The sequence below is a fragment of the Gorilla gorilla genome, chromosome X (genome assembly GCF_029281585.2).
Source record: "Gorilla gorilla gorilla isolate KB3781 chromosome X, NHGRI_mGorGor1-v2.1_pri, whole genome shotgun sequence".
Classification (NCBI taxonomy): domain Eukaryota; kingdom Metazoa; phylum Chordata; class Mammalia; order Primates; family Hominidae; genus Gorilla; species Gorilla gorilla.
The window spans coordinates 127826949-127899037 of record NC_073247.2 but is presented as its reverse complement, the minus strand read 5'-3'; the positions used below and the strand labels follow the sequence as shown (position 1 = coordinate 127899037).

The 72089-nt window shown below is 35.7% G+C and overlaps 1 pseudogene; it reads right to left on the bottom strand.

The window, feature by feature from the left end:
- Positions 1-44792: 44792 nt before the first annotated feature.
- Positions 44793-45734, bottom strand: LOC101128019 (aldo-keto reductase family 1 member B1-like; annotated as a pseudogene).
- Positions 45735-72089: the final 26355 nt, after the last annotated feature.

Sequence of the window (72089 nt, the reverse complement as noted above, 5' to 3'; positions counted from 1 at the left end):
AACTCCTTTATTAGAATTATTGCACATGTGTATGGGGAAAATATTTCTGAAAGGCTAGAATGATACAAGTGAGCAAAAGTTGGTCAGCTTGGCTATGGAGTGGTGGCAATAATCTCTAAACATTCCAAAAGACCATGAGCTGAGCCTAAACTCCCTTGGAATCTGAACAAAGGAATATAAAATTGCCATTTGAAAACTGACCAGGTAATCTGGACCTCAGAGATAGATCAGCCAGTGGCCCAAAGCCATTTCAAGTACAGAAATTGTATTGAGACTACAGCTAAATAAATTTGAAGATTAAGTATAATTTTACCACTTTTCCTCTTTATAAGCACATTTGTAAACTCAAAACTGAGCAGAAGTGACTTTACTTTCTCAAGTTTGATACTGAGTTGACTGTTCACTTATCCCTCACCCTTCCCCTTCCCTTTCCTAAGGCAATAGTGCACAACTTAGGTTATTTTTGCTTCCGAATTTGAATGAAAAACTTAATGCCATGGATTTTTTTTCTTTTGCAAGACACCTGTTTATCACCTTGTTTAAATGTAAATGTCCCCTTATGCTTTTGAAATAAATTTCCTTTTGTAATTTAAAAAAAAAAAGAAAATACTAGCTAACCAAATCCAACAGCATATCAAAAAGGTAATCCACCATTTTCAAAAGGGTTTCATACCAGGGATGCAGAAATGGTTTAACATACACAAGTCGATAAATGTGATACATAGCATAAACAGAATTAAAAATAAAAATCAGATGATCTTCTCAAGAGAAGCATAAAAAAGCATTTGACAAAATCCAGCATTCCTTTATGATTAAAACCCTCAGCAAAATTTGCATACAAGGGATATACCTCAATGTATACAACATAATACCGAATGGGGAAAAGTCAAAAGCATTCCCTCTGAGAACTGGAACAAGACAAAAATGCCCACTCTCACCACTTCTATTCAACATAATACTGGCAGTCATAGCCACAGCAACCAGAAAAGAGAAAAAATGAAGGGCATCCAAATTGGTAAAAGGAAGTCAAACTGTCACTGTTTGCTTATGACAAGATCATATACCTAGAAAACCCGAAAGACTTCTCATAAAAACTCCCAGAACTGATAAATGAATTCAGCAAAGTTTCAGGATACAACATTACTGTACACAAATCATTAGCTCTGTTATAAACCAATAGCGACAAAGCTGAAAATCGAATCAAGAACTCAACCACTTTTACAATAGCTACAAGAAAATAAAATCCTTAGGAATACACCTAACCAAGGAGGTTAGTTCACCATCATTCTTCAAAGAACTAAAAAAAATTCTAAAATTCATATGGAATCAAAAAAAGCACACATAGCCAAAGCAAGACTAAGCAAAAGAAAACAAATCTAAAGGAATTATATTACCTGACTTCAAACTGTATTATAAGGCCATAGTCACCAAAACAGCATTACACTGGTATAAAAATAGGCACATAGGCCAATAAAACAGAATAGAGAATCCAGAAATAAACACAAATACTTATAGCCAACTGATCTTTGACAAAGAAAACAAAAACATAAAGTGGGGAAAGGACACCCTATTCAACAAATGGTGCTGGGATAATTGGCAAGTTACACGTAGAAGAATGAAACTGGATCTTCATCTCTCACCTTATATAAAAATCAATTCAAGATGGATTAAAAAAAACTTAAATGTAAGACCTGAAACCATAAAAATTCTAGAAGATAACATTAAAAAAAAAAAACCCTTCTAAACACTGGCTTAGGTGAAGACTTCATGACTAAAAACCCAAAAGCAAATGCAACAAATAAATAGATGGGACTTGATTAAACTAAAAAGCTTCTACAAAGCAAAAGAAATAATCAGCAGAGCAAACAGACAACACACAGAGTGGGAGAAAAATCTTCATTATCTATACATCCGACAAAAGACTAATATTCAGAATCTACAAGGAATTCAAACAAATCAGCAAGAAAAAGCAAACAATCCCATCAAAAGACAGACAAAAGGCATGAATAGACAACTCTGAAAAGAAAATGTACAAATGGTCAGCAAACATATGAAAAAATTCTCAACATTACTAATGATCATGGAAATGTGAATCAAAACCACAATGCGATACCACCTTATGCCTGCAAGAATGGCCAAAATCAAAAAATCAAATAATAATAGATGTTGGCATAGATGTGGTGAAAAGGGAACACTTTTACACTGCTGGTGGGAATGTAAACTAGCACAACCACTATGGAAAACAGTGTGAAGATACCTTAAAGAACTAAAAGTGGAACTACCATTTGATCCATCAATCCCACTACTGTGTATCTACCCAGGGAAGAAGAAGTCATTATATGAAAAAGATATTTACACATGTTTATAGCAGCACAATTTGCAAAAATGTTCACCAATCAATGAGTGGATAAAGAAATTCATACATATATATATATGTATATATATATGGATATATATATGTGTATATATATATATGGATATATATATGTGTATATATATATATGGATATATATATGTGTATATATATATATGGATATATATATGTGTATATATATATATGGATATATATATGTGTATATATATATATGGATATATATATGTGTATATATATATATGGATATATATATGTGTATATATATATATGGATATATATATGTGTATATATATATATGGATATATATATGTGTATATATATATATGGATATATATATGTGTATATATATATATGGATATATATATGTGTATATATATATATGGATATATATATGTGTATATATATATATGGATATATATATGTGTATATATATATATGGATATATATATGTGTATATATATATATGGATATATATATGTGTATATATATATATGGATATATATATGTGTATATATATATATGGATATATATATGTGTATATATATATATGGATATATATATGTGTATATATATATATGGATATATATATGTGTATATATATATATATGGATATATATATGTGTGTATATATATATATATGGATATATATATGTGTGTGTATATATATATATGGATATATATATGTGTGTGTATATATATATATGGATATATGTGTGTGTATATATATATATGGATATATATGTGTGTATATATATATGGATATATATGTGTGTATATATATATGGATATATATGTGTGGATATATATATGTGTATATATATGTGTGGATATATATATGTGTATATATATATGTGGATATATATATGTGTATATATATATGTGGATATATATATGTGTATATATATATGTGGATATATATATGTGTATATATATATATGGATATATATATGTGTATATATATATGGATATATATATGTGTATATATATATGGATATATATATGTGTATATATATATATGGATATATATATGTGTATATATATATATGGATATATATATGTGTATATATATATATGGATATATATGTGTGTATATATATATATGGATATATATGTGTGTATATATATATATGGATATATATGTGTGTATATATATATGGATATATATGGATATATATGTGTATATATATGGATATATATATGTATATATATGGATATATATATATATCACACACACACACACACCGTGTAATAGTACTCAGCCATAAAAATGAACAAAATAATGGCATTTGCAGTGACCTGAATTGAATTGGAGATAATTATTCTAAGTGAAGTAACTCAGGAATGAAAAACCAAACATCATATGTTCTCCCTTATAAGTGGGAGCTAAACTATGAGGACACAAATGCATAAGAATAATACAATGGACTATGGGGACTCAGGGCAAAGTGTGGGGGGTGGCAAGGAATTAAAGATACATATTGGGTACAGTGTACACTGCTCCAGTGATGGATGCACCAAAATCTCAGAAATCACCAACAAAGATCTTATTTATGTAACCAAACACCACCTGTTCCCCAAAAAATTATTGAAATAAAAAAGGGCCATTTATATAAAATTTATTAATAATAAAAAAGAAATTATTCAATTTTCTTTTTAATTTATTCATTGATGCACTGGTAATTCAGGAGCGTATTGTTTAATTTCCATGTATTTGTATAGTTTACAAAATTCTTCTTGTTATTAATTTCTAGTTTTATTCCCTCATGATCAGAAAAGAAGCTTGATATAATTTCAGTTTTTCTGAATGTTTTAAGACTTGTTTTATCCTTAAGAATAATCCATATGCTGAGAAAAACAATGTGTGTTCTGCAGCCATTGGATATAGTGTTCTAAAAATATCCATTAAACCCATTTGACCTATAGGGTAGATTATATCTGATGATCTTTTTTTGATTTTCTGTCTGGAAAATCTGTCTAATGCCGTAAGTGGGTGTTGAAGTCTCTAGCTATGATTATGTTGGGGTCTATTTCTCTATTTAGCTCTAATAATATGAGTGTTATTTATCTGGGTGCTCCACTGTTGAGTGCATGTATGTTTAAAATAGTTATATTCTCTCACTTAATTGATCCCTTTATCATTATATAGTAACCTTTGTCTCTTCTTATACTTTTTGTCTTGAAATCTATTTTGTCTGATATAAGTTTGGCTACTCTCACTCTTTCTTGGTTTCCATTGGCATAAAATATCTCTTTCCATCCATTTATTTTCAGTCTATTTATTTTTATAAGTGAAGTGTGGGTTGGGGGCAGTGGCTCTCGCCTGTAATCCCAGCACTTTGGGAGGCCAAGGCGGGTAGATCTCCTGAGGTTGAGAATTAGAGACCAGCCTGGCCAACATGGTGAAACCCCGACTCTACTAAAAATACAAAAATTAGCCAGGCATGGTGGCAGGCGCTTGTAATCCCAGCTCCTTGGGAGGCTGAGGCAGGAGAATTGCTTGAACCTAGGAGGCAGAGGTTGCAGTGAGCCGAGATCACACCACTGCACTCCAGCCTGGGGGACAAGAGCGAGACTTCGTCTAGGGAAAAAAAAAAAAGAAAAAGAAAAAGAAAAAGTAAAGTGTGAGTGTGTTTCTTGTGGTTAGTAGATCATTTTTTTTAATCCATTTGTCCATTCTGCCTTTTGATTAGAGAGTTTAATCTATTTACACTCAATGTTATTAAAAGAAAGAACTTACTCCTGACATCTTATTTTGTTGTTGTTGTCGTTGTTGTTTTGTCTTCTCCTCTTCCTTCTTTCCTTCTTTCCTGTATTTCTTTTAGTGAAGGTGTTTTTCTCTGATGGTATACTTTAAGTCAATTTCTATATGTTGATGTTTCTTTGTTGGTTTTCTGTCTGGAAGATGTGTTCAATGCTGAAAGTTGGGTGTTGAAGTCTCCAGTTATTATTGTATTAAGGTCTACTTCTCTCTTTAACTCTAATAATATTTGTGTTATATATCTGGGTGTTCCAGTGTTTGGTGCATGTATTCTTAAAATTGTTATATTCTCTTGCTGGATTGAGCCTTTTATTATTATAGAGTAAACTTCTTTGTCTTTTCTTATAGTTTTTGTCTTGAAATATATTTCATCTTATATAGGTATAGCGGCTCCTGCTCTCTATGGTTTCCATTAGCAAGAAATATCATTTTCCAACCCTTTATTTTAAATATATGTGTGTGTTTTAGGTAAAGTGTGTCTATATTGCTCAATGCCAACTACGGTTTCAGTGCAATCCCTATCAAAATATCAATGATATTTTTCACAGAAATAAAAATAAACAATCCTAAAATTTATATGGAATCATGAAAGACCCAGAATAGGTAAAGTTATCCCGAGCAAAACAAACAAACTAGAGAAATCACATTACCTGACTTCAAATTATAGTACAGAATTATAGTAACCAAAAATCATAGTACTGGTATAAAAACAGATGACTCAGAAACAAATCTACACACCTACAGGTAACTAATTTTTAACAAATGTGTGAAGAACATACACTGGGGAAAAGACAACTTCTTCAATAAATGGTGCTTTAAAAACTGGATATCCAAGGGCAAAAGAATGAAACCAGACCCCTATCTCTCACTATATAAAATAAACCAAATCAAATGAATAATAGAAGAAAATGTAAGAATTCAAACTATGAAACAACTACAAGAAAACATTGGGGAAAATATCCAAAAAGTTGGTCTGGGCCAAAAAAAAAAAATATATGTATATATAATATATATATAGCAATACATCACAAGCAAAGGCAACCAAAGCAAACATAAACAAATGGGATCACATCAACTTAAAAAGCTTCTGCCCAACAAAGGATACAATCAACAAACAGACAACCCACAGAATGAGAGAAAATATTTGCCAACTTTTCACCTGGCAAAGAATTAATAACCAGAATATATAAGGAGCTCAAACAACTCTGCTTTAAAAAAGTCTAGTTATACATTCAAAATTGGTGAAAGATTTAAATAGGCATTTCTCAAAAAAAAGCAAAACATGCAAATGGTGAAGAGAAGGTGAAAAGGTGCCCAACATTGTTAATCATCAGAAAATGCAAATCAAAACTAAAATACGGTATCATCTCACTCCAGTTAAAATGGCTTATATTCACAGGCAGTAACAAAAGCTGGCAAGGATGTGGAGAAAAGAGAATGCTTACACACTGTTGGTGGGAATGTAAATTAGTATAACCACTACGGATAACAGTTTGGAGGTTTCTCAAATAGCTAAAAATAGAGCTACTATATTATCCAGCAATCTCACTGCTAGATATATGCCCAAAAGAAAGAAAATCAGAATATTGAAGAGATATCTGTGCTCCTATGTTTCTTGCAGCACTGTTTACAATATCTAAGAATTTGAAGCAAACTAAGTGTCTATTAACAGATGAATGGATAAAGAAAATGTGACACATATACACAATGGGGTACTATTCAACCATAAAAAAGAATGAGATTCAGTCATTTGCAGAAATATAGATAAAATTGGAGATCTTTATATTGAGCAAAATAAGCCAGGCACAGAGAGACAAATACCACATGTTCTCACTTATTTGTGAATCTAAAAATCAAAATAATTTAACTCATGGACATAGAGAGTAGAAGGATGGTTATCAGAGGTTGGGAAGGGTAGTTGGGGATGAGAGGGCCATCAGGATGGTTAACGAGTACAAAAAAAAGTTACAAAAATGTATAAGACCTACTATTTGACAGCACAATAGGCTGACTATGGTCAACAATACTTAGCTGTATATTTTAAATAACTTAAAGAGTGTAATTGGATTGTTTACAATACAAAGGATAAATGCTTGAGGAGATGAATACCCCACTCTCCATAATGTGCTTATTTAACATTACATGCCTAAATCAAAACATCACATGGACTCCATAAATATATCTACCTACTATATACCCACCAAAAAAGAAATTAGAATGGAAATTATAAAACATTTTGAATAGAAGGATAAAAACATGACAAAAAGCTTATGGTATGCAGCTGAAAGCAGTGTTTAGAAAGAAATGTATAGCTGTATAGCTTTAAATGTGTATATTAGATAAGAAGAATAATTAATCTTCAATTATCTACATTACCATCTCAGAAACATAGAAAAACAGCACATCAAACAGAAAAAAACAATAAAAGGGAGCAAATAATAAAGATAAGACTGGAGGTGAATAAAATAGGAAAAAGTATATGCAATAGGGAAAATCAAAAAAGCCTGCTCAATATTTAGAGACTGCTAAGATCTTTACAAGATTTAATCCTTAAAGGACTACTAAATTGAAGGCATGATAAGGGGACATGTCTACTTCCGGAATCCTAGCATGAGAAAAAAGTAAAACATAACTGGTGAAAAATATTCTTTAAAATTAAAAAAAAAAAAAAAACAATTATTGGCCAGGTGTGGTTGCTCATGCCTGTAATCCCAGCACTTTCAGAGGTGAAGGTAAGAGAATCCTTTGAGCCCAGGAGTTTGAGACAAGCCTGGGCAACATGGTGAGATCCCATTTCTACACCCACATGAAAATTAAAAACAATTAGCCAGGCATGGTGGCACACACCTGCAGTCCCAGTGACTCAGGGGACTGAGATGAGAGGATCACTTGAACCCAAGAGGTTGAGGCTACACTGAGTTGTGATCATGCCATTGCACTCCAGCCTGGACAGCAGAGCAAGATTCTGCCTAGAAAAAAAAATATTTCAGTCTCTGGAGATTGCCAAAAGGATATATATCAATGAAGACACATTTATTCATAAACATCTACTACATCTCCATAAGAACAGTAAGAGTCTGTGGCACTTGAGCCACAACTCAATTCCTTCGTCTCCATCCCTAGATCTGCTTAATAGAGATTTGTGGATGGAAGGTGAGGTCAAGAAGATAGAGCTCCGTCTCCCCACAGCACCCATTCAAGGGCTCACAGTACCTCCCTGGGAGGGGTAGGGCACCAAATTTTTTTATACCCTCCCACTCTAAGTTAAGGAGGTTAAATCTGCTAAGTGTAGCTGAGAGATTGAGGGCTTCAATACTCCAAGGAGCCTACATTCATTGGGCAGAATCCCTAACCCTGGCACAGCAGGTCAATGATACTGGGTCAAGGTAGAAAGAACTTGGTTAAGATGTTCATATTTCCAAAAGTGAACAAATTCAACAAAATCCCTACCAAACTTTCAACAGCCTTTTTTGTAGAAATAAAGCTAGTAATCAAATTTATATAGGATTCCTAGGGCCCTTGAAAAAGCAAACCAATCTTGAAAAAAAAAACAAATAAAGTCAGAGGGCTAACATTTCTCCAATTTAAAACTTACCATAAAGCTGCAGTAATCAAAACCATGTGATACTAGCATAAGAATAGATATATAGACAAATTGAATCAAAAAAAGAGTGCAGATATAAACATACAGATATGGCCAATTTTTGACAAGATTGCCAAGTACATTCAATGGGGAAAGGACAATCTTTTCAACAAATGGTTTCAGCACAACTGAATATCCAAATGCAAAAGAATGAAGTTGGATTCCTACCTCACATAATACAGTTGACTCTTGAACAACACGAGATTGAAGTGTGTGGATCCACTTATGCACAGCTTTTATTCAACCAAACATAGATTGAAACTACAGTGTTTGTGGTATGCAAAACCCACATATGGGAAAGGCTGACTTTTTATATATGAGGGCTTCACAGGGCCAACTGCAGTACTTGAGTATGTGTAGATTTGGTTCTATATAGGCAGTCCCGCAACAAATCTCCCTCATATTGTGAGGGACAACTGTATACAAAACTTAACTTTAAATAGATCAAAGTCCTAAATATAAAACTGAAACTTTAAAAATGTTAAAACATAGCATATAATGTTATAAATTGGATTTGGCAAATAATTATTGGATATAACACCAAAACATAAAGAACAAAAGAAAATAATTGATAAATCAAACTTCATCAAGATTAAAAACTTATGTGAATCAATGGCATTTTAGAGTGAAAAGACAGCATACAGAATGAAAAGATATATACAAATCACATCTGCTGATAATTTAGTATCCAGAAACTTAAAAAACTACTAGAAATCAAAAACAAAAAAAGACAAATTACTCCCAATATAAAATGGGAAAAAATAAATAGGCATTTCTTCAGAGAAGATACTCAAATAGCCAATAAGCACACAAAATGATAGTGATTGAAAACAAGATATCCACAAAATGATGACATTGGACCCTTACCTTATGCAAAAGTCAACTCAAAATAGATTAAAGGCTTAAGGTTAAAAGCAACTACTATGAAACTCCTAGGAAAAAAAACACAGTGAAAAAGCTTTTTGAAATTGGCCCTGACAAGGTTTTTTTTTTGGTGTGGCACCAAAAGCACAGGCAATGAAAGCAAAAATAAACAACTGGAGGTACATCAAGCTAAAAACTTTGTGCACAGCAAAGAAAACAAACAAAATCAAAAGGCAACCTATGGAATGGGAGAAAATATTTGCAGACAGCATATCAGAAAAGGAGTTAGTATTCAAAATATATAAGGAACTCTTACAACTCAATAGCAACTAAATAAGCTTATTTTGAAAATGGACAAAGGACTTAAATAGATATTTTTCTAAAGAAGACATACAAATTACCAATAGTTACATGAAAAGATGTTCAATATTACTAATCTTCAGGGAAATGAAAATCAAAATCACAATGAGGTATCACCTCACATCTGCCAAAATGGCTACTATCAAAAAAATAAAAGAAAAGACACTAAGTGTTGGAAAGGAGGAAAAGAAATTGGAACATAAACACACTGTTGGTAGAAATGCCAAATGGTGCAACTGCTATAAAAAAAATGATGGTGGTTACAGCAATCCCACTTCTAAACCATTATTCAGAAGAATTTAAATCAAAATTCTAAAGAGATAACAGAACTCCTACTTTCATTGCAGCAGAAAGAACTAAACTGAAGAAATCATATTACCTGACTTCAAATTATACTACAGACTTATAGTAACCAAAACAGCATTGTACTAGCATAGAAACAGACACATAGACCAGTGGAACAGAACAGACAATCCAAAAACAAAATCGTACATATAAAGTGAACTTATTTTTTACAAAGATGCCAACGAGAACATACACTGAGAAAAACACAGTCAATACATGATGTTGGGAAAACAGGATATCTATATGCACAAGAACGAATTTAGACCCCTCTCACCATATATAAAAATCAAATCCAAATAGATTTAAAGAACTAAATCTAAGAATTCAAGCTATAAAATTACCACAAGAAAACATCAAGGAACTCTTCAGGATATTGGAGTAGGCAAAGACTTCTTGAGCAATACCTCACAAACAGGCAACCAAAGCAAAAATGGACAAATGGGATGACATCGAGTAAAAAAACTTCTGCCCAGCAAAGGAAATAATCAACAAAGTGTAGAGACAACCCACAGAATGGGAGAAAATATTTGCAAACTATCCATCTGGCAAGGGATTAATAACCAGAATATATAAGAAGCTCAAACAACTCTACAGATAAGGAATCAAAACTACAAAATTCTTAGTAAAAAAAACATAGATTAAATATTTGTGACTATGGATTTGGCAAGAGTTTTCAAAATATGACACCAAAAGCTCAAGCAGACTGAGAAAAAATAGATAAGTTAGATTTCATCAAAACTGAAAACTTTAGGGCTTCAATGGTCACCAGTAAGAAAGTGAAAGTATTACCCACAGGATACAAGAAAATATTTTCAAATTATATTTCTAATAAGGTTCTCATAACTAGAAGATACAAAGAATTTTCACAATTCCATAAAAAGACAAATAACTCATTAAAAATTACCAAGGTATCTGAATAAACATTTATTCAAAGAAGGACCAATAAGGATATGAAAAGATGATCTGCATTATTAACCATCAAGAAATGCAAATCTTATTCACAATGAGATACAATTTTACCCGCAGTATGATAGCTATAAACAAAAAGATAGATAATATCATGTGTTGGCAAAAATTAGAGAGGTTGTAATTCTCATATACTGCTTGTGGGATTTTAAAATAGTACATTTACCTTGGAATACAGCTAGCCAGTGTCTAAAAATATTAAACAGCATTACCATATGACCCAGAAATATCAATCCTAAGTATATATCCAAAGAACATAAAAACATGTGTCCATGCAAAAAAAGATATTTATTAATTTTTATAGCAGAATTAGTCATAATAGCCAAAAAGTGGAAATTATGCAAATGTTCATGAATTAATGAATATGTAAATAAATGTGGTGAACGCATACAATGGGATATAATTTGGCAATAAAAGGAAATGAAGTACTGATATATGCTACAACATAGATGAACCTTGAGATCCTGAAGCTAAGTAAATAAAACTAGTCACAAAAACCATACATGGCATTAATTCATTTATATAAAATGCCCATAATAGGCAAATAGAGAAAGACAAACAGTAGATTTGTAGTTGTATAGGACTGAGGGTTACGGGGGAAAAATAAGAATTAATTTCTAATGCATATAGGGTTTCTTTTGGGAGTGTTGAAAATGTCCTACAATTGTTTGGGGTTATGTTTGTGCAACTACGTGAATATGCTATAATCTATTGAATTGTATAATTTAAATTGCTAAATTGTATTGTATGTGAATTGTATCTCAGTAAAGGTGTTATTTTAATAATGCATTATAACATAATGCATAATAAAATAATGCATAATAAAATAATTAATAATGCATAATAATAAAATATTATTAATAACATTATCCCAATAATTACACAATTTATATGAAATGGATATTCCTAGGAAAGTGCAACATGCCAAAATATGCAATCACTTATACAGGAATAAATAGAAAATATAAATGTTTCCATATTTATCAGAGAAATTGAATCCAATATTAGGGAGAGCAGATGGAAGTTAAAAAAAGAAACTATCCAAGAAGAAGAAAGCTGGAGAAATTACATTACCAGATACTGAGTTATTATATTGTTATATCAATTAGGAAAATCTGGTATTGGTGCAAGAATAGTCAAATGGGCCAATGGAGCAGAGTTTTCTTTGTCTAATGTAACAAATTACCACAAACATGGTGGCTTACAACCATATATATTTATTGTCTTATAGCTCTGGGGGACATAAATCCATGATGAGTCTTATGGGACAAAATCAAAGTGTCAGCAAGTCCAATTCCTTCTGAAAACTCAAGGGTAAATCAATTTCCTTACCTTTTCTAGCTCCTGGAGGCTGCCTGAATCCCTTGGCTCATGACCACTTCCTCACCCCTTGCTTCCATGGTCACATATTCTACTTCTTCCTTTGAACTTCTTGCCTCCCTCTTATAATGACCATTATGGTAACATTTAGGACCTATCTGGATAATCCAGAAAAATCTCTCCATCTCAAGATCCTTAGCTTAATCACATCGGTAAATTCTCTTTTGCCATGTAAGGTAACAGGTTCTAAGAATTAAAATGTAGATATCATTGAATGGCCATTATACAGCCCACCACACAGACTAATATAGATATATAGTATATTATTTATGAAAAATGGAATAAAATGGCACAATATGGAAAGAATGTCCTTTTCAAGAAATGGTGCTCTATCATTTGATAATTCATGTAGGGAAAAAAGAAAACTAATCTTTACCATACATCATTCTGAAAAAATAAATTCCATTTGATTATAAATTTAAAAGTGAAAATAAAATTATTTTGTACTTGGAATAAAGCCTTTAGAAGAAAACATTGGAGACTGTGCTTATGACCCTCATTTCTTAAACAGGATACAAGAATTACTAATCACTAAAAGATACATTGGACTACATTAAAATTTTAAATTTCTTACAACAAACAAAATCATCAACAGGGTGAAAAAGCAAACCAGAGTAGAAAAAGTTGTTTACTGTAGATAAATTTAAACAAAATATATATACATTCAGGTTATAAAAGGAGCTGTTACAAAATAATAAGAAAAACACGCATAACCAAATAAAAATATGGGCAAAAGACTTGAACAGGTACTTCACTAAAGACAATAACCAAGGTGGCCGAATAGGAACAGCTTAAGTCTGCAGCTCCCAGCAAGACCAATGCAGAAGGCGGTTAATTTCTGCATTTCCAACTGAGATACCAAGTTCATCACATTGGCAATGGTTAGGCTGTGGGTCCATCCCACAGAGGGTGAGCAGACGCAGGGTGGGGTGTCACTTCACTTGGGAAATGCAACAAGCTGGGTACCTCCCTCCTCAAGCCAAAGGAAGCCATGAGGGACTCTGCTATCAGGCTGGGTTACTATGCTTTTCCTATGGCTTTTGCAATCTGCAGATCAGATCCCCTTGTGTGCTCACACCACCAGGACCCTGGGTTTCAAGCACAAAACCAGGTGGCTGTTTGGACAGACACCAAGCTAGTGGCAGGAGTATTTTTTTTCATACCCCAGTGGCACCTGGAACCCCAGCAAGACAGAACCATTCACTTCCCTGGAAAGAGGGCTGAAGCCAGGGAGCCAAGTGGTCTTGCTCAGTGGGTCCCACTCCCTTGAAGCCCAGCAAGCTAAGAACCACTGGATTGAAATTCAGCAAGCACAGCAGTCTGAGGTCAACCTGGGATGATTGAGCTTGGTGTGAGGAGGGGAGTCTGCCATTACTGAGGCTTTAGTAGGCGGTTTTTCCCTGACAGTGCAAAGGAGGCTGGGAGATCTGGGCTGGGTGCAGCAAAGAGGCTCTGGCCAGACTGCTTCTCTAGATTCCTCCTCACTGGGCAGGGCATTTCTGAAGGAACCATAACAGCCCCAGTCAGGGGCTTAAAGACAAAACCCCCATCTCCCTGGAACAGAGCACCTGGGGAGAAGGGGGGTTTGTGGGCACAGCTTCAGCAGATTTAATCATTCCTGCCTGCCAGCTCTGAAGAGAGCAGCTGATCCTGACAAGAAGGATTCTCCCAGCGCAGCATACCAGCTCTGGTAAGGGACAGACTGCCTCCTCAAGTAGGTCTCTGACCCCTGTGCCTCCTGACTGGGAGAAACCTCCCAACAGGGGTAAACAGATACCTCACACAGGAGAGCTCTGTCTGGCATAAGGCCAATGCCCCCCAGGGATGAAGCTTCCAGAGGAAGGAGCAGGCAGCAATCTTTGCTGTTCTGCAGCATCCACTGGCAATACCCAGGAGAACAGGGTCTAGAGTGGACCTCCAGCAAACTGCAGCAGACCTGCAGAAGACGGGCTGGTCTGTTAGAAGAATAACAAACAGAAAACAACAACATCAACATAAGGGACCCCCACACAAAAACCCCATCCAAAGGTCATCAGCCTCAAAGATCAAAGATAGATAAATCCACGAAATGAGTAAAATCCAGGGCAAAAATGCTGAAAATTCCAAAAACCAAAATGCCTCTTCTCCTCTAAATGATCGCAACTCCTCTCCAGGAAGGGCACAAAACTGGACAGAGAATGAGATAGATGAAATGAAATAAGTAGGCTTAAGAAGGTGGGTAATAACAAACTCCTCTAAGCTAAAGGAGCATGTTCTAATCCAATGCAAGGAAGCTAAGAACCTTGACAAAAGGTTGCAGGAACTGCTAACTAGAATAACCAAAATACAGAGGAACATAACTGACGTGATGGAACTGAAAAACACAGCACGAGAACTTCCTGAAGCATACACAAGCATCAATAGCTGAATTGATCAAGCAGAAGAACAGATGTCAGAGACTGAAGATCAACTTACTAAAATAAGATGTGAAGACAAGATTAGAGAAAAAAGAATGAAAAGGAACAAGCAAAGCCTCCAAGAAATATGGGACTATGTGAAAAGACCAAACTTGCAATTAATTGGTGTACCTGAAAGTGATGGGGAGAAAGGAAGCAAGTTGGAAAACACACTTCAGGATATTATCCAGGACAATTTCCCCAACCTGGCAAGACAGGCAAACATTCAAATTCAGGAAATACAAAGAACACCACTAAGATACTCCTCAAGTAGAGCAATCCCAAGACACATAATCGTCAGATGCTCCAAGGTTGAAATGAAAGAAACAATGTTAAGGGCAGCCAGAGAGAAATGTCAGGTAACCTACAAAGGGAAGTGCATCAGAATAACAGTGGATCTGTCTGCAGAAACCCTACAAGCCAGAAGAGAGTGAGGGCCAATAGTCAGCACTCTTTTTTTTTTTTTTTTTTTTTTTTTGAGATAGAGTCTCGCTCTGTCGCCCAGGCTGGAGTGCAGCGGCGCGATCTCGGCTCACTGCAAGCTCCGCCTCCCGGGTTCACACCATTCTCCTGCCTCAGCCTCCTGAGTAACTGGGACTACAGGCACCCACCACCATGCCTGGCTAATTTTTTTGTATTTTTAGTAGAGATGGGGTTTTACCACATTAGCCAAGATGGTCTTGATCTCCTGACCTCATGATCCGTCTGCCTCAGCCTCCCAAAGTGCTGGGATTACAGGCATGAGCCACTGCACCTGGCCTCAAAACTCTTAAAGAAAAGAATTTTCAACCCAGAATGTCATATCCAGCCAAACTAAGCTTCAAAAGTGAAGGAGAAATAAAATCCTTTCCAGACAAGCAAATGCTGAGGAATTTTGTCAGCACTAGGCCTGCCTTACAAGAGCTCCTGAAGAAAGCACTAAAGATAAAAAGGAAAAATTGGTACCAGCCACTGTAAAAACACACCAAAATATAAAGACTGACACCATGAAGAAACTGCATCAACTAATGCGCAAAATTACCAGCTAGCATCATGATGACAGAATCAAATGCACACATAACAATATTAACCTTAAATGTAAATGTGCTAAATGCCACAATTAAAAGACACAGACTGGCAAATTGGATAGATTCAAGACCCGTAGGAGTGCTGTATTCAGTAGACCCATCTCATGTGCAAACACACACATAGGCTCAAAATACAAAACTACAAACCACTGCTCAAGGAAGTCAAAGAAGACACAAACAAATGAAAAAATATTCCATGCTCATGGATAGGAAAAATCAATATCGTGAAAATGGCCATACTGTCCAGAGAAATTTATAGATTCAATGCTATTCCCAAAAAACTACCAGTAATTTTCTTTATGAAATTAGAAAAAAAACTACTTTAAATTTCATAAGTAACCAAAGAAGAGCCCATATAGCCAAGACAATCCTAAGCAAAAAGAACAAAGTTGGAGGCATCACATTACCCGACTTCAAATTATACTACAAGGTTACAGTAACCAAAAAAGCATGGTACTGGTAGCAAAACAGATATATAGACCAATGGAACAGAACAGAGACCTCAGAAATAACACCACACATCTACACCCATCTGATCTTTGACAAACCTGATAAAAACAAGCAAAGGGGAAAGGAGTCCCTATTAAATAAATGGTGCTGGGAAAACTGGCTGGTCTTCTGTAGAAAACTGAAACTGGACCCCTTCCTTACACCTTATACAAAAATTAACTTGAAATGGATTAAAGACTTAAATGTAAATCCAAAACCATAAAAACTCTAGAAGAAAACCTAGGCGATACCATTCAGGATATAGGCATGGGCAAAGACTTCATGACTAAAACACCAAAAGCAATTGCAACAAAAGCCAAAATTGACAAATGGGATCTAATCAAACTAAAGAGCTTCTGCACAGTGAAAGAAACTATCATCAGAGTGAACAGGCAACCTATAGAATGGGAGAAAATTTTTGCAAGCTATTCATCTGACAAAAGTCTAATATCCAGAATCTACAAGGAACTTAAACAAATTTACAAGTAAAAACAAACAAACAATCTCATCAAAAAGTGGGTGAAGTATGTGAACAGACACATCTCAAAAGAAGACATTCATGCAGCCAACAAACATATGAAAAAAAGTTTATCATCACTGGTCATTAGAGAAATGCATATCAAAACTGCAATGAGATACCATCTCACACCAGTTAGAATGGTGATTATTAAAAGTCAGGAAACAACAGATGCTGGCAAGGCTCTGGAAAAATAGGAACGCTTTTACACCAGTGGTGGGAGTGTAAATTAGTTCAACCATTATGGAAGACAGTGTGGCAATTCCTCAAGGATCTAGAACCAGAAATACCATTTGACCCAGCGATCACATTGCTGGGTATATACCCAAAGGATTATAACTTATTCTACTATAAAGACACAAGCACACATATGTTTATTCCAGCACTGTTTACAATAGCAAATACTTGTAACCAACCCAAATGCCCATCAGTGATAGACTGGATAAAGAAAATGTGGCACATATACACCATGGACTACTATGCAGCCATAAAAAAGATGAGTTCATGTCCTTTGCAGGGACATGGATGAAGCTTGAAGCCATCATCCTCAGCAAACTAACACAGGAGCAGAAAAAAAAACACCACATTTTCTCACTTATAAGTGGGAGTTGAAGAATGAAAACACATGGACACAAGGAAGGGAACATCACACACTGGGGCCTGTTGGGGGTTGGGGGCCTGGGGAGGGAGAGCATTAGGACGAATACCTAACACATGTGGAGCTTAAAACCTGGATGATGGGTTGATAGGTGCAGCAAACCACCATGGAACATGTATACCTGTGTAACAAACCTTCACATTCTGCACATGTATCCCAGAATTTAAAGTAATTTTTTAAAAGGCAATAACTAAGTGGCAAATAAACATAGAAAATGGGAAATATCTTCAGGGAAATGCAAAGCAACAACTAAACCACAATTTACACTCATTACATATCCAAGAAAATGACTAAAATTGAAAAAATTGACAATATCAAGTGTTAGCCAAGATATGAAGTAACTAGAATTCTCAGGCAAATGAGAGCATAAATTGGTACAAGCACTTTAAATAACTGTTTGGCAGGACCCACTAAAACTGAATATATATGTACATACACATAAACAGAATTACCCACAGACAAGGAAAAAGTATACTTCTAGATATATGCTCAAAAAAAATGCATGTATGTGTCCACTGAAAGGCATGTACAAGAATGAAACAGCAGTAGCTAAATAGTAGCCAAAACCCAGAAACAGCTCAAATGTCTACTATCAGAAAAATGAATAAATAAATTGTGCCAAAAAATGAAATACTACTCAACAATGAGAATGAATAATATTACATGTAACCATGTGGAAGAATCTCAAAAACATTGCATTCAGTGAAAAAAGCCAGACACAAAAGAATACATACTGTATATTATTCTACTTGTTAGGAAGTTCAGGAACTTCATTAGGAGAGGATAGTTATTGGAAGGTGACACACAAACAGGCTCTTGTGATCATATGCTGTTTCTTTATTTGTGGGCTGATTGTATTTTGTTCATTAATGATGTCTGCACTTTCTTGAGTGTATTTTATAATATGAGAAAATTAAAAATAATAGTAAGTGAATGATTGTCCTGGGATTAAAGAGCTTTAAATAAATATTTTAAAACTGTAAGAGGCAGTTTTGTCTCAAAACTAAAAGACAATACATAACAGCTATGTCTGTGGAAGAAAAATAGAAGTCTTCAGCAGAAGATGACACATCATCTTTCAGGGCTATTTTAACAAATATTTCTGGACTGAGTGAAAGTTTGGACTGAAGGATTAGTCCTTAATGACACTTACAAACAGTAAGATAAATAAATGTCTCGATACCTCTGAGTAAAGAATTTAAGGTTGGTAACAGTTTATCTGGATAGTTGTGTATCTTCACTGCTATCATTCTATCTCCAATCCTCCTTTTCTGTTGGTACCCTTTAATAGGCTAGGCTAGGAATTTGAGTTCCAGTTCTGATACTAGTTATCTTATCTTAGACAACTCATAAATTCCTTCTGAATCTCAGTTTCTTCATTTAAAAAATGAGAATAAAATACTTCCCTTATCTGCCTCACAGTGTTATTTTGAAAGTCAAATGCAAATGTATATGACAATGTTTTTAAATTCTAAAGAGAGACACAGATTTGTCATTACCAAATGTAAAAAATTTACTAACAATAATGTAGAAATGAAACATATTTTTATCATTGGCTATACTAATTGCATAGTAAAGTGTATTCTCTGTTACTGTTAGGTTAATGCATAATTTTATCATTTTCTGCTTAAAAGAAAGCACATCAAGTTGTATTTTGATGTATGCAGTCATCAATTCATGTTTTTTCTACCTGTAAGTCAGTGAGCTATAATAGATAAATCATTTCTTCCTCCAAATTTTAAAAGATGTCTATTATCTTTCTGAAAAGTGATTTCTTTAGCTATTTCATAGTCCAAAAGGATTCTACAGAAATTTTCTGCTCATTCAGTGAGTTTATATATGTACTCTTCCAGTGTTACCAAAACGTGTAAATTAAAAGATTCAAAGACCAGTGAGCAAGAACTTTTCTGCTCATAGCATCAGAGCAAAGGAAGAACAATGACCTATCTTCAGGAGAGCCAAAGAGGGAAAAAGACCCCAAATGCATACAATTTTGGTAGCCTTTGGCATAGATGAAACAACATAAGAGAGTTGAAATGTGCATAAGAGTTGTGAAATGTGCACTTTTCAGTTTGGGATCAACGATCTGATTTAGCAGAGATTAAGGGAAAGAGACTGTGGCAATTCTGGGGCTCCGTCTGTAGAGAAATAAAGACTATCACAAAGGGATTTTTAAGTAGTGGGAAAGAACAATTATATCTATTTGGGCCTTGAAAATCCAATAAAAGACATAAGAAAAATATTGATGTGATTTAAGGTTAGGAAAAAATTTTTTAAACAAGACACAAAAGTACAAAAGATTGATAAAATTTGATATTTTTAAAAATGCATTTCAAAAAAGAACTATAATACAGTAAAACAAGCAAACAGAGTGGAAAATGATATTTGGTATAAACATGTTTGAAAAGCTGGAATACAGAATATATTAAGAGCACCTAGAAATGAATCAGAGAAAGTCACACAATCAAAGGGAAAAGCAGTCAAAAGTTGCAGACAGGCAATACACAGAGGAGGAATATTAAATAGAAACTAAGCATATGAAAAAATGCTTCATCAGGGAAATACTATGGTTCATGAAAAATGCCTGTTGTAAAATAATACATGTATGTCTTTTCCTTAGTGTGTGTTTCATTGTTACTATTATTATTTTTGTTGTGTGGCCTATATATTTTTGTTAACCCTCTAAGTATTATAATATTAATAATAGCTTTATTGAGACATAATTCACGTATGATAAAATTCACCATTTTAAAGTGTATAATACAGTGATTTTTTGTATATCCACAGACCTATGCCAGCATCATCACTATCTAAATTTATAATATTTTCATCACCTCAAAAAGAAATCCCACAGACGCTGCAGTAATTCTCTATCCTGTGGCCACACCCAGCCCATGGCAAACACTGTCTCTAGGACTTTTCCTGTTCAGGACATATCTGTCTCTATTTTCTGTCTCTATGGATGTGTGTATTCTGGACATTTCAAAAAAATGGAATCACACATTATTTGGCCTTTTGTACCTGACTATTTCACACAGAACAATGTATGCAGTGTTAACATTTGTGGTGGCCTGTATCATTATTTAATTCCTTTTGATTGACAACCAACAGTTAATTTATAGATGTATCACATTTTAATGATTTAGTCATTTGTCGGTGGACATTTGGCTACTTTCCAGTTTTTCTATTTAGGATAATGCTTCTATGAACATCAGTGCACAGTTTTTGGTGTAAACATATGTTTTTATTTCTCTTGATTACATAACTAGGAGTGGAATTGCTTTTTCATATGATAACTCAATGCTTAAACTTTTGACAAACTTCCAGACTGACTTCCAATGGATCTGCGCCAATTTACATTCCCATCAGAATAGTATAAAGGTTCCAATCTCTCCACATCCTGCCCACCACTTGTTATAGTTTGTCTTTTTGTAGCTGTCCTCAGCATCTTCAGTGTCACTGAATCTTTCTTGTGCCCATCCACAACTACTGTTGAGACCCTCTAGTAGATTTTTTTATTTTAGTTTATTATATCTTTGAACTCCAGAATTTCTATTTGGTTCTTTTTTTTTTTTAATAAATTCTACCTTTTCCTTGTTGTTTTCTCTTTGGTGAACTATTATTCTCTGATGTTCCTTTTGTTCTTTAAACCCAGCTTCCTTTATTGTCTTACAGATATTTGCAAGAACTGCTTTAAGATATCTTTTTTCTAGTAGGTCTAACATCTGAGTTTCCTCAAGGACAATTTCTGTTGACTTAATTTTTCCTGTGCATGGGTCATATTCTTCTGTTTCTTTGCATGTCAAATATTTTGGTTTAAAACTACACAATTCAAATAATATAATGTGACCACTGTGGAAATCAGCTCCCCTCCTCCCTGAATTAGTTGTTAACATTTGTTTTCTTTTGAAAAATGTATGTTCATGTCCTTTGCCCACTTTTTAATGACGTTATTTGTTTTCTTCTTGAGCTGTTTGAGCTCCTTGTAGATTCTAGATATGAGCCCTTTTATAGATGCATAGTTTGCAAAAGTGTCTTCCCATTCTGTAGATTGTTTATTCTGTTGATTGTTTATTTTACTGTGCAGAAGGTTTTCAGTTTAATTAAGTCCCACTTTTCTATTTTTGTTGTGTTTGCTTTTAAGAACTTGGTCATAAATTCATTGCCTAGACCAATGTCCAGAAGAATTTTCCTAGACTGTTTTCTAGGATTTTCATAGTTTCAGGTCCTACATTTAGGTCTTTAGTCCATCTTGAGTTAATTTTTGCCTATGGTGAGTTGTATGAGCCTAGGTTCATTCTTTTGCATATGGCAATCCAATTTTCCCAGGACCATTTATTGGCGATTTCCTGTCACCAGTGTATATTTTTGTTGACTTTGTTGAAGATCAGTTGGTTATAGGTTTGTGGCTTCATTTCTGCTTTTCTATTCTGTTTCATTGATCTATGTGTCTGTTTGTTATTTATTCCAGTACCATGCTGTTTTGGTTCCTATAGTCTCACAGTATAATTTGAAGTCAGGTAATGTCATGCCTTCAGCTTTGTTCTGTTTGTTTAGGATTGCTTTGGTTATTCAGACCCTTTTTGGTTTCATATTAATTTTACCATCATTTTTTCTAATTTTGTGAAAAACAAGGCTGGTAATTTGATAGGGATTGCATTGAACATGTAGATTGCTTTAAAGAGTATGGTTACTTTAATGATATTGATTCTTCCAGTCCATGAGCATGGGATGTTTTTCCATTTGTTTGTGTCATCTACAATTTTTTTCCTCTGTGTTTTTAGTTCTGTTTTTAGAGATCTTTTACCACATTGGTTAAATATATACCTAGATATTTTTATAGTTATTGTTAATGAGATTGCCTTCTTCATTTGGTCCTCAGCTAGATAATTATTGGTGTATAGATATGCTACTGATTCCTTTTATTTAACTTTTATTTTAGGTTTGGAGGTACATGTGCAGGTTTGTTATATAGGCAAACTCATGACATTGGGGTTTGCTGTGCAGATCATTTCATCACCCAGGTAGAAAGCCTAGTACCCAATAGTTGTTTTTTCTGCTCCTTCTCCTCACAATCTCCATTCTCAAGTTGGCCCCAGTGTCTGTTGTTTTCCTCTCTGTGTCCATGAGTTAACATCATTTACCTACAACTTATAAGTGAGTTCTCACTTATAAGTGAGAACATGCAGTATTTGGTTTTCTCTTTCTGCATTAGTTTGCTAAGAATCATGTTCCATCCATGTTCCTGAAAAGGACATAATCTTGTTCTTTTTTATGGCTACATAGTATTCCATGGTGTATATGTACCACATTTTCTTTATCCAGTCTATTATTGATCACCATTTAGGTTGATTCCATGTCTTTACTATTGTGAATAGTGCTGCAATGAATAGTGCATGTGTCTTTATGGTAGAGTGATTTATATTCCAGTCTATCATTGATCACTATTTAGATTGATTCCATGTCTTTACTATTGTGAATAGTGATGCAACAAATAGTGCACGTGCCTTTATGGTAGAACAATTTGTGTTCCTTTGGGTATATACCCAGTAATGGGATTGCTGGGTCAAATGGTAATTTGTTTTTAGCTCTTTGAGAAATTGCCACACTGCTTTCCACAATGGTTGAACTAATTTAGACTCCCACAAACAGTGTATAAGTGTTCCTTTTTCTCCACAATCTTGTTAGCATCTGTTAGTTTTTGATTTTTTAGTAATAATAGCCATTCTGACTGGTGTGAGATGGTATTTCATTGTGGTTTTGATTTGCATTTCTCTAATGATTAGTGATATTGAGCTTTTTATCATATGCTTGTTGGCTACATGTATGTCTTATTTTGAAAAATGATGGTTCATGTTCTTTGCCCACGTTGTAATAGGGTTACTTGTTTTATTTTTGTAAATTTGTTTAAGTTCTTTATGCTGGATATTAGACTTTTGTCAGATGTATAATTTGCAGAAAATTTCTCCCATTCTGTAGATTGTCTGTTTACTCTATTGATAGTTTCTTTTGCTATGCACAAGCTCTTAAATTTAATTAGATCCTATTTGTCCATTTTTGCTATTGTCATGATCACTTTTGGTGTCTTCCTCATGAAATCTTCATTCACTCCTATGTCCAGAATGGTATTACCTAGGTTCTCTTCTGTATATTAATTTTGTCACCTGAAAATTTGCTGAATTCATTTGTCAAAGTTAAGAGTTTTTGGTGGAGTCTTTAGGGTTTTCTTAAGATGATATCATCAGAAAACATAAATTATTTGACTTCCTCTTTTCTAATTTGTATGCCTTTTATTTCTTTCTCTTGCCTCATTGCTCTAGCAAAGACATCAAGTAACATGCTTAATAAAAGTGGTAAAAGTAAACATCTTTGTCTTGTTCCAGTTCTTATAGAAAATGCTTGCAAATTTTCTCTGCTATGCATTATGTTGGCTGGGTATTTGACATATACTGCCATTTTTTTGTTGAGGTATATTCCTTCTATGCCTAGTTTGTTGAGAGTTTTTATCCATGAATGGGTGCCGAATTTTACTGAATGTTTTTTTCTGTGTCTATTAAGATGATCATATGATTTTTCTCCTGCATTCTGTTGATGTGTTATATAACATTTGTTGGGTTCTGTATGTTGCACCGTTCTTGCATCTCTGGGATAAATTCCAACTGGCTGTGGTGTTTTATCTTTTGGTATGCTTTTGGATTCAATTTGCTAATATTTTGTTGAGGATTTTTGCATCTATACTCATCAGAGATATAGGTCGGTAGTTTGTTGTTGCTGTTATTGTGTCTTCGTCTGGTTTTGGTATCAGGGTCATATTGACCTTGTGGAATGAAATAGAACAAATTCCGTTCTCTTCCATTTTTTGAAATAGTTTGAGAATTGATGTTAGTTCTTCTTTAAAAGTTTGGTAGAATTTAGCAGTAAAACAATCCAGTCTTGGACTTTTCTTTGTTGGGAGACTTTTTAATCACTGATTAAATGTCATTTATTGCTATTCATCTGTTTGAGTTTTCTGTTTCTTCCTGGTCCAATCTTGATAGGTTATATGTTCAGGAATTTATCCATTTCCTCCAGCCTTTCTAGTTTGAATGTATAGTGGTGCATGTAAGTCTCTAATTATTCTTTGTATTTCTGTGGTATCGATTGCAATGTCTCCTTTTTTACTTCTGATTTTATTTGTTTGGATTTTTTTCTCTTTTTCTTAGTTTAGCTAGAGGTTCATCAATTTTAGTTTTCAAAGAAACAATTTTTTTGTTTGGTTTATCCTTTATATATTTTTGACTCCATATTTCATTTAGTTCTGCTCTGATCTTTGCTACAGTGAGCTATGATCATGCCACTGCACTCCAGTCTGGGTGACAAAATGAGACTCTCTCTCAAAAAAGAATCAATATTTTGAAATCTTTATTTGACATTTCAAGGATCTCTTTTTCATTGGAATTTTTTGCTGGACAATTATCATGGTCCTTTTGGGGTGACATATTTCCCTGCTTTTTCGAGTTTCCTGTGTCCTTCCATTAATATATGTTAATGGTATAGCAGTCACATGCTCCAATCTTTAAAAACTGCTTTGTAGGGAGGAATGTTTTTCTGAATATGTATGTTTGTTGTTAATTGAGTCAGATACTTAGACTTTGATTGGGGTAAGTGAGGTAGTGTGATCTCTGTATGACATCTTCAGCAGTGCACGGGGTCAATGATCTCTGTCATTTCTTCGATGACTTAAGATACAGTTATTCGTTGAGGTTGTGGTGATGTTTAGCAGAGAAATTTGACAGCAACCGAGCCATTCTTCAGGTCCTGGTGGTGGTAACAGTGGGATTAGCGTGCCTGTTTTTAGGACCCAGAGCAGATTACACTGGCTCCAGTGTTTTGGAGGTACTGAAGGGCTGATTTTTGGGCCTCCAGGTGACTTGCTTGGAAACTAGTTGTGGGAGTAGTGGGCCAGGTGTATGGGCAGGTTCTCAGGTCCCTGGGAAGCTTGTGTGGTGTAGGTGATGGCAGTAGCAGTGGAAGGCAAGCAGTCTGTGTTTCTGTTGTTGGAAGTCACGGTGACTGGTGAGTAGCAGTGGGTATTGCCCTATGTGTGCTTAAGAGAGCTTAGTCTTCCCGCTTCCTCCCCCAGCTAGGTGGTAGCGGCAGCCATGTTCCCTCAAACTCAGCATGAAAATGGGGCACAGTTCAGTTTTAAACTCTCAAAATGGTGCCTAATGTAAGCCTCTGATTAGAACAGATGGGGCCTCTTTCAGCTAAACAGCATAGACTACTATAGGGAGTGTGGTGTGCTTGATTCTTTGTCTCACAGAAGTTCTTTGCAAGGCAATGGGTCTTGTTTTAGATATGTTTAGGATAACATGGTTTCCTTTTCCTTCCTTGAGTGGGTGGTGTCTGCAGCAATGTCAACTTAAATTAAGACATGTCTATTTTCAACCATCTCCTAGCAGTATTAATATCTTTAGAAAATAGATATAGTTGACTGCAATGAGAAATAGCTGTTATTTCTGTAAAGTCCTCTTATAGTCAGAGGACATTTTGTCACCATCCTGAGCATCATACACATCTGCTACATATTGTGACCAGGAACGCTATTCAGTTCTCAAATGAAGGTTTCAGTTTATTTTTTGTCAGAATCAAGATGTATATACAGGCAGACTTCATTAAACTCCACATCACCAGCCAAAATACAGTCTTACCAGCAGGTTATCTCTGTTGATGGCTTAAGTCCATCCTAGCCTGGCATCTAAAGCCTAGGAAATTAAAAACTGAAGTTTCAGCTGATGTTGTAAATGTGATTCTCACTCCCACTGAGACAAGATTTCATCAGCTATGGAGTGTATAGTTCTCCCCATTGTAAACACTTGACAAGAAACAGTTTATTTTAGAGACACGCATTGCAAAATCTCCACAACTTATAAATTAGAGCACTATTCTTCACCATTAAAGAGGGGCTACTCCATAAAAAAAAGTAAGTTTAGAATGACCTAGCATTGATTTTTATGGCATCAGTCTATGTTAAATAATCAATTAATTAAAAGTCAAACATGTTTGGTATACTACTCATTGTTCATCATATAGAACATGTTATCAATAAAGACAGTCTGGCTTTGGCAAAACCTGGTATGCTATTTAGTAATATAAATACTAGAGTTGTGATGTGCTTTTGGGGTATGGCTATACTCTTCTGGCCTGCAAGGAAAAGAAAGCATTCCTTCAGGTAAGTGACTACTTTTTCCTCAAGGGAAAATGTATCCTGGTGCCAGTCATACAGGCAACATGTGAATGTGGGCCTTAGGTGGGTAAAAAAAACATAACCCAGCCGGGCACGGAAGCTTACACCTGTAATCCCACACTTTGGGAGGCTGAGGTGGGGGGATCATATGAGGTCAGGAGTTCGAGACCAGCCTGGCCAACATGGCGAAACTCCGTCCCTACTAAAAATACAAAAATTAGCCAGGTGTGGCGGTGGACTTCTGTAATCCCAGCTACTCAGGAGGCTGAGGCAGGAGAATCACTTGAACCCAGGAGGCAGAGTTTGCAGTGAGCCAAGATCACACCATTGCACTCCAGCCTGAGCAACAGAGCAAGACTCCATCTCAAAACAACAACAACAACACCACATAACCCATCTTCTCCTCATCTGAATTTTTATTGTATTCTGTCCAAGAAGCACTCAAGATGCTGTCTGATGTATGAAGAAAGTTCGGGAGCTAGGCAAGAAGGAACTAAGTACTACTGTTACTCTCATAGAACAAATGCAAAAGGAGACACAAAGAGATTAAACTGTCCCAAGTCACAAAGCTTATAAATGTTAAAGTTGAGAATAAAATCCAGACAGATAAGTCCTAGGTTGTGATTTTTCACCATGATGTCATACTTCCTTTCAGTAGAGCAAGCTATTTCTTAACACAGACTTTCTGGCTTTATGGTACTCCATTTTCATCTTTTGTTACTCTAGGGCCTTAAATAAAGTTGTGCTTTGTTAGGCCAAACCAAGTTGAATCACATAATTGAAGAAGTAGAATCCAATTGTATGCATGGTGGGGGCAGAAGTGATTTGTGAAAAATCCCAAAGAAAAAGAAAAATCCCAGAAAGATTTTCAGGAGACTGCACTTTTTCTGCAAACATAGAGGTCCTAAGGAAGCATAATTTTATCTTATAAATAAATGTTATATTTTATATTTCCATTTCTTGCAACATTTTCCATACAAATCCAATACATACATGTGGAAATAATGTATCTAATATATTTATTCCAGCTAAGCTTTTGGTGATGTACTCTCATACCATTTTAAAAGAAGGTAGAGAATGAGAGAGGGAGCAATCCTTAACTGAAAGCAATAAATAATTTTGAAGCACAGATAAATGTACAGTCTTCACTCGGTGGCTGTGGAGGTTGGTTTCTGGACCCCCTCCCCCAACCTATACAGTCCCCTTAGATACCAAAATCAGTAGATGCTGAAGTCCTTTATAAAAAATGGTGTGGTGTGTTTGCATATAACCTATGGACATACTCTCACATGTATTTTTAACTATATAACACATTTTATTTTTAAATTTTTTTAACTTTTATTTTCATTTCAGAGAAACATGTCCAAGTTTGTTACATTGGTAAATTGCAAGTCATGAGGGTTTGGTGTAAAGATAATTTCATCATCCAGGTAATAAGTATAGTACCCAATAGGTATTTTTTTATTTTTCACCCTCCTGTCACCCTCCACCCTGAAATAGGCCCTGGTATCTATTGTTTCCTTCTCTGTGCCCATGTGTATGCAATATTTCACACCCACTTATAAGTGAGAACACGCAGTATTTGGTGTTCTATTCCTGCATTAGTTCACTTGGAATAATGGCCTCCAACTCCATCCATGTTACTGCAAAGGACGTGATCTGATTCTTTTTATAGCTGCATAGTATTCCATGGTGTATATGTACCACATTTTCTTTATCCATTCTACAAGATAGACTTAGATTGGTTCCATGTTTTTGCTATAGTGAACAGTGCTGCAATGAACATACACATGCATGTGCCTTTATGATCAAATTATTTTTATTCCTTTGGGTGTATACCCAATAATGGGATTTCTGAGCCAAATGGTGGTTTTGTTTTAAGTTATTTGAGAAATTTCCAAACTGCTTTCCACAGTGGCTGAACAAATTTACATCCTCACTAGCAGTATACAAGCATTCTTTTTTCTCTGCAACTTTTTATCTGTTTTTTTTTAATTTTTAATAATAGCCATTCTGACAAGTGTGAGATGGTATCTCGTGGGTTAATTTCATTTCTCTGATAATTTGTGATGTTGAGCATTTTTTCTTATTTGTTGGCTGCTTAACTATCTTCTTTTGAGAAGTGTCTGTTCATGCTATTTGTCAACTTTTTAATGGGGTTATTTGTTTTTTGCTTGTTGAATCATTACAAATTCTGGACGCTAGACCTTTGTTGGATGCATAGGTTGCAAATATTTTCTCCCATTCTGTAGGCTGTCTGCTTAATCTGTTGATAATTTAATAGCTGGGCAGAAGCCCTTTAGTTTAATTAGGTCTCATTTATCATTTTTTGTTGTTGTTGCAATTGCTTTTAGCATCTTTATCACCATATTTTCGGTAGGGCCTATGTATAGAATTGTTTTGCCTAGGTAATTTTCAAGGGTTTTTATGGTTTTAGGTTTTATGTTTAAGTCTTTAATCCATCTCGACTTGATTTTGTATATAGTGGAAGGGAGGGGTTTAGTTTCCATCTTCTGCAAATGCCTAGCTAGTTATTAAAGCACCATTTATTGAATGGACGGTGCCTTCCCCACTGGTTTTGTCAATTTTCTTAGTGAACAGATAGTTGTAGATGTGCAGCTTTATTTCTGGGAACTCTATTCTGTTCCATTGGTCTATGCATCCATTTTTGTACCAGTGTCTTATCGCTTCTGGTTACTATAGTCTTGTAGCATAGTTTGAAGTGGAATAATGTGATGCCACTATCTTTGTTCTTTTTGCCTAGGATTACTTTGGCCATTTGGGCTTTTTTTTTTTTTTTTTTTTGGTTCTCCATGTATTTTAGAATTTTTTTTCTAATTCTATGCAGAATGTCATTGGTATTTTGATAGAAATAGCATTGAATCCATAAATTGCTTTGGACAGCATGCCATTTTAACAAAACTGATTCCTCCTATCCATGAGCAAGAAATGTTTTGCCATTGTTTCTGTTGTCTCCGATTTCTTTCAGCAGTGTTTTGTAATTCTTATGGTAGAAACCTTCACATCTCTGGATAGCTATAATCCTATGTATTTTTGTAGCTATTGTGAATGTGATTATGTTCTTGATTTGGCACTCAGCTTGAACACAGTTGGTTCATAAGGATGCTACTGATTTTTTTACATCCATTTTGTATTTTGAAACTGTGCTGAAGTTGTTTATCAGATCAAGGAGTTTTTGGGCAGAGACTATAGGGTTTTCCAGGTCTAAAATTGTATTGACTACAGAGATAGTTTTACTTCCTCTCTTGTTATTTAAATGCCTTTTATTTCTTTATCTTACCAAATTGTTCTAGGCAGGACATTCAGTACTATGCTGAATAGAAGTGGTGAGAGTGGGCATCTTTGTCTTATTCTGGTTCTCAAAGGGAATGATTTCAGCTTTTGTATGTTCAGTATAATATTAAGTGTGGATTTGTCATAGATGATTCTTATTATTTTGAAATATGTTCCTTCAGTGACTAATTTGTTAAGGTTTGTTAACATGAAGGAATGTTGGATTTTATTGAAAGCCTTTTATACATCTATTGAGATAATCATATGGTTTTTGTTTTTACTTCTGTTTGTGTGCTGAATTACATTTATTGATATGCTTATGTTGAACCAATATTGCATTCCAGAAATAAAGCCTACTTGATTGTGGTGGTTGAGATTTTTGATCTGCTGCGAGATTCGGTTTGCTAGTATTTTGTTGAGGAATTTTTTAATATGCTTATGTTGAACCAATATTGCTTGCCAGAAATAAAGCCTACTTGATTGTGGTGGATGAGTTTTTGATCTGCTGCAAGATTCAGTTTGCTAGTATTTTGTTGAGGAATTTTTCATCTAAGTTCCTCAAGGAAATTTGCATAAAGTTTTCCTTTCTTCTTGAGTTTCTGCCTGGTTTAAATATCAGAAGTATGCTGACCTCATAGAACGAATTATGGAGGAGTATCTCCTCCATTTTTTGCAGTAGTTTCAGATGGAATGGTATTGGCTCCTCCTTATACATGTAATAGTATTTGGCTGTGAATCTTTCTTGTCCTGGGCTTTTTATCATTGGTAGAGTTTTTGTTACTGACTCAATTTCATGATTCATTAGTAATCTGTGTTCAGGGTTTCAATTTCTTCCTGGTTCATTCTATGTTTCCAGAAATTTCTCCATTTCTTGTAGGTCCTCTAGTTTGTGTGTACAGAAGTGTTTTTAATAGTCTCTGAGGGATTTCTGTATCCCTATGGGGTTAATGGCAATATCTCCTTTGTCATTTCTGATTGTGTTTATTTGGATCTTCTCTCTTTTTTCCTTATTGGTCTAGATAATGGTCTATTAATCTTATTTGTTCTTAAAAAAACCTTTTCATTGTGTTGATCTTCTGTATGGCTTTTTGCATCTCAGTTTTATTCAGTTCAACTCTGATTTTGGCTATTTCTTTTCTTCTGCTAGCTTTGATGTTGGGTTTGCTTGTTTCTGTAGTTTCTCAAGGTGTGATGTTAGGTTGTTAATTTGAGATTTCTCTAGCTTTTTGACGTGGGCATTTTGCACTATAAATATTCTCTTAACACTGCTTTAGCTGTGGCCACAGACTATAATATGTTGTACCTTTGTTCTCATTCATTTCAAATAATTTATTGATTTTTGCCTTAATTTTATTGTTTACCCAGAAGTCATTAAGGAGCAGGTTGTTTAATTTCTCTGTAATTGTGTGGTTTTGAGATCTCTAGTTAGTATTGATTTCAATTTTTATTACACTGTGGTCCAAGAGTGTGGTTGGTATAATTTTGTGTTTTTTTTTAATTTGCTGAGAATTGTTTTGCGGCAGGTTGTGTGGTCAATTTTAGAATATGTACCATGTGCAGATGAGAAAAATGTATATTCTATTCTTGAGGGAAAGAGTTTTGTAGCTGTCTGTAAAATCCATTTGGTCAAGTGTGGAGTTTAGCTCCCAAATACGTTTGTTAGATTTCTGTCTTGATGATCTGTCTAATACTGTCAGTGGGATGTTGAAGTCTCCCTCACTGTTATTGTGTGGCTATCTAGGTCTCTTCATATGTCTCTAAGAACCTGTTTAATTAATCTGAATGCTTCTACGTTGTGTACAAATATGTTTAGGATAGTTAAGTCTTGTTTAATTGAACTCTTTGCCATTATGTAATGCCCTCTTTTTTTTTTTTTTTTTTTTTTGATCCTTGTTGGTTTGAAGTCTGTCTAAAATTACAACAGCAATCCCTCTTTTTTTTGTTTTCCATTTGCTTGGTAGATATCTCTTCATCTCTTTACCTTGAGGGTGTCTTTGCCTGTGCAATGGGTTTCTTGATGACAGCATATAGTTGGGTCTTTCTTCTTTATCCAACTTGCCACTCAGTGCCTTTTAATTTGAGCATTCAGACCACTTACATTCAAGATTAATATTGATATGTATGAATTTGATCTTGTCATCATGTGGTTAACTAGTATACATGAACATGTAGTTACTTCATAGTATCAATGGTCTATGTACCTGAGTGTGTTTTTGTGGTGGCCAATAATGGTCTTTCATTTCCACATTTAGCACTCCCTTAAGGAACTATTGTATGGGAGGTGTGGTGGCAAGAAGACCTTGGCATTTCCTTGTCTGAAAAGGATCTTATTTATTTCTTGCTTATGAAGCTTAATTTGGCTAGGTATGAAATTCTTCATTTCAGGGTTTTTTTATTTATTTAAGAATGCTGAAGATTTTTTGAAGGTTTTTTGTGTCCCTATCTCCTTCAGTTTTGCTCTGATCTTAGTTATTTCTTGTCTTCCGCTAGCAAGGTTTGCCCTTGCTTCTCTGGTTCTTTTCATTGTAATGTTAGGGTGTCAATTTGAGATCTTTCATGCTTTCTGATGTGGGCACTTAGTGGTATAAATTTCCCTCTTAACACTGCTGTGTCCCAGAGATTCTGGTACATTGTCTCTTTGTTCTCATTGGTTTCAAAGTACTTCTTGATTTCTGCCTTAATTTCATTATTTACCCAGGAGACATTCAGGAGCAGATTGTTCAATTTCCATGGAGTTGTGTGGTTTTAAGTTAGTTTCTTAATCCTGAGTTCTAATTTGATTGCACTGTGGTCTGAGAGACTTGTTTGTTATATTTCTGTACTTTTGCAATTGCTGAAGAGTGTTTTACTTCCAATTATGTGGTCAATTTTAGAATAAGTGCTATGTGGTGCTGAGAAGAATGTATATTCTGTTGATTTGGGATGGAAAGTTCTGGAGATGTATATTAGTTCCACTTTGTCCAGAGTTGAGTTCAAGTCCTGAATATTCTTGTTAATTTTCTGTCTCATCTCATTTATCTGTCTAATATTGACAGGGGGTGTTAGAGTCTCCTGCTATTATTATGTCGGAGTCTAAGTCTCTTTGTGGGTCTCTAAATACAAATGCCATTCTATATATGTTTGTAACTCCCTTTTTATCCTATATGATTTAAAAGAAAAAAATAAAATAATCATTAAAATGTATGTTATTGGGCAAAAATGTATAAAAATGTAATGTATGACTTGAACATAAATGGAGAGGGAAGGGCTATATGAAACCACAGTTTTGTATACTGTTAAACATAAGGTTGTATTAATTCAAAGCATAAGTTTAAGATACTATTTACAACCTTTAGAGTAATCACTAAGATGATCATTTTTAAATGCACAGAAAAGTAAGTGAGGAAAGAATTTCTAAAAGTACACTATAAATAATCACTTAAATGCAAAAGAGGGCAGTAATGAAGAAATTGAGTAACAATAAAAAAGTAAGACTTATGGAAGACAAATAAGAAAACAAGAAAATTCAGTTATTTCTTGTCTATAATTACATTCAACATAAATGCATTTAACATTTCAATTAAAATCAGAGGTTTTAAAAATAAATGTATAAAAATGACCTGACTCTAAACTTTACACAATAGAATAACTTTAGATTCAAAGACACAAATATATATTGAATGTAAAGAGATAGAAAATATATTCTATGCAAGTAGTACCCAAAAGAGAGCTAAGGTGGCTGTGTTAATATAAGATACAATAAACTTTAACTCAAAACTAATAGAAGAAACAAGGAAAGACATTAGATATTGATGAAATTTAATCCACTAAGAAGATAAAACAATTAAAAATATATGCACACCTAACAATAGAGCATCAACATACATGAAACACACATTAACAGAACTTAAGGGATAAATAGTTCTACAAATATAGTTAAAGACTTCAGAATCCCATTTTCACCATTAAATAGGAGTATTTTTTAAATTCAATAAAGAAATAGAGGACTCAAAAACTACACACCAACTACATCTACTATATATCAAACACTCCACCCAGAAACAGCAGAAAACATGATTTCTGCAAGTATACATAGAACATTTTCCAGGATAGAACATATGAGGCCACAAAAAATTCTCAATGGATTTAAAAATTAAGATCACACAAAGAATCTTCTCTAATGACAATGTAATGAAACTAGAGATCAACAACAGAAGAAACTAGAAAATTTAAAAATATGTGAAAGTTAAACAATACACACTTAAAGTAAAAAAACAAAAAGTAACTTTAAAAAAACTTTAAGATAAATAGAAATGAAAACAAGACATACCAAAACTCATGGGATGCATCAAGAACAGTATTCAGAGGAAAATTTATAGCTGTAAACACAAACATTTTTTAAAAGCATTATCTCAGATCAGTAGCCTGATTTTACACCGTAAGGAACTAAAAAAAAAAAAGGAATAGATATAATAAAGGTTAGAGTAAAAATAAATGAAACAGGAAATAGAAAAAAAACAACTAAAAATCAACAAAACCAATAGTTGATTCTTTGAGAAGTACAACAAAAATGACAAACTCTAAGCTAGACTACATTGCATTAATTTCCTAGGGCTGCCATAAGAAAGTATTCCAAACTGTGTAGCTTAAAACAACAGAAATTTATTTGTGCAGTGCTGGAGGCTAGAGGTCCAAAATCAAGGTATTAGCAGAATTGGTTCCTTTTATGGATTCCGTGGGAATCTATTCCATGCCTCCCTTCTGGCTTCTGTGAGTGTAAGCAATTCTTAGCATCCTTGCCTTACATATGCATTACTCTACTATCTGCTTCTGTTTTCACGTGGAGTCCTCCTTGTTTCTAAGTGTCTTCACATGGCTGGCTAAGATATAAAAAAAAATCAGTCATATGGGATTGGCCCACCCTACTTCAGTATGACTGCATTTAAAGTTAATAAATTACATCTGCAATGACCGTTTTTCCCTGTGAGATTACAATCTGAGGTACTGGCAGTTAGCACTTCAACATATATTTTGAGAAGACATAATTCGCCCATTAGCACTGGCCAAAAAAAGGGAGAAGCCTCATATTATTAAAATCAGGAATGCAACTGAGGATTTTACTAGTGACCAAACAGAAATCAAAATTATTATAAAAGAATACTATTAAAAGTCTTATGCCAAAAAATTAAATGACTTATATACATGAAATTGACAAAGTACTAGGAAAATACACACTACCAAACTGACAAAAGAAGAAAATTTAAAACTGGACAGACTTATAACAAGTAATGAGATAGAATCAGTAATCAACACTTTCCCAAAAAAGGAAAGGCCCAAGACAAATGGCTGTACTGGAGAATAATATCAATTATTTTAAAAAGAATTAACATCACTCTTTCTCAAATTCCTTCAAAACCAAAAGAAAAAGGATCACCTCCTAGCTCATTTATGAGTCTGGCATACCACTGATTTGAAAGCCAGAAAAAGCCAAAGATGTCACAAGAATAGAAAGCTACCAACTATTATACCTTAAGAATACAGATACAAAAATGCTCAAGAAAATACTAGGAAACCAAAAACTGGGAGCATATTAAAAATATCATACAGAGTGACAAATTGGAATTTATTCTAGATATGCAGGAGGGGCTCAGCATACCAAAATAAATCAGTGTAATGCACAACATTAATAAGACAAAAGGGGAAAACACATGGATGTCTCAATTGATTTGAGAAAAAAAAATCCAGAAAAAACCAAACTTTTCTGTAATAACGTTGAAGTATTCAACATATTATTGATATCAATATATTTTGAAGTCCTAACAGCCAGTACCCCAGAATGTAACTTCTTAGGGAAAAAGGGTCATTGCAGATGTAATTTATTAAGTTAAAATGAAGTCATACTGGAGTAGGGTGGGCCCCAACCCCATAAGACTGATATTTTTATATCTTAGTCAGCAAATGTGATACAGAAGGAAATTTCTTCAACACCATAAAAAGTTTGATTTAAAAATTTACAGATTCATACTCAATGATGAAAAACTGAAATGGTTCCCCCTAAGATCAGGAATAGACAAGTATGATTCTTTTGACTATTTCTACTCAATATTATACGACAAGTTTTAACCAGAGAAATTAGTCAACAAAAAGAAATAAAACACATTCAAATGGGAAGGAAAGAACTAAAGCCATTTCTGTTTTCACATGACATACTCTTATATATAAAAAGTGTTAAGAATCCACACACAAAAATTAAAGCAAATAGGTGGAGCCAAGATGGCCAAATAGGAACAGCTCCAGTCTACAGCTCCCAGCGTGAGCACCACAGAAGACAGGTGATTTCTGCATTTCCAAATGAGGTACCAGGTTCATCTCACTGGGGAGGCTCAGACAGCGGGTGCAGGACAGTGGGTGCAGTGCACCGAGTGTGAGCCAAAGCAGGGTGAGGCATCGCCTCACCTGGGAAGTGCAAGGGGTCAGGGAATTCACTTTCCTAGTCAAAGGGGTGACAGACAGCACCTGGAAAATTGGGTCACTCACACCCTAATACTGCACTTTCCCAACGGTCTTAGCAAACAGCACACCAGGAGATTATATCCTGCACCTGGCTTGGAGGGTCCTACATCCATGGAGCCTTGCTCATTGATAACACAGCAATCTGAGATCAAACTGCAAGGTGGCAGTGAGGCTGGGGGAGGGGCTCCCACCATTGCCGAGGCTTGAGTAGGTAAACAAAGCAGCCGGGAAGCTCGAACTGGGTGGAGCCCACTGCAGCTCAAGGAGGCCTGCCTGCCTCTGTAGACTCTACCTCTGGGGACAGGGCATAGCCAAACAAAAGGCAGCAGAAACCTCTGCAGACTTAAATGTCCCTGTCTGACAGCTTTGAAGAAAGTAGTGGTTCTCCCAGGATGCAGGTGGAGATCTGAGAACGGACAGACTGTCTCATCAAGTGTGTCCCTGACCCCCGAGTAGCCTAACTGGGAGGCACCCCCCAGGAGGGGCAGACTGACACCTCACACGCCTGGGTACTCCTCTGAGACAAAACTTCCAGAGGAACGATCAGGTAGCAACATTTTCTGTGCACCAATATCCGCTGTTCTGCAGCCTCCACTCCTGAAACCCAGGCAAACAGGGTCTGGAGTCGACCTCCAGCAAACTCCAACAGACCTGCAGCTGAGGGTCCTGACTGTTAGAAGGAAAACTAACAAACAGAAAGGACATCCACACCAAAACCCCATCCGTACATCACCATCATCAAAGACCAAAGGTAAATAAAACCACAAAGATGGGGAAAAAACAGAACAGAAAAACTGGAAACTCTAAAAATCAGAGTGCCTCTCCTCCTCCAAAGGAATGCAGCTCCTCACTAGCAGGATATTATCCAGGAGAACTTCCCCAATCTAGCAAGGCAGGCCAATATTCAAACTCAGGAAATACAGAGAATGCCACAAAGATACTCTTCGAGAAAAGCAACTCAAAGACACATAATTGTCAGATTCACCAAAGTTGAAATGAAGGAAAAAATGTTAAGGGCAGCCAGAGAGAAAGATCAGGTTACCCACAAAGGGAAGCCCATCAAACTAACAGCTGATCTCTCGGCAGAAACTCCACAAGCCAGAAAAGAGTGGGGGTCAATATTCAACATTCTTAAAGAAAAGAATTGTCAACCCAGAAGTCATATCCAGCCAAACTAAGCTTCATAAGTGAAGGAGAAATAAAATACTTTACAGACAAGCAAATGCGGAGAGATTTTGTCACCACCAGGCCTGCCCTAAAAGAGCTCCTGAAGGAAGCACTAAACATGGAAAGGAACAACCACTACCTGCCACTGCAAAAACATGCCAAATTGTAAAGACCATCAAGGCTAGGAAGAAACTGCATCAACTAACTAATAAAATAACCAGCTAACATCATAACAACAGGATCAAATTCACACATAACAATATTAACCTTATATGTAAATGGGCTAAATGCTCCAATTGAAAGACACAGACTGGCAAATTGGATAAAGAATCAAGACTCATAAGTGTGCTGTATACAGGAAACCCAACTCACGTGCAGAGACACACATAGGCTCAAAATAAAGGGATGGAGGAAGATCTACCAAGCAAATGGAAAACAAAAAAAGGCAGGGGTTGCAATCCTAGTCTCTGATAAAACAGACTTTAAACCAACAAAGATCAAAAGAGACAAAGAAGGCCATTACATAATGGTAAAGAGATCAATTCAACAAGAAGAGCTAACTATACTAAATATATATGCACCCAATACAGGAGCACCCAGACTCATAAAGCAAGTCCTTAGAGAACTACAAAGGGACTTAGACTTCCACAAAATAATAATGGGAGACTTTAACACCCCACTGTCAACATTAGACAGATCAACGAGACAGGAAGTTAACAAGGATATCCAGGACCTGAACTCAGCTCTGCACCAAATGGACCTAATAGACATCTACAGAACTCTCCACCCCAAATCAACAGAATATACATTTTTTTCAGCACCACACCACACCTATTCCAAAATTGACCACATAGTTGGAAGAAAAGCTCTCCTCAGCAAATGTAAAAGAACAGAAATTATAACAAACTGTCTCTCAGACCACAGTGCAATCAAACTAGAACTCAGGATTAAGAAACTCACTCAAAACTGCTCAACTACATGGAAACTGAACAACCTGCTCCTGAGTGACTACTGGGTACATAACAAAATGAAGGCAGAAATAAAGATGTTTTTTGAAACCAACAAGAACAAAGACACAACATACCAGAATCTCTGCAACACATTCAAAGCAGCGTGTAGAGGGAAAATTATAGCACTAAAGGCCCATGAGAGAAAGCAGAAAAGATCTAAAATTGACACCCTAACATCACAGTTAAAAGAGCTAGAGAAGCAAGAGCAAACACATTCAAAAGCTAGCAGAAGGCAAGAAATAACTAAGATCAGAGCAAAACTGAAGGAAATAGAGACACAAAAAACCCTTCAAAAAATCAATGGATCCAGGAGCTGGTTTTTGAAAAGATCAACAAAATTGATAGACTGCTAACAAGACTAATAAGGAAGAAAAGAGAAAAGAATCAAATAGATGCAATAAAAAATGACAAAGGGGATATCACCACCAATCCCACAGAAATACAAACTACCATCAGAGAATACTATAAACACCTCTATGCAAATAAACTAGAAAATCTAGAAGCAATGGCTACATTCCTGGACATATACACCCTCCCAAGACTAAACCAGGAAGAAGTTGAATCTCTGAATAGACCAATAACAGGCTCTGAAATTGGGGCAATAATTAATAGCTTACCAACCAAAAAAAGTCCAGGACCAGATGGATTCACAGCCGAATTCTACCAGAGGTACAAGGAGGAACTGGTACCATTCCTTCTGAAACTATTCCAATCAATAGAAAAAGAGGGAATGCTCGCTAACTCATTTTATGAGGCCAGCATCATCCTGATACCAAAGACTGGCAGAGACACAACCAAAAAAGAGAATTTTAGACCAATATCCCTGATGAACCTCAATGCAAAAATCTTCAATAAAATACTGGCAAACCAAATCCAGCAGCACATCAAAAAGCTTATCCACCATGATCAAGTGGGCTTCATCCCTGGGATGCAAGGCAGTTCAACATACGCAAATCAATAAACATAATCCAGCATGTAAACAGAACCAAAGACAAAAACCACATGATTATCTCAATAGATGCAGAAAAGGCCTTTGACAAAATTCAACAGCGCTTCATGCTAAAAACTCTCAATAAATTAGGTATTGATGGGACGTATCTCAAAATAATAAGAGCTATCTATGACAAACCCACAGCCAATATCATACTGAATGGGCAAAAACTGAAAGCATTCCCTTTGAAAGCTGGCACAAGACAGGGATGCCCTCTCTCACCACTCCGATTCAACGTAGTGTTGGCAGTTCTGGCCAGGGCAGTCAGGCAGGAGAAGGAAATAAAGGGTATTCAATTAGGAAAAGAGGAAGTCAAATTGTCCCTGCTTGCAGATGACATGATTGTATATCTAGAAAACCCCATCGTCTCAGCTCAAAATCTCCTTAAGCTGATAGGCAACTTCAGCAAAGTCTCAGGATACAAAATCAATGTGCAAAAATCACAAGCGTTCCTACACACCAATAACAGACAGAGAGCCAAATCATGAGTGAACTCCCATTCACAATTGCTTCAAAGAGAATAAAATACCTAGAAATCCAACTTTCAAGGGACGTTAAGTACCTCTTTGAGGACAACTACAAACCACTGCTCAATGAAATAAAAGGGGGTACGAAGAAATGGAAGAACATTCCATGCTCATGGGTAGCAAGAATCAACATCATGAAAATGGCCATACTGCCCAAGGTAATTCATCGATTCAATGCCATCCCCATCAAGCTACCAATGACTTTCTTCACAGAATTGGAAAAAACTACTTTAAAGTTCATATGGAACCAAAAAAGAGCCTGCATTGCCAAGTCAATCCTAAGCCAAAAGAACAAAGCTGGAGGCATCATGCTACCTGACTTCAAACTATACTACAAGGCTACAGTAACCAAAAGAGCATGGTGCTGGTACCAAAACTGAGATATAGACCAATGGAACAGAACAGAGCCCTCAGAAATAATGCCACATATATACAACTATCTGATCTTTGACAAACCTGACAAAAACAAGAAATAGGGAAAGGATTCCCTATCTAATAAATGGTGCTGGGAAAACTGACTAGCCATATGTAGAAAGCTGAAACTGGATCCCTTCCTTACACCTTATACAAAAATTAATTCAAGATGGATTAAGGACTTAAATATTAGACCTAAAACCATAAAACCCCTAGAAGAAAACCTAGGCAATACCATTCAGGACATAGGCATGGGCAAGGACTTCATGTCTAAAACACCAAAAGCAATGGCAACAAAAGCCAAAATTGACAAATGGGATCTCATTAAACTAAAGAGCTTCTGCACAACAACAGAAACTACCATCAGAGTGACCAGGCAATCTACAGAATGGGAGAAAATTTTTGCAATCTACTCATCTGACAAAGGGCTAATGTCCAGAAACTACAATGAACTCAAACAAATTTACAAGAAAAAAAGAAACAACCCCATCAACAAGTGGGTGAAGGATATGAACAAACACTTCTCAAAAGAAGATACTTATGCAGCCAAAAGACACATGAAAAAATGCTCATCATCACTGGCCATCAGAGAAATGCAAATCAAAACCACAGTGAGATACCATCTCACACCAGTTAGAATGGCGATCATTAAAAAGTCAGGAAACAACAGGTGCTGGAGAGGATATGGAGAAATATGAACATTTTTACACTGTTGGTGGGACTGTAAACTAGTACAACCATTGTGGAAGTCAGTGTGGCGATTCCTCACGGATCTAGAACTAGAAATACCATTTGACCCAGCCATCCTATTACTGGGTATATACCCAAAAGACTATAAATCATGCTGCTATAAAGACACATGCACATGTATGTTTATTGCGGCACTATTCACAATAGCAAAGACTTGGAACCAACCCAAATGTCCAACAATGATACACTGGATTAAGAAAATGTGGCACATATACACCATGGAATATTATGCAGCCATAAGAAATGATGAGTTCATGTCCTTTGTAGGGACATGGATGAAATTGGAAATCATCATTCTCAGTAAACTATTGCAAGAACAAAAAACCAAACACCGCATGTTCTCACTCATAGGTGGGAATTGAACAATGAGGACACATAGACACAGGAAGGGGAACATCACACTCTGGGGACTGTAGTGGGGTTGGGGGAGGGGGTAGAGATAGCATTAGGAGATATACCTAATGCTAAATGACGAGTTAATGGGTGCAGCACACCAGCATGGCACATGTATACATATGTAACTAACCTGCACTTTGTGCACATGTACCCTAAAACTTAAAGTAGAATAATGAAATAAAAAAATTTAAAAAATAAATAAATAAAAATAAAATGAACTGTAAATGAATTATACTCTCCATTCAAACGACATAGAGTGGCTGAATGGACTTTAAAAAACAAGACCCGCTGATCTGTTGAGAAACACAGATGACATCAAAACCATAAACTCAATGAAGGAATTTGTAAAAGAGACATGAATGAAATAAAGTTAATTTGAAAGGATAACACTGTAACTGTATCTACATCTTTATCTACAACTATCCATAAATAAAACAAACAGGAATGTGCAAATAAGCCAAATAAATTTTAATCATATATTAAATATTAAATGTGTAAAGTAAATGAAGGGGTTTTCTTTTCTGTACCATTTATATAGATGTTTATTCTAGCACTAGCAACATATGGATACCATTGTAGCTCTGGAATTTTATTGGAATTGTATTACATGTATGTATACATATTCTCTGGGAGAGAATAGGCATCAGTACAATATAGTCTTCCAATCCAGAAATAGGAATCTCCACTTAATCACTTTTTTTTTTTTTGAGACAGAGTCCTACTCTGTCACCTAGCCTGGAGTGCCGTGGCATGATGTCAGCTCACTACAACCTCCGTCTCCCAGGTTCAAGTGATTCTCATGCCTCAGCCTCCCAAGTAGCTAGGATTACAGATGTGTACCACCATGACCAGCTAATGTTTGTATTTTTTGTAGAGAGTGGGTTTCTCCATGTTGGTCAGGCTGGTCTTGAACTCCTGGCCTCGTGTGATCTGCCCACCTCGGACTCCCAAATTGCTGGAATTACAGGCGTCAACCACCGCACCCGGCCAATCATTTTTTCATGTACATCCATAAGGCCTAATAGTTTTCCCATAAAGGTCTCTACACATTTCTTGATACATACGTTGCTCTTATAAATAGGATTTTCCCCATTATATGTGCTAATTTCTTATTGTAGGTATACAATAAAACTGAAATCTTGCCTTGTATTTTACAACTGGAAATGTTATTGAATTTTTATTTTCCCCAATGATTTTTTTTAGATGATTCTCTGAATTTTACTAAGAAACTATCTTACGATTGTAAATAGTGATAATTTTGTGTCCTCCTTTCTAATATACATACTTTTTCCTCCTTTTATCACATTAGGTAGAATATCTAGAAAAAATATTGAAATCATGGTAGTAGTAACAGATTTTATTAAAATATCTCTAATTTTTTATGATCAGACATAAACTTATGTATTGACTGGAGAATATTTTGTCATATTATGGAAATTATTTTTGGTATTTTTTGTTTTGTTTATTTTTTATATATTTAAGGGCTATAAGTACAGATTTTTTACATGTATATATTGTGTAATGGTGAAGTATGGCCTTTTAGTCTATGCATCACCTGAATAATGAAAATTTCACCAAATAGGTAATTCTTCAACCTTCATCCCCAACCCACATTTTTACCTTTTGTAGTCTCCAATGTCTATTTTTCCACTCTGTATGTTCCTGTGTAGATATTATGTAAATTTATTTATATTCCTAGTTAAGACTTTGGTTTCTTGCTTTTTAAAATTTAGGAACACATGTAGAATTTTAATTAACTATCTCTTTAATTCTCTTTTTTAAATTGCTTTTCTTGTATCTATTTATGGTATATTTATGGTAGAAAACATATACATTGCAGAATAATTAAATCAAGCTAATGAACATACACATTACCTCATTTTTTTGTTGTTAGAACATTTAAAATATATTCTCTTAGCAATTTGCAAGTATATAATATGTTGTCATTGACTATAGTCAACATGATGTGCAGCCGACGTCTTGCACATTAACTTCTTCCTCCCATCTAACTGAAATTTTGTATTTTTCAACTGACATCTCTTCAATCCCCCTACCTCAGTCTCTGGTAATCACCATTTTACTCCCTCATTCTATGAGTTTGACATTTTTAGATTCCACATATCAGCAAGATCATAAAGTCTCTCTGTGCCTGGCTTATTGCACTTAACATAATGTCCTTGAGATTCATTGATGTCATCCCAAATGGCATGATTTCTGTTTTTATGGCTGAATACTATTCCATTACATATATTTATCACATTTTCTTTCATCCATTTATCTGTTTGGGTTTTTTTCCAAGCTCACAAAAACACTTTTTATTTGAGGCAAAAAGAAGTCTTGCTGAAAGGATTAAAATTCCAAGCAGTCAAATCTCAACTGTTAGTTGCACTATTTTGACCTTGTAGATTGTTCATCCTTAGTCATAAAAGGATATTCAGATTGTACTTTCCCCAGCTGGGCAAAAATGGGGGCAAAGAAAACTGGAAGAAACTTCTACTCTATGGGTATTGCTCTTCAGACCCAACATCAAGCCAGGAAAGCCCTCGCTGGTCAATCTATAGATGGCTGTCTCACCACTGAGTGTCACAGGCCACATTACATTGGCAAGAATAAAATGAGGCAGGAAAAACAGATGTAGTTCACTTGGAGATGAGCAGGCATCCACAGCTTCAAAATTCTTCCTAGAAGGGGTAATCCTTGTGCGAGGTACAGCTTACCAAGCCACAGTTTCTGTTGTAGCTAGGTAAGGTGGTCATATCCTTGCTGCTCAGTTCAAAGTAAAAGGCCTTAAAGTTCTCTGCAATGCATTTTTGTGTCACAGACTTGGGATTCACCACCAAGTTTCTCTGAATGGGAAATCAAATCAGAACCTGAGCTGTAGTTTTATTATGCTTGACTGTGATCACCTTGCTTCTGGCATCCTCCAGGACAGAAGAGTCCTTGAGCTTTGCCCAGGGCCTGTCCAGAGAGTCAAGGGGGCTATAGGCAGTCACCATGATGCCTTTGGACTGGCAGTACTGGATTAACTTCTTTTGAGTTAGGTATGTGTAGAACTCAATCTGTTTAACCATTGGCTGATACTTTAAGCCGCGTTTGTTTAAGATCCTCCTGACATGAGAATAGTTGAAGTTGGAGATGCCAATAGCTTTCACCAACGCTTCATCCACCAGCTCTTTCATGGCTGCTCATGTGTCCACAATGCTGGTGTCATTGGGATATACAGTGGCTGAATCATCCAGTGGGAAAAATTTCTTCCCTGGCTTAAAGCCAGCTGTCCAGTGAATAAGGTAGATGTCTAGGTAGTCCAGATTCAAGTAACTGAGCATCTTCTGGCAGGTTTTTTTCAGCAGACCCTTCTTAAGATATGTGCACCACAGATTGCTGATGATGAAGAGCTACTTGCACTTTACTGCCTGCTCCCTGAGCTTCTCCTAAATGGCCACCCCTGACTCATTCTCATTCTAGTACACGTGGGCACAATCTATGTGGCAGTACCCAATGTTAATCACTACATTTACAGACTCGGTCACCAGGTCTGGAGGAGACTTCCAGGTACCTGGCCCCAGGATGGACATCTTGGCACTCTTGTTGAGCAAAAGATGGTTGTTCATGGCTGCTGTACTCCTAGATCCCCACCCAGAACCATGTACATTTATCTGTTGATAAATACTTAGGTTGATTCCATATCTTGGCTACTGTGAATAATGCTGCATTTATCATGGGAGTGCAGTTATCTTTTTGCAATTCTGATTTCTTTTTGATGTATACACAGTAATAGGGTTGCTGGATCATATAGTAGTTCTATTACTAATTTTTTGAGGAACTTTCATTCTCTTTTCTATAATGGCTGTACTAATTTACATTTCTACCAACAATGCACCATGATTCCTTTTTCCCCATGTTCTCACCAATATGTGTTATCTTTCATCTTTTTTAAAATAGTCATTTTAATAGGCATGAAATTTTCATTATGGTTTTGATTTGTTTTTTCCTGATGATTAGCCATGTTAAGAATTTGCTGATATACCTGTTGAGCATTTGTCTTATTTTGAGAAATGTCTATTCAGGTTCTTTTCCCATTTTTAATCAGATTACTTTATTACTTTTGAGCTCCTTATGTATTTCAAATGTTATTAGCCCTATATCAAATGTGTAGTTTGCAAATATATTCTCTCATTCAGTACATTGTCTCTTTATCCTGTTCATTGTTTTCTTCTGTGCAGAAGCTTTTTAGTTTGATGTAATCCTATTTGTCTCTTTTTACTTTTGTTGCCTGTGCTTTCAGAGTCACATCCAAAAAATCATTGCCCAGACCAATTTCATAGAGGTTTTTTCCCCCTTTCTAAAAAACAACTTTTATTTTTGGTTCAGGGGTATATGTAAATATTTGTTATATAGGTAACCTTGTGTCATGGGGGTCTGTTGTACAGATTATTTCATCACTAAGGAATTAAGCCCAGTAACCAATAGTTATCTTTTCTGCTCCACTTCCTCCTCACACCCTCCACCCTCAAGTAGATCCCAGTGTGTTGTTCTCTTCATTGTATTCATGAGTTCTCTTCATTTAGCTCCCACTTATAAGAGATAATGTGTGGTATTTGGTTTTCTGTTCCTGTGTTAGTTTGCTGAGGATAATAGCCTGTGGCTCCATCCATGCTCCTGCAAAAGACATGATGTCATTCTTTTTATGACTGCATAGTATTCCATGGTGTATCTGTATCACGAACTCTGTCATTGATGGCCATTTAGATTGATTCCACTTTTTGCTATTGTGAATAGTGTTGCAATGAACATTCACAAGATTGTGTGTGTGTGGTAAAGTTATTTATATTCCTCTGGGTATATACCCAATAATGGGATTGCGGGTTGAATGGTGGTTCTGTTTTTAGCTCTTTGAGGAATCACTGTACTGCTTTCCACAATGGTTAAACTAATTTACACTCCCATCAACAGTGCATAAGTGTTTTCTTTGCAACCTTGAACTAGCTCTTTGATTCCATAAAGACACTAATTTTCAAGGATGCTCTCCCCCTTCTTTTTATAATTTTCGAAGATAATTGCATATGTTATTGCATATTCTAAGGTATTGATGTCAAAAATCAAAGAGCTTGAGGAGAAGAAGAAGTACTTCAGCTGAAAATAATTTATTATTTTATTAAAAGTGGCCACTGGAGTTCAGCATTATGACAGCCTGTAGGATGAGATTATAGCAGATGTCAGACTCTTATAGTATGAAATATCTAGTCAATTTTGACCAAATATTATCAAAAATTAGATTATTTCAGAGAAAAAACATTCTAACAACATGTTTATTTTACACCATGCAGACAAAATAAATGGGATTTTGATTTTATATGAAAATAGGAAGTCACTAGTTGATTTTCTCTGCAAATTAATTAATCTCTCTTTTTCTTGACCTGAAATCTTTATTTTCCTTTAAGAAATGCTCTCTTCCTCCTCCTCCCACCTCTGTTCATATGATTTTTTTAACTTTTGATTTACATATGTTATTGGGGGAATGGGTGGTGGTTGGTTACATGAGTAAGTTTTTTAGTGGTAATTTGTGGAATTTCAGTGCAATCATCACTTGAGCAGTATACACCGCACACAATTTGTACTCTTTTATCCCTCATTCCTGCCAAGATCAGCTCGGTCATGGAGAGCTTAACCCAGTGGTGCTAGAGGAATTAAAGACACACACACGGAAGTATGGAATATGGAGTGGGAAATCAGGTGACTGACAGCCTTCGGGGCTGACAGCCTTCAGAGCTGAGAGCCACGAACAGAGTTTTACCCACATATTTATTGATAGCAAGTCAGTGATAAGCATTGTTTCTATAGATTATAGATTAACTGAAATGGGAAACAAAGGAATGGGCTGAAACAAAGGGATGGGCTCTGGCTAGTTATCAGCAGCAGGAACATGTCCTTAAGGCACAGATTGCTCATGCTATTGTTTGTGGCTTAGGAACACCTTAAGCAATTTTCCGCCCTGAGTGGGCCAGGTGTTCCTTGCCCTCATTCCAGTAAACCCACAACCTTCAGCAAGGGCGTCATGGCCATCACGAACATGTCACAGTGCTGCAGAGATTTTGTTTGTGGCCAGTTTTGGGGCCTCTTACCAACATATTCCCCCTTTTTGTTTTTGCAAGACATTAAAAGCAAAGATGGTTTTATCACAGTGAGCTACTTCTCGCAGGAGTTGGGATCCACATCTGCAGACTATACAAAGACAAACAACACAGATTAAAAGCACAATCATCATTGAAGTCACACAGCTTCCACGTGTTTTTATCTATTTTAACGGGTTACTAGCTGCTAATCTGTCTGCAGCTCCTTCAAGCACTCCAGTTCCTGGTATTAAGGTCAGTGTGCCTGGGATGCTTTAAATATTTGTTCTTTTAATTTTGCAATATCCAAAGACAAGTTTGTAGAGTGTCCTTCTAGATCCTTTTTTATTCTTTCCCAAATTTTGATCTTATTAAGAGCCATTAAGAGTTTCCACAAATCCTTATGTTTAGCTCCTACAGCAGGCCATACCATTTGAGGTTGAGGTGCCACTATACCACAATGTTTCCAGATAATAGAAACTCTTGCCATACTTCTTACCATTTCTACCATCTGACCATTTTGTTCAGACCAGCTGAACATACTGTGGCCATGGCACACAGACTGAGAGGTGCAATTCAAGCTAAGCATCCCCTTAGGGGACCAACTAATAATGATTCCACAGGAATCATTATGCAGCACCTCTGCCTGTTCTGCAATGCAATCTTCCCAAACAAGTACGTTCATTATTTCTGGTCAGGTCCAATTCTGTTTACAAATAGGTTTTTGAGGGTGGTATGCCTCAATTATAGGAGCAGATTTATTATGGTAAATACTGAGATCAGAAAGCATGTGTAATTGTGTCATAGAGTGATTACATCTAGGCATTATTGCCAGTCAAGATTGATAGCGAGGAGTATGCAACTAGTGGCCTTTCCCAAACAGATAGGTGGATGTTCAAATCCTAAAGAAATATTCATAATGGTTCTTTCCTCATGTAGGTGAGATGGGCCTCTATCATCTGTAGGACCAAGCATCCAAGAGCTATCATTAGTGTATACCTCCACTGGGGGGTCCAGCCAAGTTACAGGCCATAGAAGTGGTGGAAAAGGTAAATATGCCCAATAGGTATAATTGTTCTCTGTGTCAGCCATTGCTAAAGGAATACTCACAGCAATGGTGATCACCGCTATCATAGCTATCATTAAATTACTCATTGCGACTGGTTGCCCCACTTTCCTTGGGTTTTCTTCTGCTATCTGTGACAGCTTCTTGATCTGTCACCAGGTAGGTGGCTCTGTTCGACGGGTGTTGCTCGTGACACTTGGGGTCCTCCTCAGCATCAGTCTCAACATGGCTGCAACCAGGGGGTCCTGGAATCTCTTCCTCGGTATCTGGCTCATCATAAGGTTTCAGGTGTCTTGATGGTATCCAAATCGGCTGCTGGTTCTGGCCTGGAGGAACACAAGCATAACCTCTACCCCAAGTTATTATTTTACCTATTTCCCAACTTTTTATTGGATCTCTCCACCAAACTAGTTGTTCTTCTTCTGTCTTTGCAGCTGGTTTCTGTAGATGCTGTTCAGCTGCTGATAGCATCTGGCCTTTAGGCAGGCTCAAAAAATTTAAATTCAATAATGCTAGATTCAATTGCATATGGGGTGTCGTGTAGTCCCTATTTCCCCCTTTTTGCTTTTGCAACTGCTGTTTCAGTGAGAGATTCATTCTTTCCACAATGGTTTGTCCTTGAAAATTATATGGGATACCAGTAATGTGTTTAATATTCCATATAGAGAACAATGTAGCTAGAGCTTGGCTAGTATAGCCTGGGGCATTGTCCATTTTGATAGAAGCTGGAATGTCCAACACCGCAAAACACTGCCAAAGGTGATGTTTAACACAGGCAGAAGACTCTCCTGATTGGCATGTAGCCCAGACAAAGTGAGAAAAGGTGTCCACACATACATGTACATAAGATAGTCTCCCAAATGAGGGAACATGTGTGACATCCATTTGCCAAAGAGAATTAGGTTCCAATACCCAAGGATTAACTCCTCCTGTAAAAGATGAAGAATGCACCATTTGACAAGTTGGGCATTGCTGGATAATAGCTTTAGCTTCTTTCCAGGTGATTCTGTATCTGTGTTTGAGACCAGAGGCATTAACATGGGTTAAATTGTGAAAGTGTCTGGCATTAGATATTGCAGTAGCAACTAGGCAATCAGCTATTTGATTCCCTGCAGTCAAAGGTCCTGGAAGAGGTGTATGAGCTCTAATATGAGTAATGTAAAAATGGTGCATTCTACTCTTAACTGCTGTTTGCATTTGGGTAAATAAAGTCATCAGTTGTTCATATGAAATCAAAACTGAGTATTTTCAATTAATTGTGTGGAATGAATCATGTATGAAGAATCAGAAATCACATTAATAGGCATATCAAATGCACTCCATACCTCAATTACAGCTACAAGCTCTGCTTTTTGACTGAGGTTTAGGACATCTGAAAAACTTTACCTTTCAATCCAGAATAAGAAGGTTTATGATTACTAGACCCATCTGTGAAGACATTCTCAGCACCTTAAATTGGTTTAAATTTAGTTATTTTAGGTAGACTCCAATTAGTTAATTTCAAAAAGTGAAATAATTTTGTTTTAGGAAAATGATTATCAAGAATACCCACAAAGTCAACTAAATGGGTTTGCCAAGTAAGACTATTTATAAAAGCTTGCTGTGTTTGTGCCTTCATGAGAAAGACAATAATTTTTCCATGATCATATCCACATAATTTAACAATCTGAGTTCTCCCATTTCCTATCATGGTAGTGATTTGATCCAAATAAGGAGTTAGAGTCCTTGAATTAGTATGTGGAAGAAAAAGCCATTCTACTAAGTACTGCTCTTGGACAATAACACCAGTAAGTGAAGGTTGAATTGGAAAAATTAGCAAATCTAGAGTCTTCTCTGGATCTATTCTATTTATTTGAGCTTTATTGACTTGCTTTTCAATCAGTTGTAACTCTGCCTCAGCCTCCTTTGTTAATTGCCAAGGGCTAGTGAGACTAGGATCTCCTCTAAGGATAGAAAATAGATTACTCATGGCATAGGTAGGAATGCCTACAGCAGGTTGTATCCAATTAATGTCCCCTATTAATTTTTGAAAGTCATTTAATGTTTTCAATTGATTCTTACATATGGTTACTTTCTTGGCACTATTGTAGTGTATTCACTAAGGTCCCCAAGTAGGAGTAAGGAGTGGTAGTCTGAATTTTGTCAGGAGCTATAATTAAACCAACGCAAGAAATCGAGTTTTGCAAGTGATCATAACATTGTAGTAATAGTTCTTGAGTGGGGGCAGAACAAAGTATATCATCCATATAATAATGTAACACTGTGAAAATGTTTTAAGAGTAGGTTCAATTGCTTGCCTTACATACATCTGGCAAATTGTTGAACTGTTTAACATGCTTTGTGGCAACACTTTCCAATGAAAATGCTTAATAGGCTGCAGGTTGTTAACCTCAGAGATTATAAATGCAAACCTTTCACAGTCTTGCTCAGCTAAGAGGATAGTAAAGAAACAGTCTTTTAAATCTATGACTATTAAAGGCCAGTTTTTTGGAATCATAGCAGGAGAAGGCAATCCTGGCTGTAATGTCCCCATGGGTTGTATAACTGAATTAATGACTCTAAGATTTGTCAACATTCTCCATTTACCTGATTTTTTCTTAATTACAAAAACTGGAGAATTCCAGGGGGAAAATGTTGGAGCTATGTGTCCTTTTTCTAATTGTTCAGTAATGAAGTCTGCTAAAGCCTCCAGTTTCTCTTTACCTAGTGGCCATTGTTCTAACCAAATTGGCTTATCTGTTAACCATTTTAAACGTATAGGTTCTGGAGGCTTAACAATGGCTGCCATCAAAAATGATATCCTAAACCTGGGCAGGAACTTTGTCTTTCCATTGAAGCAATTCCTTCAAACCTTGCAAATTTTTTCCTAGTACCATACCAGGGACATACCCCATTTCATGCCTCATATGTTGACTTTGAGGGCTATATAATTGTTCAGGAATTAGAACTTGCACTCCCCATTGTTGTAATAAATCTCCCCTCTAAAAATTTATAGGTACAGAAGTTATAATTGGTTGAATAGTCCCAGGTTGTCCATAGGGCCCTTCTCAATGCAAAATATAACTACTTTGATATACTTCAGGGGCTTTACCAACTCTAACTATGTTAAATTGAATGGGTTGAATTTGCCACATGGACAGCTAGTGCTGTAGAGAAATGATTGAAATGTCCACTCCTGTATCTACCAAAGCTTTAAATTTATTTCCCTGAATAGTTATTTCACAGGTAGGACATTTATCAGTAATTTGATTCACCCAATAAGTTGCTTTGTCTTGTTTATTTCTGCTTCCAAATCCTCCTGTTCGTTTAGGTTCACTTTTCCCCATTTTCACATACGGCACAATCAGGAGTTGTGCTATACACTCTCCTGGCTCTGCTTTCCAGGGAAGAGAAGTAGATATAACAATTTGAATTTCCCCATTGTAATCTGAATCAATGACTCCTGTATGTACTTGCACTCCTTTTAAAGTTAAACTAGATCTACCTAGAAGTAATCCTACCGTCACCACTGGCATCATCTGACTGGAGAGAGCAACATTCTTTAACAGTCCCATTATAAAAGGAGAACCTGGTCTATATTGATTAATAGCTTGCTTAAATTCTTTGAGTAATTTAAAAGGAAAAGGCTCAAATGTAACTATAATATTTCCTTGTTAATCTGGGTGGTGTATCCTAACAGGGAACTGCCAAGCCTTTATATCACCCTCTTGTCTAACTTGCTGGATTCCTGCCTGAATATAACTGAGAGTGGTCACTCAAGGCACTGCCCAAACAGTCACTGAGGCAACTACTTTTTGCCCAGTGTCCTCTGGAAAAGAAAAATCTGGAGGGTCAGGCCATTCTTTTTCTTCAAAATAATGAGGGGGTGCAGAAGGGTAGGGATGAACCTCTCCCTCCTTTGCCACTTTAGCTTTAGCTGGCAAACAAACCTGCTCTGTCACCTCTTCTGTTACTTCATTATACTCTCCTTCCTCCTCATCATCAATGGAAAATGTTCCAAGGTGGAACAAACCAGAGCCCACACTTGTCCCATTGTTACCCTGATGCTTCTGAGCTCCCCTTCTTACTCACCACAGGGATTGCTTCAGAGTACTCAGGTGTCCTCCAGCTTAGTTCCACATTCTCCAACCATCACTCCAGTGACACTTCAACCCGGGCTTGACCCTCATGTATGGGCACCACATGCCAAGACCAGCTCAGTCCTGGACACCCTAACCCAATGGCGCTAGAAGAATTAAAGACACACACACAGAAATGTAGAGTGTAGAGTGGGAAATCAGGTGACTGACAGCCTTCAGAGCTGAGAGCCATGAACAGAGTTTTACCCACATATTTATTGACAGCAAGCCAGTGATAAGCATTGTTTCTATAGACTATAGATTAACTAAAATGGGAAACAAAAGGATGGGCTGAAACAAAGGGATGGGCTCTGGCTAGTTATCTGCAGCAGGAACATGTTCTTAAGGCACAGATTGCTCATGCTATTGTTTGTGGCTTAGGAATGCCTTAAGAAATTTGCCAACCTAGGTGGGCCAGGTTTTCCTTGCCCTCATTCCAGTAAACCCACAACCTTCAGTGTGGGTGTCATGGTCATCATGAACATATCACAGTGCTGCAGAGATTTTGTTTATGGCCAGTTTAGGGGCCTGTTCCCAAAACATCCCCTTCCCACCCTTTCCCCCTGAGTCTCAAAACTCCATTGTGTCATTCTTATGCCTTTGCATCCTCATTCTTTAGCTCTGACATATGAGTGAGAACATACAATGTGTGATTTTCCATTCCTGAGTTACTTCACTTACAATAATGGTCTTCAATCTCATTCAGGTTGCTGCAAATGCCATTAATTCATTTCTTTTTATGGCTGAGTAGTATTCCATTGTATATATATACCACAGTCTCTTTATACACTCATTGATTGATGGGCATTTGGGATAGTTCCACGTTTCTGCAATTGCAAATTGTGCTGCTATAAACATGCGTGTTCAAGTACTTTTTTCATATGGCTTCTTTTCCTCTGGGTAGATACGCAGTAGTGGTATTGCTGGATCAAATGGTAGTTCTACTTTTAGTTATTTAAGGAATCTTCACACTGTTTTCCATAATGATTTTACTAGTTTACATTTCCACCAGCAGTGTAAAAGTGTTCCCTGTTCACCACATCCACATCAAGATCTTTTTTTTAATTAGTTTTTCATTGTGGCCATTCTTGCAGGTGCGAGGTGGTATTGCATTGTGATTTGGATTTGCATTTCCCTGATTATTAGTGATGTTGGGCATTTTTTCATATGTTTTTCGGCCATTTATACATCTTCTTTTGAGAATTTTCTATTCATGTCCTTATCCCACTTTTTGATGGGATTGTTTGTTTCTTTCTTGCTAATTTGTTTGAGTTAATTGTAGATTCTGGATATTAGTCCTTTGTTAGATGCATAGATTATGAAGATTTTTATCCTACTCTGTGGGGTTTCTCTATACTCTGTTGACTGTTCCTTTGGACATGCAAAATTCTTTAATTTAATTAAGTTTCAGCTATTTATCTTTGTTTTTATTGCATTTGCTTTTGGGTTTTTGTCACAAAATCCTTGCCTAAGCTGATGTCTGGAAAACATTTTTCCAATGTTATCTTCTAGAATTTTCATAGTTTCAGGTCTTGGATATAAGTGCTTGATACATCTTGAGTTGATTTTTGTATAAGGTGAGAGAAGAGAATCCAGTTTCATTCTCCTACATGTGGCTTGCCAATTATCCCAGCAATATTTGTTGGAGAGGGTGTCATTTCCTCACTTTATGTTTTGGTTTGATTTGTCAAAGATCAGTTGGCTGTAAATATTTGGGTTTATTTCTGGGTTCTCTATTCTGATCCATTAGTCTATGTGCCTATTTTTATACTAGTACCATGCTGTTTTGGTGACTATGGCCTTATAGTATAGTTTGAAATCAGGTAATTGATGTCTCCAGATTTGTTCTTTTTGCTTCTTCTTGCTTTAGCTATGTGGGCTCTTTTTTGGTTCCATATGAATTTTAGAATTGTTTTTCTAACTCTGTGAAGAATGACAGTGGTATTTTGATGGGGATTGCACTGAATTTGCAGATTCATTTTGGCAGTATGGTGATTTTTTACAATATTGATTCTACCCATCCATGAGCATGGGATGTGTTTGCATTTGTTTGTGTCATCTATGATTTCTTTCAGCAGTATTTTGCACTATTCCTTGTGGAGGTTTTTCACCTCCTTTGTTAGGTATGTTCCTAAGGTTTTTTTGTTTGTTTGTTTGCAGCTATTGTAAAACGAATTGAGTTCTTGATTTGATTCTCTGCTTGGTTGTTGTTGGTGTATAGGAGAGCTACTGATTTGTGTATATTAACTTTCTTTTTTTATTATACTTTAAGTTCTGGGGTACATGTGCAAAACGTGCAGGTTTGTTACATATGTGTATATGTGCTGTGTTGGTGTGCTGCACCCATTAACTCATCATTTACATTAAGTATATCTCCTAATGCTATCCCTCACCCCTCCCCCCACCACATGACAGGCCCCAGTGTGTGATGTTCCCCACCCGGTGTCCAACTGTTCTCATTGTTCAATTCCCACCTATGAGTGAGAACATGTGGTGTTTGGTTTTCTGTCCTTGCGATAGTTTGCTCAGAATGATGGTTTTCAGTTTCATCCATGTCCCTACAAAGGACATGAATTCATCCTCTTTTATGGCTGCATAGTATTCCATGGTGTATATGTGCCACATTTTCTTAATCCAGTCTCTCATTGTTGGACATTTAGGTTGGTTCCAAGTCTTTGCTATTGTGAATAGTGCCACAATAACACTTCTCAAAAGAAGACATTTATGCAGCCAAGACACACGTGAAAAAATGCTCATCATCACTGGCCATCAGAGAAATGCAAATCAAAACCACAATGAGATACCATCTCGCAATAGTTAGAATGGCAATCATTAAAAAGTCAGGAAATGACAGGTGCTGGAGAGGATATGGAGAAATAGGAACACTTTTACACTGTTGGTGGGACTGTAAACTAGTTCAACCATTGTGAAAGACAGTGTAGCAATTCCTCAAGGATCTAGAACTGGAAATACCATTTGACCCAGCCATCCCATTACTAGATATATACCCAAAGGATTGTAAATCATGCCGCTATAAAGACACATGTACATGTATGTTTATTGTGGCACTATTCGCAATAGCAAAGACTCGGAACCAACCCAAATGTCCATCAATGATAGACTGGATTCAAATGACTTTGTTCAAAGAATTGGAAAACACTACTTTAAAGTTCATATGGAACCAAAAAAGAGCCTGCATCACCAAGTCAATCCTAAGCCAAAAGAACAAAGCTGGAGGCATCAGGCTACCTGACTTCAAACTATACTACAAGTCTACAGTAACCAAAACAGCATGGTACTGGTACTAAAACAGAGCTATAGATCAATGGAACAGAACAGAGCCCGCAGAAATAATGCCACATATCTACAACTATCTGATCTTTGACAAACCTGAGAAAAACAAGCAATGGGGAAAGAATTCCCTATTTAATAAATGGTGCTGGGAAAACTGGCTAGCCATATGTAGAAAGCTGAAACTGGATCCCTTCCTTACATCTTATACAAAAATTATTTCAAGATGGATTAAAGACTTAAATGTTAGACCTAAAATCATAAAAACCCAAGAAGAAAACCTAGGCAATGCCATTCAGGACATAGGCGTGGACAAGGACTTCATGACTAAAACACCAAAAGCAATGGCAACAAAAGCCAAAATTGACAAATGGGGTCTAATTAAACTGAAGAGGTTCTGCATAGCAAAAGAAACTACCATCAGAGTGAACATGCAACCCACAGAATGGGAGAAAATGTTTACAATCTACCCGTCTGGCAAAGGGCTAATATCCAGAATCTACAAAGAACTTAAATAAATTTACAAGAAAAAATCAAATAACCCCATCAAAAATTGAGGGAAGGATATCTACATTAACTTTCTATCCAGAAACTTTGCTGCATTCTTTTATCAGTTCTGGGAGATTTCTGGAGGAGTCTTTAGGGTTTTTTAGGTAAACAGTCACATCATCAACAAACAGCACCAGTTTGACTTTCTCTTTACCAATTTGAATGCCCTTTATATTTTTCTCTTGTCTGATTGCTCTGGCTAGGACTTCCAGTATTATGTTGAACAGGAGCAGTTAGAGTGGGCATTTTTTTCTTGTTCCAGTTCTCAGATGGAATGCTTTCAACTTTTCCCCATTCAGTGTTATGTTGGCTGTGGGTTTGTCATAGATAGCTTTTATTACATTGAGGTATGTCCTTTGCATGCCACAAGTTGATTCAAAAGCCCTTGGGCCTTAAGGGAAGATTGGCAGTAGTCCAGCAGTACTCCCTGTGGACCTGTCATAGAGGTGGCCAAGCAGTGGGATTCCTCTGCATTTGGAAAGGGGAGGGAAGAGTGAAAAAGATTCCATCTTGCGTTTTGAATGCCAGCTCAGCTACAGCACAATAGAACATCTGGTAGGCTTCTAAGGTTTTTGACTCTATTCCCTAGCTCCCAAAAGGCAAGGAACACAAGAAACAAGCCTGGCTTAATTTGGTATCTGCTGACCGTACAACCCCAAAGACTTCAGAAAACATAGAAAGTAGCCAGGGAGTGATTACAGCACTGGTTGGGTGAGAGTCAATGCTATATTGTCTTCAGGTCTGACCCAGCACAGTCATAGTGGTGGTAGTCACAGAGTTACTTGTGTCACTCCATCCCCAGCTCTGGGAGACACAGCACAGAGAGAGAGAGACTGCATTGTTTGGGAGAAAATAATGGATGAGAACACCAGTCTCTGTCTGGTAATCCAGAAAAGTGTCCCAGATCTTGTCCAGGACCATAAAGGTGGCACCTGTACAAATCTACAAAACCCACAGCATTACTGGGCTAATGATGCACCCAACAGAAGTCAGAGCTTAAATCACAACACCCAAGTCCTTTTGAATATCTGGAAAGGCTTTCTAAGAAAGACAAGAACACAAGAGGCCAGGCAGTAATAATTACAATAAATGCTTGACTCTTCAATGCCCAGACACAGAAGAACATCTGCAAGTATAAACACATTTCAGGAAAAAAAAATCACGACTCCAAATAAACTAAATAAGGCACCAGGAAGCCTCCTAAAAAAACACCTATGCAAACTTTCAGAAGGGGAATTCAAAATGGCTGCATTGAGGAAACAAAAATAAATTCAAGAGAACACAAAGAAGAAATATAGATTTCTATCACATAAATGTAATGAAAATATTAAAATACGTTTTAAATCTAGCAGAAATTCTGAAGATGAAAAATGCAATTGGCATGCTAAAGAATGCCTCAGAGTCTTTTACAGCAGAGTTGATCAAGAAGGAAGAATTAGTGACCTTGAAGACAAGTTATTTGAAAATACAGTTAGAGGAGAGAACAATAAAGCATGCCTACAGGATCTAGAAAATAGCCACAAAGGATGAGTTTAATTTCTATTGGCCTTAAACAGAAGGTAGAGAAAGACATAGGAGTAGAAAATTTATTCAAAGTAATAATAACAGAGAACTTCCCAAACTTAGAGAAAGATTTCAATATCCAAATACAAGAAGATTATACAACATGAAAGAAATTCAACTGAAAGAAGACTATCTCAAGGCATTTAACAATCAAACTCCCAAAGGCCAATGATAAAGAAAGAATTCTAACAGCAGCAAGAGAAAAGAAACAAATGACATACAATAGAGCTCCAATACAGCTACCACCAGACTTCTCAGTAAAAACATCACAGGCCAGAAGAGAGTGGCATGACATATTTAAAGTGTTAAAGTAAAAACCTTAAAGCTAAAATTGTAATAGATTTAGTGAAACTATACTTCAAACATGGAGAAATAAAAACTTTCCCAGATAAACAAAAGCTGAGGGATGTCATTAACATCCACTCTGTTCTACAAATTGCTAAAGGGAGAGCTTCAATCAAAAAGAAAAGGACATTAATGAGCAATAAGAAATCATCTGAAGGTACAAAACACAATGGTAATAGAAGTACACAAAAAACCCACAAAATATGATAACACTGTTACTGTCATTTATAAACTACTCTGAACTAAAGTAAAAAGACTGCTCTATATACCAATCAAAAACAATAACTACAATAATTTTTTAAGACATAGACAGTACAATAAAATATTAATAGAAACAACAAAGGTTTTAAAAGTAAGGGGATTTAGTTGAGGCATAGAGCTTTTATCGGTTTTTTATTTGCTTATTTCTTTGTTTATGTAGTGTTGAGATGTTACCAGCTTAAAATAATGGGTTATAAGATAGTAATTGCAAGCCTTATGGTAACCTCAAACAAAAAGCATACAATGGATTCACAAAAAATAAAAAGCAGGAAACTAAATTATGTTAGCAGAGAAAATTACTTTCACTAGAAAATGAGAGGAAAGAAAGAAAAAAGAGGAGAACACAAACAACCATAAAATTAATAGCAAAATGACAGAGGTAAGCCCTTACTTATCAATATAAATATTGAATGTAAATGAACTAAACTTTCCAATTAAAAAACATAGAGTAGTTTAATCGATAAAAAACAAGACCCAATGATCTGTTGCCTACAAGAAACACACTTCACCTACCCAAAAAAAAAAAAAAAAAAAAAAACCCACATAGAAAGAAAATAAAGAGATGGAAAAAGATATTTAATGCCAAAAGAAACCAAAAAAGAGCAGGAGTTATTATACATATATTAGACAGACTAGATTTCAAGCAACAAACTATAAGAAGAGACAAAAGGAGGTTACTATACAATGATAAAGGGGACAATTCAGCAAGAGGTTATAACTATTTTAAATATACATGCATCCAACACTGAAGCAGTCAGATATATTAAGTATTATTAAAGCTAAAGACAGAGCTAGGGCCCAATACAATAATAACTGGAGACACCAACACCTTGCTTCTTTCAACCCTGAACAGATCTTCCAGACAAAAAAATCAACAAACATTGGACTTAATCTGCAATATAGGCCAAAAGGAGCTAATAGATATTTATAGAACATTTTATTAAATGTCAGCATAATACACATTCTTTTCCTCAGCACAGGAGCTATTCCCAAAAATAGACCATATGTTAGGTAACAAGACAAATCTTAAAACAGTGAAAAAATTGAATTATCAGGCATCTTCTCTAACCACAAAGAAATAAAACTAGAAATTAATAACAAGAATAATTTTGGAAGCTATGTGAATACATGGAAATTAAGCAATATGCTCCTGAATAATCAGTAGGTCACAGAAGAAATTAAGAATAAAAGTGAAAATTTTTTGAAGCAAATAATAATAATACAACATACCAAATTATCCTTGTTTGCATATGATTGTAGAATACAGAAACAACATTATAAATCAATAGCATTTCTATACACCAACAGAGAACAATGAGAAAAAATATATATAATGTAATCCCATTTACAATAACCATACATAGAATTTAATAGCTAGGAGTTAACCAAAACAGTGAAAGATCTCTAGAAAAAAATAATAAAACATTGATGCAAGAAATTGAAAAATTCATGAGAAATGGAAAAATGTTTGATGTTTATGGATTAAAAGAATCCATATTGTTTAAATGACCATCCTACCCAAAGCAATCTACAGATCCAATGCAATTCTTATCAAAATCCCAATGGCATTGTTCACAGAAATAGAAAAAGCAATCCTAAAAAATATAAAAAAACACAAAATACCCAGAGTAGTCAAAGCTATTCTAAGCAAAAGCACAAAACATCTGGAATCATATTACCTGACTTCAAATTATACTACAGAACTATAGTAACCAAAACAGCATACTACATACAAATGGAGACACAGATTGATGGATCAGAATAGAGAATTCAGAAACAAATCCACACACCTACAATGAACTTATTTTTGACACAGTTGCCAAGAACACACGCTGGAGAAAAAACCATCTCTTCCACAAATGGTACTGGGAAAATTGGATATCCGTATGCAGAAGAATAAAAGTAGGCCCCTATCTCTCACTGTATACAAAAATCAAATACAAATGGATTACAGACTTAAATCTAAGACCTTAAACTATTAAACTACTAGAAAAAAAATCAGAGCAACTCTCCAGGAGACTGATCTTAACATAGATTTCTAGAGTAATATCCCACAAACACAGGCAACACAAGGAAAAATGGACAAATGGGATAATATCAGGTGAAAAAGCTACTGCACAGCAAAGTATATAATCAACAAAGTGAAGACACAACCCACAGAATGAAAGAAAATATTTGCAAACTACCCGTCTCACGTGGGATTAATAATCAGAATGTATAAGTAGCTCTAACAACTTTATAGGTGGAAACATACTAATCTGATTCAAAAATAGGCTAAATATTTGAATAGAAATTTCTTAAAAGAAGACATAAAAATGACCTACAGGTATATGAAAAGGTGCTCAACATCATTGATCATCAGAGAAATGCAAATCAAAACTACAATGAGATATCTCAACCCAGTTGAAATGGCTTATATCCAAATGTCAGGCAATAACAACTACTGGTGAGGATATGGAGAAAAGAGAACACCCGTACACTGTTGGTGAAAGGTAAATTAGTACAACTACTATGGAGAACACTTTAGAGGCTCCTTTAAAAACTATAAATAAAGCTTCCACGTGACCCAGCAATCCCACTGCTCAGATTACACCCAAAAGAAAGAAAATCAATATATTGAAGAGATATCGGCACTCCTATGTTTGTTAAAACACTGTTCACAAGAGCCAATATTTGGAAGCAACCTAAATGTCCATCAACAGATAAATGAATAAAGAAAACGTGGTACTTATACACAATGGAGTACTATCCAGCCTTTAAAAAAACCGAGATCCTGTAATTTGCAACAACATGGGTGGAACTGAAGTTTATTATGCTAAGTAAGCCAGGCACAGAAACAGAAACATTACATGTTCTCACTTATTTATGGAATTTAAAAATCAAAACAATTTAACCCATAGAGATAGAGTAGAAGGATTGTTACCAGAGGCTGAGAAGAGTAGTAGGGGGTTGAGTGTGAGGTGAGGATGGTTAATGGCTACCAAAAAATAGACAGTATTAATAAAACCTACTATTTGATGGCACAGTAGAGTGACTGTAGTCAATAATAATTTAATTGTACATATTAAAATAACTAATAGTGTATATTTGTATTGTTTTTAACACAAAGGATAAATGCTTGAGGGGCTAAATACCCCATTTTACATGGTGTGATTGTTGTGCATTGCATGTTTGTATCAAAACATCTCATTTGCCCCGTAAATATATACATCTCCCTTGTACCCATAAAAATTATAATAAAAATGTTTAAAATTTTAAAAATTAAATAGTTATATTGTTAGCTAAAGGAAATGGTCTTTGGTCTAAAACAAAGATGAGCCCATTAATCCTAATATGAATATTTGTCACCTTGAGAAATAAATGTTTTCCAGAAAAAGAAATCAATTCACAGAAATGGAACGTAGAAAGGTTGTTTCCAGAGGATAGTGGGTGGGTAGGAGAAATGGAGATATGGTGGTCAATGGGTACAAATTTTCAGTTATAAGATAAATAATTTCTGAGAATGTAAGGTAAAGCATGTGAACTATAGTTAATAATATGATATTGTATACTTGAAATTTGCTATGGGCATAGATCTTAAGTGTTCTTTCCACAACAACAAAAACAGGTAACTATTTCAGGCAGTGAATGTGTTAACTAGCTTGAGCAGTAATCTTTTCACAATGTATATGTACATGTAACAAATCAGTGCATCATATAACTTAAATACATATAACTTTTATTTGTAAGTTATACTTCAATGAAGCTGAAAAAAATAAACATTTTCTAATTTTTTAAGTAGAAATATATGCCAGATATAATTGAAAGAATATAATTTGTCTAACTATAGATACATTACAATGCCATTTAAGTGTACACACATAAACATATAATACTGAAACCTTTCTATGGAGATACATATAAGTATTTTAAAGGATACTCACCAAATTGATAAATGTAGGCACCTCTAGGAAGGGAGAATGGCATCATATTTGAGGGTAATTCAAAAGGAACTTGAAAAACTCTTACCATTAACATTTGAATTTTGCATTACCTGGTAATTAAAAATTAAATTTTAATTTTAGAAAAGTAATACGTTAGTCAATAAATATCCTTAAAATAGTATTCACAGTCAAATTAATTCAACTTAACACCAATATTTTTGCTTACAAAATGCACTTGTTTTAAAGTATGATATTCAATGTTTGCAAAGCAGAGGGATACACAGTCACTTTAATAGCTAGCTGAGGATATGGATATTCAATACAATGTTTCTCTTCTAATAATATCAATCAAAATGTCACTCAATTGACCCATCAATTTCATTACTAGAATTACATCAAGATTAAATATTAGAAATGTGTGCAAAGATTTAACTACCTAGATATTTATTATGGCATTTTTTGTAATAGCAAAATTTAGAAATCACCAAATGTCTAAAATTATAAATTGCTAAGGTGAATTATACTATATTCACATAGTGAAGCTATATATAACTATTACAAAATAATGTTTCTGAAGAATTTTAAATGACACATTAAATATTCATGTTATATTCAGTAAAAACCGAGGTCACAAAATATTATGATTATCCCAATTTTATTTTTCTTAAACAGAGAAAAAGAAAGAGCGAGACTAGACTGTTAATAGTAATTAACTCAAGAATTTTATGAATTTTTAATTTTTTTAATTTTTAATGTTTAGGGTACATGGTAGATGTATATTTTTATAGGGTACAAGATATTTTTGATACAGGCATGCAATATTACATAAGCATATCATGGAAAATCATATCCATTCCCTCAAACATTTATCCTTTGAGTTACAAACAATCCAATTATGCTCCTTGAGTTATTTTAAAATGTAAAATTAAGTTATTATTGATGGTAGTCACCCTGTTGTGCTATCAAATACTAGGTCTTATTCATTCTTTCTATTATTTTTGTACACACTAACCATTTCCAACTCCCTCCCAGCTTGCCACTACCCTTTCCAGCCTCTGGTAATCTCTCTACTCTCAATGTCCATTAGTTCAACTGTTTTGATTTTTACATCCCACAAATAAGTGAGAACATGCGATGTTAGTCTTTCTGTGCCTGGCTTATTTCACTTAACAGAATGATCTTCAGTTTTATTCACGTTGTTGGAAATGACTAGATCTCATTCTTTGTATGGCTGAATAGTACTCCATTGTGTGTATGTATCACATTTTCTTTATCCATTCATCTGTTGATGGACACGTAGGTTTCTTCAAAATATTAGCTATTGTGAAAAGTGCTGCAACAAATGTAAGAGTGCAGATATCTCTTCAATATATTGATTTCCTTCATTTTGGATATATACCCAGCTGTGGGGTTCTTGGATAATATAGTAGCTCAACTTTTAGTCTTTTTAAGAACCTGCAAACTGTTCTCTATAGTTGTTGTACTAATTTACATTCACAACAAACAGCGTACTAGAGATCCCTTTTCTCCATCCTTGCCAAAATTTGTTATTGCCTGTATATTGGATAAAAACCATTTTAACTGTGGTGAGATGATATCTCATTGTAGTTTTTATTTACATTTCTATGATGATCAATGATGTTGAGCACCTTTTCATACGTTTGTTTGCCATTTGTGTGCCTTCTTCTGAGAAATGTCTATTCAAGTCTTTTGTCCATTTTTTTTGGATTATTACATTTTTCCTATAGAATTGTTTGAGTTCCTTATGTATACTGATTATTAATTCCTCATCAGATGGGTAGTATAAAAACATTTTCTGCCATTTTTGGAGCTGTCTCTTCACTTCATTGATTGTATCCTTTGTTGTGCAGAAGGTTTTTAACTTGATATGATTCCATTTGTTTATTTTTGCTTTGGTTGCCTGGGCTTGTGGGTAATTGCTGAAGAAATTTTGGGCCAGCCCAATGTCCTAGAGATGTTCTCCAACGTTTTCTTGTAGTGATTTCATAGTTTAAAGTTTTAGATTTTATTCTGTGATACATTTTCATTTTGTATATAGTGAGAGATAGAGGTTTAGTTTCATTCTTCTGCATATGAATATCCAATATTCACAGCACCCTTTATTGAAGAGACTTTTTCCCATTGTATGTTCTTGACCCTTCTGTCAAAAATGACTTCACTGTAGGTCTGTGGATTTATTTCTGGGTTCTCTATTTTGTCCTATTGGTCTATTTGTCTATCTTTATGCCAGTATCCCACTGTTTTGGTTACTATAGCTTTGCGGTATAATTTGAAGTCAGGTGATGCGATTCATCCAGTTTTGTTCTTTTTGCTTGGAATAGCATTGTCTATCCTGGGTCTTATATGGTTTCATATAAACTTTAAGATTGATTTTTCGATTTCTGTGAAAAATATCATTGGTAATTTGGATAGGAATTGTATTGAATCTGTAGATTGCTTGGATTGTATGGACATTTTAACAATGTTGATTCTTCCAATTCATGAACATGAAAGAGCTTTTCATTTTTTTGGTGTCCTCTTCAATTTCTTTTATCAATGTTTTATAGTTTTCATTAAGGAAATCTTTCACATTTTTGGTTAAGTTAATTTCCAGGTATTTACTTTTACGTGTGGCTATTGTAAGTGGGATTACTTTCTTATTTCTTTTTCACATTGTTCACTCTTGGCATATAGAAATGCTACTGATTTTTGTATGTTGATTTTACATCCTGTAACATTACTAAATTTGCTTATGAGTTTTATGAGCTTTTTGTGGAGTCTTTAGGTTTTTTCAAATAAAAGATCATATAATCTGCAAACAATAATTATTTGACTTCTTCCTTTCTAATTGAGATGCCTTTTATATCTTTCTCTTGTGTGATTGCTCTAGCTAGGACTTCCAGTACTGTGTTGAATAACAGTGGTAACACTGGGCATCTTTGTTATGCTCTAGATCTTAGAGGAAAGGCTTTCGGTTTTTCCCCACTGAGTATGATACTAACTGTGGGTGTGTTGTACATGGCTCTTATTATGTTGAGGTATGTTCTTTATATTCTTAAATTTTTGAGGGTTATTTTTTGTCATAAGAGGACATTGAGTTTTATCAAATGCTTTTTCAGCATCAGCTGAAATGATCATATGGCTTTTATCCTTCATTTTCTTGATCTGATTTATCACATTGATTGATTTGCATATGTTGAAACAACTTTGCATTCCAGAGGTAAATCCCCCTTTGTCATTATGAATGATCTTTCTAATGTATTATTGAATTCGGTTTGCTAGTGTTTTGTTGAGAGTTTTCACATCAGTATTCATTAGAGATATTGGCCTGTGGTTTTCTTTTTTTGATGTGTCTTTGTCTGGTTTTGGTATCAAGGTAATAATGACCTAAAAGAATGAGTGTGGAAGTATTTCCTTCTACCCTATTTTTTCAGAATAATTTGAGGATAAATAGTATTAGTTTTTTAAATGTTTAGTAAAATTCAGCAGGGAAGCCATCTTGTCCTAGGATTTTCTTAGCTGAGAGACTTTATTATGGCATTGATCTCGTTACTTATTAGTCTGTTCTTGTTTTGGATTTCTTTCTGGTTCAATCTTTGTAGGTTTTATGTATCTAGGAATTTGTTCATTTATTCTAGATTTTCCAATTTACTTGCATATAGTTGCCATAATAGCCACAAATGATCCTTTAAATTTCTGCAGTATCAGTGGCAATGTCTTTTTGTTCATCTCAGATTTTATTTATACAGATCTCTCTATTTTTCTTAATTAGTCTGATTAAAGCTTTGTCCATTTTTCACTTTCCAAAAAAAAACTTTTTATTTCATTAATCTTTTGTATTGTTTTTACTTTTCATTTCAGTTTTACTTATTGCTGCTCTGATCTTTATTCTTTCTGTTCTCTTACTAATTTTGGGTTTGGTTTGCTCTAGTTTTCCTAGACTCATTGTTAGGTTGTTTATTTGAAGTGTTATTTTTTAATGTAAGCTCTTATAGCTATAAACTTCCTTCTGAGTACCACTATTGGTGTATCTGATAAGTTTTGATATGTTGTGTTTTTGTGTTTCCATTATCAGTTGTTTCAAGAAATTATCTTAATTTCCTTCTTAATTTTTTCATTGATCCACTGGTAATTTAGAAGCATAATCTTTAATTTTCATGTATTTCTATAGTTTTCAATATTACTCTTGTTATTAATTTCTAGTTTCATTCCATTAGGAGCAGAGAGGATGCTTGATATCATTTCAAATTTTTAATGTTTTAGCACTTGTTTTGTGACATAATATATGGTCTATTGTTGATAATGATCCATGTGCTGAGGAAAAGAATGTGTATTTTGCAACCATTGGATAAAATATTCTCTTAATATCTATTAGATCCATTTGGTTTATAGTGGAGATTGAGTCAAATGGGTTTTGGTAATTTTCCATATGGAAGATCTATCCAATGCTCAAAGTGATGAGTTGAAGTCTCCAGCTATTATTGTATTGGTGTATATCTCTCTTTAGCTCTAATAATATTTGCTTTATATATCTGGGTGTTCCAGTGTTGGGTGCATATATATTTAAAATTATTATATTCTCTTGATGAATTGACCTTTTTATCATTATATAGTGACCTTCTTTGTCTCATCTGATAGGTTTTATCTTGAGACCTATTTTGTCTGCTGTCAGTATAGCAACTCCTACTCTTTTCTGCTTTTCTTTGTCATGGAATATCTTTTTCCATTCCTTTATTTTCTGTTTTTGTGTGCCTTTATTAGTGAAGTGTGTTTTTTTGGCAGTAGATCATTGGGTCTTGGTGGGGGTTTTTTTGCTTATTTTCAGTCAGACAGTCTATGTCTTTTGATTGGAAAGTTGAGTCCATTTACATTCAATATTATTGTTGATAAGTAAGGACATACTCCTGCCATTTTGTTATTTGTTTTCTAGTTGTTTTGTTGTCTTCTCTTCCTTCTTTCATTCATTCCTGTCTTCCATTAGACAAGGTTTTTTTTTCTGGTTATATAATTCAGCTTCTTGCTTTTAATTTTTTGTGTATACATTGTATATTTTTTTGGTTTGAGTTACCATTAGCTTGCAAATACTATCTTAAAATCCATTATTTTAACCTGATAATGACTAAACACTGTTTGCATAAACAAATGGACAAATAAGCAAAAAGTAAACGAATAAAATCTCTATTCCTTAACATCTTTCCCCCACTTTTTAACTTTTGGCTGTTTCTATTTATATCTTATTGTACTGACTATGTCTTGAAAAGTTCTTGTACACTTGGGTTCCAAGATGGCTGAATAGGAAGAGCTCCAGTCTACAGCTTCCAGCGTGAGTGATACAGAAGACGGGGAATTTCTGCATTTCCAGCTGAGGTTCATCTCACTGGGGCTTTTCAGACAGTGAGTGCAGCCCATGAGTGTGAGCTGAAGCAGGGCAGGGCATCGCCTCAACCAGGAAGTGCAAGGGGTCAGGGAATTCCCTTTTCTAGCCAAAGGAAGCCGTGACAGGCACTACCTGGAAAATCGGGACACTCCCACACTAATACTGTGCTTTTCCAATGGTCTTAGCAAATAACACACCAAGAGATTATATTCTGTGCCCGGCTCAGAGAGTCCCATGCCCACAGAGCCTCACTCACTGCTAGCACAGCAGCCTGAGATCAAACTGCAAGGCGGCAGCAAGGCTGGGGAAGGGGCGTCCACCATTGCTGAGGATTGAGTAGGTAAACAAAGTGGCTGGGAAGCTCGAACTGGGTGGAGTCCACCGCACCTCAAGGAAGACTGCCTGCCTCTGTAGACTCCACCTCTGGGGGCAGGGCATAGGTGAACAAAAGGCAGAAGAAACTTCTGCACACTTAAATGTCCCTGTCTGACAGCTTTGAAGAGAGTAGTGGTTCTCCCAGCATGGAATTTGAGATCTGAGAACGGACAGACTGCCTCCTCAAGTGGGTCCCTGGCCCCTGAGTAGCCTAACTGGGAGACACCTCCCAGTAGGGGACAATTGACACCTCATACAGCTGGGTGCCCCTCTGAGATGAAGCTTCCAGAGGAAGGATCAGGCAGCAACATTTGCTGATCTGCAATATTTGCGGTTCTGCAGCCTCTGCTGGTGATACCCAGGGAAACGGAGTCTGGAGTGGGCCTCCAGCAAACTCCAACAGATCTGCAGCTGAGGGTCCTGACTGTTAGAAGGAAAACTAACAAACAGAAAGGACATCCACACCAAAACCCCATCTCTACATCACCATCATCAAAGACCAAAGATAGATAAAACCACAAAGCTGGGGAGAAACCAGAGCAGAAAAGCTGAAAATTCTAAAAATCAGAGTGCCTCTTCTCCTCCAAAGGAACACAGCTCCTCACCAGCAATGGAACAAAGATGGATGGAGAATGGCTTTGATGAGTTGAGAGAAGAAGGCTTCAGATGATCAGTAACAACAAACTTCTCCGAGCTAAAGGAGGATGTTCGAACCCGTTGCAAAGAAGCTAAAAACCTTGAAAAAAGATCATTAACTAGAATAAACAACATAGAGAAGACCTTAAATGACCTGATGGAGCTGAAAACCATGTCATGAGAACTACATGATGCATGCACAAGCTTCAGTAGCCGATTCATTCAAGTGGAAGAAAGGGTATCAGTGATTGAAGATCAAATGAATGAAATGAAGTGAGAAGAGAAGTTTAGAGAAAAAAGAGTAAAAAGAAACAAATAAAGCCTCCAAGAAATGTGGGACTATGTGAAAAGACCAAATCTATGTCTGATTGGTGTACCTGAAAGTAACAGGGAGAATGGAACCAAGTTGGAAAACACTCTTCAGGATATTATCCAGGAGAACTTCCCCAATCTAGCAAGGCAGGCCAACATTCAAATTCAGGAAATACAGAGAATGCCACAAAGATACTCCTCAAGAAGAGCAACTCCAAGACACATAATTGTCAGATTCACCAAAGTCGAAATGAAGGAAAAAATGTTAAGGGCAGCCAGAGAGAAAAGTCAGGTTACCCACAAAGGGAAGCCCATCAGACTAACAGCAGATCTCTCGGCAGAAACTCTACAAGCCAGAAGAAAGTGGGGGCCAATATTCAACATTATTAAAGAAAAGAATTTTCAACCCAGAATTTTATATCCAGCCAAACTAAGCTTCAAAAGTGAAGGAGAAATAAAATACTTTACAGACAAGCAAATGCGGAGAGATTTTGTCACCACCAGGCCTCCCTTACAAGAGCTCCTGAAGGAAGTACTGAACATGGAAAGTAAAAACTGATACCAGCCACTGCAATAGCATGCCAAATTGTAAAGACCATCGAGACTAGGAAGAAACGGCATCAACTACTGAGCAAAATAACCAGCTAACATCATAATGACAGGATCAAATTCACACTTAACAATACTAACCTTAAATGTAAATGGACTAAATGCCCCAATTAAAAGACACAGACTGGCAAATTGGATAGAGTCAAGACCCATTAGTGTGCTGTATTCAGGAGACCCATCTCATGTGCAGAGACACACATAGGCTTAAAACAAAGGGATGGAGGAAGATCTACCAAGCAAATGGAAAACAGAAAAAAGCAGGGGTTGCAATCTTAGTCTCCAATAAAACAGACTTCAAACCAACAAAGGTCAAAAGAGACAAAGGCCATTGCATAATGGTAAAGGGATCAATTCAACAAGAAGAGCTAGCTATCCTAAATATATATACACCCAATACAGGAGCACCCAGATTCATAAAGCAAGTCCTTAGAGACTCACAAAGAGACTTAGACTCCCACACAATAATAATGGGAGACTTTAACACCCCACTGTCAACATTAGAACAAGACAGAAAGTTAAAAAGGATATCCAGGAATTGAACTCAGCTCTGCATCGAGTGGACCTAATAGAAATCTACAGAACTGTCCACCCCAAATCAACAGAATATACATTCTTCTCAGCACCACATTGCAATTATTCCAAAATTGACCACATAGTTGGAACTAAAGCACTCCTTAGCAAATGTAAAAGAACAGAAATTATAACAAACTGTCTCTCAGACCACAGTGCAATCAAACTAGAACTGAGGATTAAGAAACTCACTCAAAACCGCTCAACTACCTGGAAACTGAACAACCTGCTCCTGAATGACTACTGGGTACATAACGAAATAAAGGCAGAAATAAAGATGTCCTTTGAAACCAATGAGAACAAAGACACAACATACCAGAATCTCTGGGATACATTTAAAGCAGTGTGTAGAGGGAAATGTATAGCACTAAATGCCCACAAGAGAAAGCAGGAAAGATCTAAAATTGACCCCCTAACATCACAATTAAAAGAACTAGAGAAGAAAGAGCAAACACATTCAAAAGCTAGCAGAAGGCAAGAAATAACTAAGATTAGAGCAGAACTGAAGGAGATAGAGACACAAGAAACCCCTCAAAAAATCAATGAATCCAGGAGCTGGTTTTTTGAAAAGATCAACAAAATTGATAGACTGCTAACAAGACTAATAAAGAAGAAAAGAGAAGAATCAAATAGACACAATAAAAAATGATAAAGGGGATATCACCACGGATCTCACAGAAATACAAACTACCATCAGAGAATACTATAAACACCTCTACGCAAATAGACTAGAAAATCTAGAAGAAATGGGTAAATTCCTGGACACATACACCCTCTCAAGACTAAACCAGGAAGAAGTTGAATCCCTGAATAGACTAATAACAGGCTCTGAAATTAAGGCAATAATTAATAGCCTACCAA